This window comes from Hordeum vulgare, chromosome 2H (assembly GCF_904849725.1).
Source record: "Hordeum vulgare subsp. vulgare chromosome 2H, MorexV3_pseudomolecules_assembly, whole genome shotgun sequence".
Classification (NCBI taxonomy): domain Eukaryota; kingdom Viridiplantae; phylum Streptophyta; class Magnoliopsida; order Poales; family Poaceae; genus Hordeum; species Hordeum vulgare.
The window spans coordinates 234,491,127-234,563,215 of record NC_058519.1 but is presented as its reverse complement, the minus strand read 5'-3'; the positions used below and the strand labels follow the sequence as shown (position 1 = coordinate 234,563,215).

Genomic DNA, 72,089 nt, shown 5'->3' with positions numbered 1-72,089 from the left:
TTTACAGTAAACTTTGGGAGTTACTTCTACGTTATGCTATTATTGTTGTGCTATGCTCGTAGACGATTAATTGGGTGATTGATTTCCATGACAGATGTGAGTATTGTTAATTAAAGGTTAACTTAACGTGGCTACTTAAATACACATCTGGGTGCATTGCTTTAGGCACCCTGGAATCCCGAGTGGCTGTCAGGATATCCCGGGGGAACCGTGTGATCATCCTAAGGTCCGCCACCCAGCTTCAAAGGGATCATAAGACTATTCATACCTGAAACTTACGTGTGCAGCCGCAAGCTATTATGGGCTCTAGCATAGTTCAGTAAGTTGTGTGAAGCTCTTGAAGTGGTAGATTAGCGGATGTAGAGGGTATAGGTGGTACGGTCTACCCAGAAGTAGAGAGTTAATGCTTCAGAAAGACTGTGTCTCGAATCTCCGACCATGGATGTATTTTGAGTCTTGTGGGAAAAGTGCACAACCTCTGCAGAGTGTACAAACTAATCATGATTAGCCGTGTTCCCGGTTATGGACATCTTGAGTATCCGGTTCTTGGATTTTCATGTGTATCTCAACACTATAAATTAATTTGCGGGTTAATGATGATTATTTTTGGGTTTGAGTTGGAGGAACCTTCTCATTGTTTAATAACTAACAACGTAGTTAAATAAACTTTGTTCCACTAATATAGGAAGAAATTTGGCTTTATGCAAAACTGTAAACCATAGAGCTTTCCACCAGCCAAATATGCATGTAGTTCTAGCTTTTATTTCTGTTCGCTCTCTATCTGTTACCTTGCCAGCATATTCCATGCGTTGACCCGTTTCGGGCTGCAACGTTCATGTTGCTGACTTTTCAGATATCGAGTAAGCGCCATAGGTCGTTGTTTTGCACTCAGCTATGCCGTTGGAGTTGATGGACCTACTTTATCTTCCAAGCCTTCCGCTGTTATCATATGTAGATGGCCTTAGGACATATTATTGTAATAAGTTCTCTTTGAGACATTCATTGTAATATATGTGTGATTGCTACTCTGTTATAATACCCATCGAAGTATTGTGCGTGTCAGCATACCGATCCAGGGATGACACAAATGCATAGAGACTGGACTGATTGATGTCTGGTCGCTACAGAGATGGTATCAGAGCACACGTTGACTATAGGACACGACCACTAAGCTAAAACCATAGATCACTGCACTCTTCTCATTTTCTGACTCCTCTCCCCTTTCAAATCTATAGGATGGTGGATAAAAGGAGGAAGTTTACTCAACCAGATGAGGACACACCTTTTGGAAGACACTTGAAGGAAGCCACTAAGTACCTGAACATCGGACTACCAACTTCACCGGGACCTTCATTGCCAGCCTACCAGAAGAGGAGCGTTGGAAGATTCGAGTTCAAGTTCCAGGAAGGACGTTCATGCCAGTCACTAAGCCCATAGAGTTTTCCTTTAATGCACCAATATGGGGCATAGGAAAGAGCATAGCGGCCCAAATTACCATGGGACGCATTGGAGAAGTTTATCACCAGGATCTCGAAGATACTATCTACCAGATTTGTGGACGCCGAGACGACATCCAGGACGCATGGGACGCATGGGAGATAGTCATCACTAGGAGGGACAGATCCATTGCCTCTTACATCCAGGAATTGAACTAGCACATTCGACTCCAAGAGAATCAGATGTATGAGAGTATGGATACTTTACTGAAGGCAATGACGAGGATCAAGGAGCTGGAGGAGATGACGACACTTGTGGAGAAGAATGACGATTTGATTAAGAAGCTAGAAGTCTTCATGACGGAGCCCACGATAGGAGGAGTTGAAGATGTTCCCCCTAGCCCAAAGAGCTTCATCATCATCGACGACACTGACTCCGACCCTGATGAAAAAGATGATGACTACGTTGATGAAGCTGGAGCAGATATCATTGAGTCTTCCGCCGATCAAAACTTCTAGTCGACCACCATATCAATAGGAGTATTTCCACATGTAAATATTAGTTGAGCACTTTGGTGAACGTTAGATAGATCGTTTGTATGCTCTTGTTTGAAATTGATTGAGTGATATGATTGTGTTTGTCTCATGAGCATATGGGTAGTGTTTTCTCTTTAGACCTCACTCTATTCTATTTTCTCATCTTTTCTAAACCCCTCAGATGGCACCTCCGAGACGTGATCCCGAATTTGCTTTCCCGCCAGAGATCACCCAATTGATCCAGCAGCAGAATGCCCTGATGCAGATCCTAGTCCAGAATCAGAATCAAGGGAACAACAACAACAACCCTCCGCCACCACCACCACCTGTTGATCACTTAGCCCGTTTCGTAAGGCTAAATCCGCCGGTGTTCTCTAGTAGCACCGAGCCGATTCTTGTAGATGATTGGCTCCGCAAGATTGGAAGGGAGTTAACCACTGCAGGATGCTCAGATGCGGAAAGAGTGTGTTTTGCCGCACATCAACTAGATGGACCCGCAACATCATGGTGGGAGAATTTCATAGCCACTTACCCCGTTGAGACTGTCACATGGGAGCAGTTTCAGCAAGCTTTTCGCACCGCCCATGTTTCAGCAGGAGCTATGGCCATGAAGAAGCGTGAGTTTTGCAATTTACGCCAAGGAGGGTGCCTAGTTGGCCAGTATGTGGAGGAATTTAGCAAGCTAGCACGTTATGCCCCTGATGACATTGCTACAGATGCCGCTAAATAGGAGAAGTTCCTGGAAGGACTAAATGATGAGCTGAGCATGCAGTTGATGGTGGCAACTCTCAACAACTACCAGGAGTTGGTAGACAAAGCTCTCATGATTGAAGGGAAGCAGCAGCAGATTGACAATTTCAAGAGAAAGTATGGACAAGGGAGGTTCAATTCTGGAGCTCAGCAGAAGCCCCGTTTTACCCCGAACTCGGGAGGGCACATGCATCACAACCATGGGGGAAATCATTCCCATGGAGGGGGTTCGCATAATCATAGTGGCCCCAGGAATACGAATGGCAATGGAGGAAGCAATGGACAGAACAATTCCACCCCACCAACGCCCGCCAAGAAGGATCTAAGTCACATTACTTGTTTCAAGTGCGGGAAGAAGGGACATTACGCCACCGAGTGTCCCGAAGCAAAGAATGGGAATGGCAATGACAGCTCTGGGAAGAAGCCCAACCCCTTCAACAGGGGACAAGTGAACCACGTTAGCGTGGAGGAGGTTGAAGCACAACCTGATGCAGTAGTAGGTACGTTTCTAGTTAAGTCATTTACTGCAATCGTTCTTTTCGATACTAGTGCATCGTATTCATACATATCAAGGGTATTTGTGGATAAGTATAACGTGCCAACCCAAGCCCTTAGGTCACCCATGTTAGTAACCTCGCCAGGAGAAGAATATATGGCTAGCCTAAGGTGTGATCGGATACCTTTGAGGATGGGTAATTACGTGTTTCCCTCGGACCTAATAGTATTGGAGTCACAAGGACTGGATGTAATATTAGGTATGGATTGGTTATCGAAGTATGGAGGGAACATTGGCTGCGCCAGTAAGTCAATTTTACTCACCACCCCGGAAGGAAGAAGGATTAAATATATATCCCAGCATATACCAAAGAGGACTCGAGTAAATTCCTTATCAGGAGTTGTACAGGAGGAAGTACCAGTGGTGAAGGATTTCCCTGATGTATTTCCAGAGGAGTTGCCAAGCATGCCACCGGACAGAGACATTGAGTTTTTGATTGAGCTTTTGCGAGGCACAGGACCAATATCCAAGAGACCATATCGGATGCCTGCAAAGGATTTGGAAGAAATTAAGAAGCAGATTAAGGAGTTACTGGATAAAGGCTATATTCGCCCAAGTTCGTCACCTTGGGGATCACCAGTACTTCTAGTGGAGAAGAAGGATGGATCGTTGAGGATGGTTGTTGATTATCTAGGGCTGAATGAAGTGACAATTAAGAACAAGTATCCACTGCCGATGATCAATGATTTGTTTGATCATTTGCAAGGAGCTAAGGTATTTTCCAAGATCCATCTGCGATTAGGATACCACCAGCTGAAGATTCGAGAGCAGGATATACCTAAAACAGATTTTACCACGAGGTATGGGCTATATGAGTATACTGTTATGTCATTTGGTCTGACCAGTGCACCTGCCTATTTCATGAACATGATGAACAAGGTATTTATGGAGTTCTTGGACAAGTTCGTCGTGGTGTTCATTGATGATATTCTGGTCTTCTCAAAGAATGAAGAGGAGCATGAAGAGCATTTGCGTTTGGTACTTGAGAAACTCAGAGAACATCAGTTATATGCCAAGTTCAGCAAGTGTGAGTTTTGGTTGAAGGAAGTTGGTTTCCTCGGACACGTTATATCCGGAGAAGGAATAGCAGTAGACCCTGCCAAAGTTGACACTGTGACAACCTGGGAATCCCCCATAACAATTGGAGATATTCAGAGTTTTCTTGGACTCGTAGGATACTACCGGAGGTTCATTGAGAATTTCTCAAATATTGCAAAGCCCATGACGGAGTTGCTGAAGAAGGACACCAAGTTCAATTGGACTGAGGAATGTGAAGCCAATTTCCATGAGTTGAAGAAACGCTTGGTTACAGCCCCAGTGTTGATTCTTCCAGATCAACACAAGGATTATCAAGTGTATTGCGACACTTCTCGTCGAGGACTCGGAGCAGTGCTGATGCAGGAGGGAAGAGTTGTTTCGTATGCTTCACGACAACTTAAACCCCGTGAGTTGAACTATGCTACTCACGATCTGGAGTTAGCAGCCGTAGTGCATGCACTGAAGACGTGGAGACACTTTCTCATTGGAAACCATTGTGAAGTATACACAGATCACAAGAGTTTGAAGTATATCTTCACTCAGAAGGAGTTGAATCTCAGACAAAGGATATGGTTGGAACTCATCAAGGATTATGATATGAGATTGCACTATCATCCCGGAAAGGCAAATGTAGTAGCCGATGCGTTAAGCCGCAAGAGTCATGTCAATACACTCATAACCAAAGGATTGCCCGAGGAGTTGGCCGAAGATCTTCGCGAGCTATGCTTGGAGATAGTTCCGAAGGGTTATGTAGCAGCATTGGAAATTCAGTCTACCCTGATGAGTAAGATCAGAGAAGCTCAGAAATCTGACACAGAGGTTTTCGAGATAAAGGAAAGAATGAGCAAGGGAAAGGCCAAAGGATTTTGTGAGGATGAGCACGATACCTTATGGTTTGAGGATCACGTATATGTGCCCAATGATCCTGAGATCAGGAAGTTGATTCTGCAGGAGGCACATGATTCGCCGTATTCGATTCACCCAGGAAATACCAAGATGTATCTGGATTTGAAAGACAGTTTCTGGTGGACTGGAATGAAGAAGGATATTGCGGAGTGTGTGGCAGTTTGTGATGTTTGTGAGAGAGTGAAGGCAGAGCATCAGAAGCCAGCAGGATTGCTACATCCATTGCCGATACCCGAATGGAAGTGGGACGAGCTAGGCATGGATTTCATCACGGGATTACCCCGAACGCGTTCAGGCTATGACTCGATTTGGGTTGTAGTCGACCGTTTGACGAACGTAGCTCATTTCATCCTAGTAAAGACTACTTACAACATTGCTAAGTTGGCGAAGATATACATGACCAGGATCATATGTCTGCATGGAGTTCCGAGAGCCATTGTATCAGATAGAGGAACCCAGTTTACCTCAAAGTTCTGGAATCAGTTGCACGAAACCTTGGGAACGAGGCTAGAGTTCAGTGCAGCCTTTCATCCACAGACAGACGGACAGACCGAGAGAGTCAACCAGATTCTGGAGGACATGCTGAGAGCTTGTGCATTAGATTATGGATCCAGTTGGGACGAGAATTTGCCATACACAGAGTTCTCCTACAACAACAGCTATCAAGCCAGTTTAAAGATGGCCCCTTTCGAAGCTTTGTACGGGAGAAGGTGCAGGACACTGTTGTTATGGGACGAAGTTGGAGACCGTCAGCTGTTCGGACCAGATTTGATTAAGGAATCTGAAGAAAAGGTTAAGTCGATTCGTGATAGACTGAAGGTAGCCTAGTCTAGACAGAAGAGCTATGCAGATTCAAAACGCAAGGAGACAGTTCATGAAGTCGGAGACAGAGTTTATCTTCGCGTGTCCCCACTTCGAGGAGTTAAGCGTTTTGGAGTTAAAGGAAAATTTGCACCACGTTTTGTGGGACCATACAAAGTTCTGGAACATATGGGAGAAGTTGCTTACAAGTTGGAATTGCCGAAAGGATTTTCGGGAGTTCACGATGTCTTCCATGTTTCCTAGTTGAAAAAGTGCCACGCAGAGATGGCCGGTATTCATCTAAGAGATACAGTACCACTGGAAGCAATTCAGTTGGATAGTGATTTTACCTACGAGGAGAAACAAGAGAAGATTCTCGAGTATGCCAGCCGAGTCACACGCAGCAAGGTTATCAAGTTCTGCAAAGTTCAATGGAGCCACCATACCGAGGAAGAAGCCACCTGGGAACGAGAGGAGGATCTACGGAAAGATCACCCGCACCTATTTTCTAGCCAACCCGAATCTCGAGGGCGAGATTCATCTTAAGGGGGTAGGTTTGTAACATCCCAAATTTCCAATTTGGAATGTTATTGCATTAGAGCATCTTGCATATCATATTTTATTTGCATAATTGCTGATCCAAAAAAAATTCTAAGCAACTCAAGGACCCTTGGAGAGAGTTGGGAATTTATTTATTTTCATATTGGGATTTTCTCAAATAATGAAAAGAGGATCAATGGTTTTTATTTATTTTTGTCTTCAAATATTTCATATATAAAAATATGAGACAGGGATAAAATGACTTTCCCAAAATTTAGAAATATTTGAGAGGAAATATTAAAGCCAAATAATAATTTTTATTTGGATTTTATTTGCTATTTTATTGGATTTACAAAAATACGCGTTTTTCAAAATATTATTTCGGCCTTTTGAAAATGTCTACGTTGTAGAGCTCATTTTTAGGAGTCCGGCAAAATTTGTTTCATCGAAATCGGAGTTCGTATGGACTTCCTTTTTTATTTTCTATCTCGTCCGATTTAAAAAAAATGAACCGACCCCGGAGGCCTATATAAGCCGCCCGCCCCCCTGCGCACAAACCTAGCCTCCGCCGCCGCCGCCGGTCGCCGCCACTCGCCGCCCGAGGTAGAAAAAAAATTCAGATTTTTTTTGGTTTATTTAATTAACGGACGTTCGTCCGTACGTTTGTTTTAATGAACATTGTTCGTTAATTAATTTCAGATGACGAACGTTCGTTCATCCATCTGTTCGTCAGATTTCTTTTCGGGGATTTTTCCGCGATTAATTTCGATCGTGATTCCTGATCCGAATTTCGTTTTAGTATAACTTTTCGCTCGTTTATCGGAATTAGGTAATTCAAACGCCCAGATTTTCTTCACGAAAATATCTTTCCGATTAATCCACTTACACAAGATTTTTATAAATAAAATTTTGACTTTAGTCCATATTAGTAAACGAATCTTGTTTCTTTCGCAGTTTGAGTTTCGTTGATCCGTTTGATTTGATTCTTTTTGCAAACCGGAGTTCTTTACTTGAACTTTCTGGTTAGATCTTATTCGATTTTACCCGTGCATCTATATTGTTGCTTATGTGTGCTATTGTTTGTTGCGATAGAATACCCGGATTGTGAAACGTGCTACTACGAGTCCCTAGGTTTTGCGGATCATCAGCAAGGCAAGTAACACTTTGATCATATCCCTTATTACCCAGTTTTATTGCATTAGATCCACCCTCACACATACCATGGTTAGGATCTAATTATCATGTGGGTATTGGGAAGTAGATACTGAGGTAGAACCTATTACCTGTTTACTATTAAACTTTGGGAGTTACTTCTACGTTATGCTATTATTGCTATGCTATGCTCGTAAACGATTAATTGGGTGAGTGATTTCCATGACAGATGTGAGTATTGTTAATTAAAGGTTAACTTTAGGTGGCTACTTAAATACACATCTGGGTGGATTGCTTGAGGCACCCTGGAATCCCCAGTGGCTGTCAGGATATCCCGGGGGAACCGTGTGATCATCCTAAGGTCCGCCACCCAGCTTCAAAGGGATCATAAGACTATTCATACCCGAAACTTACGTGTGCAGCCACAAGCTATTATGGGCTCTAGCATAGTTGAGTAAGTTGTATGAAGCTCTCGAAGTGGTAGACTAGCAGATGTAGAGGGTATAGGTGGTACGGTCTACCCAGAAGTAGAGAGTTAATGCTTCAGAAAGACTGTGTCTCAAATATCCGACCATGGATGTAGTTCGAGTCTTGTGGGAACAGTGCACAACCTCTGCAGAGTGTACAAACTAATCATGATTAGCCGTGTCCCCGGTTATGGACATCTTGAGTATCTGGTTCTTGGATTTTCATGTGTATCTCAACACTCTAAATTAATTTGCGGGTTAATGATGATTATTTTTGGGTTTGAGTTGGAGGAACCTTCTCATTGTTTAATAACTAACAACGTAGTTAAATAAACTTTGTTCCACTAATATAGGAAGAAATTTGGCTTTATGCAAAACTGTAAACCATAGAGCTTTCCACCACCCAAATATGCATGTAGTTATATCTTTTATTTCTGTTCACTCTCTATGTGTTACCTTGCCAGCATATTCCATGTGTTGACCCGTTTCGGGCTGCAACGTTCATGTTGCAGACTTTTCAGATATCGAGTAAGCGCCATAGGTCGTTGTTTTGCACTCAGCTATGCCTTAGGCCTTCCGTTGTTATCATATTTAGATGGCCTTAGGCCATATTATTGTAATAAGTTCTCTTTGAGACATTCGTTGTAATATGTGTGTGATTGCTACTCTGTTGTAATACTCATTGAAGTAATGTGCGTGTCAGCATACCGATCCAGGGATTACACAGATGCATAGAGACTGGACAGATTGAGGTCTGGTCGCTACAGTGGGGGTGTTCGATTCACCCTTCCCAAGCCCGTGAGTTCGGCATCGTGTAGTCTTCCCGCGGGGGAGATGGCCGGTGCCATGCCCCGCGGTTTGAGGGCGCCCTCCTACCCAGGCCCCTTGGCCCCGACTCAAGGAGGATCCCCCGAACGCTCCTTACTCCTGAGGAGGGTAGGCACCCCGGGGGGACGCCTGAAACTCTTTTTCGTCCGGAGGGTCACGTAGCGCCGCATACTCTAGCACATACGGCTCCTCGTAGGCGCTTTCCCGTTCCCCACGTCTGGCCATCAGCGCGATGGTGGTTGTCCCTCTTAGTGGCAGAGGGTGATCCCCCCGGCCGTGCTGCTCGAAGGTCTTCCTGCGGTAGGCCTCCGCGTGAAGTCACTTATTCCTGATGCCGCCATCGATTGGTCCCGGCGCCGTCCGATGCTGACTTCCGCCTTGATATCATGTCGTGTCTCCGCTATCATACACGCCATCGCCTCCACCCTCTGCTGGCTGCGTTGGATGGAGCGCTCCTGTCCGGCTGCCCCTGGCGGTCGAGGGACGACCTGGTCTCGATGATGCGTGCCAGCGTGCGCGTCGCTCGTCCCGTCGTTGGCTTCTCGCCCCTGGTGCTTGTTGGTGTGGTATGCTTCAGGGCCGGTCGCTGCGGTCTGGAGGAGGTGGAGGGCAGCGCGGAACGCGTCTCTTTCGGCCCCGCCCAGAGCGGGCAGGGCCCCGAAGCTTGCCGGTTCGGGGGCTGGCACGCGGTGCGAGCCCCCGGCGCCCGGCGCCTGTGGCCTTGAAGATATACCAGGTTGGATGGTATTCTGGGTGATGGAGATTAGCTCCATGGTGTGGTCCACCCAAGCGTCGAAACCCCCTGGAGTTGGTCGTTGGCGGAGCATCTCTCTTGCCATCTGCAATGCATCGTGCGCACTGAGGTAACCCAAGTCGATGCGACGCACTGCGGGTGCTCGGGCCGCCGCCTAGCCCCCATGGGCCTATGTAGCACGGGTGGCCGTCACGGCGGAGACGATATTGATGGCCTATTACGAGCCGCCTGATCCCGTGACGCTGGTATGCGAGCCTCCAGCTGCGGTGACGTGGTTGTTGGAGATCAGCTCGAAGAGGCTCGGAGGAGCCGGTAGGTCACCGGCCATCGATGCAGCGGTCTGGGACGGAGGAAGCTGGAAGAAAGCCTTCACAAGCCCCTACCTAGCGCGCCAAATGTCGGATTTCGGGCTCCGCAAAACCTTAAGGATTCGAACACAGGGGTGTGTGCATAGGATCCTCCCTTCTTCGCCTCGCCTAGCCTCTACTCGATGGGAATGGTGAAAACTCACTCAAAGGTGAGGAGAACTCAGAACACAGTAGTTTACCCAGGTTCAGGCCATTGCGAAGCGTAAAACCCTACTCCTACTTTGGTGGATTGCCTCTGACGGAGGTTGATGAGCGAGATAGTACAATGCTTTTGTGCCTCCGGAGGCCAAGTGGCTAGGTGTATTGTCCTAGGGTTCCCATCCTCCGATCAGGTATCCTACCCTCTCTCTTTATAGTGGAGGCCAGGGTCCTCTTCCCTTATCATAGGCAGGAAGGGATCCCACAACAGCCAGTCTCGATGGGAGACAAGGGAACATGCCTCCCGTGTCAAAAGTGGTCTTCGCCTGCAAATCCGCTGTCAGCACCACAGAGGTGAGCGCAGGGATGACGTCCGTCCTGCCGTCAGGCGACCAGGGTCTTGTTGCACCGGAAGGGGAACCTTTATAAGATGCCTTTGGGGTCCTGATCCGCTCCCATCTTCTTTGCACCAAAAGGGGAATTGTCCTGCTCTGCCACCTTCTGATCGCCGGCCCTTTCCTCGCGTCACCCTTGACTCCTCAGGCCCGCCTTACCTCAGAATATCCACCGCTCCGGAGGGGTCCTTAGGAGGCCACCCCGTGGGTCTTGACGCTGCTCCTCCTTGTGAGGCTTGGCCCCTCACGAGGGCGTTGTTCAGGGTGGTGTTGTTCCTTTCCGATCTTGTGTTGATGAAGTGGGCCATCCCCGGGCCGCATGCAGGCAGGTCTGGGTACCCCCGTTCCCAGAACGCCAACATTATCCCTACAAAATCATATGGTCTGACTATGCTCCATCTTCACCACACAAAGTATCTAAATCATGCACAACCCTGATGAAAGTCAAGATATTGTCACACACTTTTTATGTTCTCAAACCTTTTGAACTCTCACGCAATACATGAGCATGAGCCATGGATATAGCACTATATGTGAAATAGAATATGGTGGAGGTTGCAAAAAGAAAGGGGAGAAGATAGTGTCACATCAACTAGGCGTATCAACGTGATGTGGAGATGCCCATCAATAGATATCAATGTGAGTGAGTAGGGATTGCCAATGCAATAAATGCACTAGAGATATACGTGTATGAAAACTCAAAAACAAAACTAAGTGGTTGTGCAAAATATGAAATTCCACTAGTTATATCAAAGTGAAAAAATAGGAGACTCTCTATGAAGAACATGGTGCTACTTTGAAGCACAAATGTGGAAAAGTATAGTAGCATTGTCCCTTCTCTCTTTCTCTCATTTTTTGGTGGGCATCTTTGGCCTCTTTTTTTTATGGGCTTCACTAGCCTCTTTTATTTTTTGTAAAGTCCGGAGACTCATCCCAAATTGTGAGGGAATCATAGCTTCCATCATACTTTTCTCACACGGGACAATGCTCTAATAATGCAAATCATCACACTTTTATTTACTTGCAACTCAAAGATTACAACTCGATATCTAGAACAAAATACGACTCTATAAGCAATATGGAAGTGATGGTGTGTGTCATAAAAAAACAGGATGGTGGTGTTGCATGGAAATATATCGGAATGGCTATGAAAATGCCATAATAGGTAGATATGGTGGCTATTTTGAGGAAGGCGGGTTTAATGTATCGGCAGAAGTTGCGCGGTACTAGAGAGGCTAGCAAAGGTGGAAGGGTGAGAGTGCGTATAATCCATGAACTCAACATTAGTCATAAAGAACTCACATACTTATTGCAAAAGCCTATTAGTATCAAAGAAAAGTATTAGACGCATGCTCCTAGGGGAAGGGTTGGTAGGAGTTAACCATCGCGCGATCCGGACTTCCACACGGAGGTTGACAATAATTAAACAAATCATGCTCCGAATTCATCACATAACGGTTCACCATACGTGCATGCTACGGAAATCACAAGCTTTAACACAAGTATTTCTTCCAATTCACAATTACTTACTAGCATGGCTCTCCTATTACCATCTTCATATCTCAAAACTATATGCAAGGAATCAAACTTCCCATCATATTCAATGCACTTAATATGAAAGTTTTTATTATATCCCTTTTGGATGCCCATTATATTAGGACTAAATTTGTAACCTAAACTAATTACCATGATGTCTAAAAGACTCCAAAAATAATATGAGTGAATTATGAGCATTTAATAATTTCTAAAAAATAAAACACCACCGTGCTCTAAAAGATATAAGTGAAGCACGATTCAGAGTGTCTCTCTCAAAAGATGTGTGCAGCAAGGATGATTGTGGCAAACTAAATTAAAGACTCATATCATACAAGATGCTCCAAGCAAAACGCATGTTATGTTGTGAATAATATTATAGCCTCAACTAAATTTATCGATGGGTTGAAGACGAAAGAGGGGATGCCTTTCGGGGCATCCCCAAGCTTAGTCTCTTTGGTATCCTTTAATATGTCTTGGGGTGCCTTGGGAATCCTTGAGTATAGGCTCTGTCCACTCCTTATTCCATTGTCCATTAAATCTTTACCCAAAACTTGAAAACTTCACAACACAAAACTCAATAGAAAACTCATGAGATCCGTTAGTATAAGAAAAATAAATCACCACTTTAGGTACTATTGTGAACTCATTCTTTATTTATATTGGTGTAATATTTACTGTATTACAACTTATCCATGGTTCATACCCCCGATACAACCCATAGATTCATCAAAATAAGCAAACAACACAAAGAAAAACAGAATCTGTCAAACATAGAACATTCTGTAGAAATCTATAAACTTCGAATACTTTTGTAACTCAAAAAATTCTGAAAAATTAAGAACATCAGGGAAATTTGTATATAAATCTTGTGTAAACAATTTAGATGAAAATCAGGCTCGAGTGAATTTACAAAATTCCTGGACTGAGAGCGGAAGTTTCTATTTTTCAGCAAAATCAACTTGCAAACACCGTAGACCTTCCCAAAGGTCTTACTTTGCTCGAACACTAATTAAAACAATAAAACAAAATTATTACAGAGGTAGTAATTTCTACAATACACAAAAACAGAAGCAAAAAACAAAAGCATAAAAATAAAATTGGGTTGCCTCCCAACAAGCGCTATTGTTTAACGCCCCTAGCTAGGCATAACGATTTCAGTGATGCTCTCATAAAGGTAAAGAGCTGAAACATAAACACAGCATCATGAATCACATGGCAAGAATATTTAAGTCTAACCCACTTCCTATGCATAGGTATTTTGTGAGCAAACAAATTATGGGAATAATAATCAATTAGCATAGGAAGGGAAAACAAGTATAACTTCAAAATTTCCAACACATAGAGAAGAAACTTGATATTATTGCAATATGTAAAAGCATATGTTCCTCTCTCATAGTAATTTTGAGTGGCATAATGAATAAATTCAACAATATAGCTATCACACAAAGCATTATTTTCATGATCCACATGCATAAAAGTCTTACAATCTTCCAAGGTAGTGGGATTAACATTAATTAAAGTCATGACCTCTCCAAGCTCACTTTTATTAAAAAATTCATAAGATTGAACACTCTCCAAATATGTGGGATTATTTTTACCTAAAGTTGACACTCTTCCAAACCCACTTTTGATATCATATTCATCAAGAGTATTAAATAAATTATCAATATCATAAGAAGCATTATCACCCCAATCATGATCATTGCAATAAGTACTGGTCATGGCAAACTAATCAAATATAGCATCCCCAAGCTTGTGGGTTTGCATATCATTAGCACAATTGATATTAATAGAATATATAACAATATCATTGCAATCATGCTTTTCATTCACGGAAACATCGTGCATCACTTCATCACAATCATACTTTTGATGCAAGCAAATATAAGGCACATGGTAACATAAGTAGAGAAAAAGAGATCCGGCAAGAAAAATGCGAATAAAATGGCAAATTAGTGAAGTGGGCGAGAGGAAAATGAGAGGAAATTAATGTAAATGCAAGGGATGCATTTGTGATGGGTACTTCGTGGGCTTGATCTTGCTATGTATCCTCCCCGGCAACGCTGCCAGAAATACTTCTTGCTACTTCTTGAGCTTGTGTTGTTTTCCCCTTGAAGAGGAAAGGGTGATGCAGCAAAGTAGATAAGTATTTCCCTGAGTTTGTTGGGAACCAAGGTATCAATTCAGTAGGAGGAACAAGCAAGGCCCCAATCTTAGCACCTACGCAAGCAATAAAACACTTGCACCCAACACTAAAAAGGGGTTGGCAATCCCTTCACAGTTATTTGCAAGGATGAGATCTGATAAAGATAGATAAAAGATTGCTAGAACTAAAAGTAAAACAAAAGTAAATAAATGGCAGCAATATATTTTTGCTATTTTTGGTTTATAGATCTGAAAGTATAATATGGAAAATAGACCCGGGGGCTATAGGTTTCATTAGAGGGTTCTCTCATGAAGGAAAATAATACGGTGGGTGAACAAATTACTATCGAGCAATTGATAGAAAAGCGAATAATTATGAAGATATCCAATCCAATGATTATCCATATAGGCATCACGTCCGTGTCAAGTAGGCTGAAACGATCTTGCATCTACTACTATTACTCCACACATCGACTGACTCCTGCCTGCATCTAGAGTATTAAGTTCATGAAGAACAGAGTAACACGTTAGGTAAGATAACATGATGTAGAGGGATAAACTCAAGAAATATAATGAAAAACCCATCTTTTTATCCTCGATGGCAACAATGCAATGCGTGCCTCGCTACCCCTACATTGTCACTGGGTAAGCACTTCTCCTATTGCAAGAATTACCAATCTAGTTTGCCAAACCAAATCAATAACTCGAAGAGACTTGCTAAGATATGAAATCATGCATATAAGAATTCAGAGAAGATTCAAATAATATTCAAAGATAATCTGAACATAAACCCACAATTCATCAGATCTTGACAAACACACCGCAAAAGAGTATTACATCAGATAGATCTCCATGAAGATCATGAAGAACATGGTATTGAACAACAAAGAGAGAGAAGAAGCCATCTAGATATGAGCTATGGACCCGTAGGTCTGTGGTGAACTACTCATACATCATCGGAGGGGCAATAGAGTTGATGTAGATGCCCTCCGTGATCGATTCCCCCTATGACAGATTATCGGAAAAGGCTCCCAGATTCGATCTCAGGGGAATATAGGATCCCGGCGGTGGAAATGTATTTTTTGGCATCCTTTTGGTATTGGAGGAATATTTGGGAATTTGTAGGCCAATGATTAGGGTCAGGAGTGCAGCAGGGGGCCAAAACCTAGAGGGCCCTGTAGGCTTGTCATCTCCCGGCAGGTCTCCTGCCCCCTTCTCCAAGTCTGGCAGGTTTTTCTGGTCCAAGAAAAATCATTCCGGAGATTTTATTCCTTTTGGACTCTGTGTAATATTCCTTATTTGCAATACTCAAAAACATGGGAAAAACAGAAACTGGCACTAGGCTCTAGATTAATAGGTTTGTCCCAAAAATAATATGAAATAGAATATTAATGCATACAAAACATCCAAAACAGATAATATAATACCATGGAACAATCAAAAATTATAGATACGTTGGAGATGTATCTGGAGACTCAAAGACATGACAACGACAGGTTGAGGACAGATTCCTACACCGTTCGCGACATGTGTCACCACTTCATTATTTTCTAGCTTGCAAACTTCCCGCAGTCCCCACATTATGTTGCAGATATGAGTAACATATTTGGTGTCAAATATCCATGATTTAATATATTGCTAAAATGTAGATTATCAATAAAGTTAACTTGTATACCTTTTGTACCTTTACCACAAGAACCATGCTTCTACTTATTTGCCGAGAAATTCTTGCAATTCCTCTTCCAGTATCATTTGGCCTTTTAGTAGAAACATTCAATCTCCACAGTGGATCTACCCTTGTTTCTCTTATGGGACACGGTATTAGCGGCACCATTAACATCCTTGTTGGAATTAACCTTCTTCTTGAAACTATTTTTCTCGTTGACCGGCAACCATTGTTTGTTCTTCTACAATCCAACCTGAGTTAATTTGAGTATTGCGAACAATTCAATGGTAGTCTTGCCATTCCCATCATGTTTTAATTCATGATAAAATTGTTGTAAGATGGGGGCGAGTGAGGCAAGAACAATGTTGGTTCCCAGTGTCCCTGGATTTTGAAATCCCAAAGCACAAAGTCCATCACAAATAGCCATTCAACTTAACAATATGTTCAATCATCGAAGGACCTTCAACAATCTTGCACTCAACCCCCTCGCCAGTTCAAAACGTCCAGTCCTTGTCTACTACTTGTACATAGAATCCATTGTTTGAGAAATTTCAAATGTACCACATTGTTCAAAATGTTTCTGTAGTGCAAGTTCCATGCAAGTCAACATGAGGCACTACACGCATCTTTCATGCTCTAGGGGTGTCCCCATTGGTTGTTCATGAAGAGTCGCGTCCAATGTCTACTCTTCTGTAGAATTCCTAAGAAATGGACTTGGGGTAGAGATCTAATCCCCATAGTTTCTATGGTTAACAACTAACTTCTCTTTCTCTAACATAGGTGCTAAGTTGAAAGTGGTGTTGCAAGCCATTGCTCTACAATGATAAACACATGATTCATTTATAAATTCTTCATAATTAATTGCACTAATGTTTAAAGAACTTTTTAACTTAAAGTGCGCTCCTACTCAAATCAATATCTCTCATAATTGATAGTGAGTGATTCAAGACCCATAAATTAATGCATAGCCATTGACGTGTGCATCACCGACGACGAGAATTTCAATTGGTAGACCAACTTTCGTATCACGTCTCCATGTGATTCTTCTTCATATTTTTATGGGTGTGTTCTACTCTCAAGATTTTCGTGTCCAAACGTAAACACAACCAAGTGCTCATGCAGTGAGCTCTAACCTTCACCTACCTTACACCTCACTAATCGTTCATACTCATGTGTGCATGTCACACCCTAAAGAGTTACGTTTTTGTGACACCCTTGGATTAAGATAGAGTGATAATTGTAATTAAGCTACACTGATGGCCAAGATTAAGCTAATGTTTTTTCCTAAATAGTGCTTGATAAATCTTATAATCATATATCATTTTGAATTCCCTTTTTAAATTCAAAATTCAAATAATAAGTGGATTAAATATTTTGAAAAACATGAAAACCAAAATCATGGTTGCTCTGAAAATATTCACCTAATAATTATAAAATATGAACTAACATTTTATCAACTAATTTGGTGCCTCAAAATAAATATAACACTCGCCAAATAAATCTTTGAACCCTCTTTTATTTATGGTTATTTCAAACATTTTCAACTAGCTGCCAAACGTTTTGTGGTAGTGCCATAAATTGCAAGGTATTTAATGGGCCATGTCCCCTATTTTACAAAGGCCATTTTGTTACAAAAATAAAAAAACAGAAAATAAATAAAAGGGAAAAGAAATAAAAGGAAAGGGGCCTAAGTGCACTGTACACTTAGGCTTGTCGGCCCTGCGTGTCAACCCGGTACACCTAGCACCCAATCGTCCTCCTCTGTTCACCAGACAGGACATGTGCACGACGATGGCCGCCATCGGCCGGCCCTGTCGCCGTGTCCTACATCCCGCTATGCCCTGGCGGATAAAGGACCCCCGTAGCCTCCCCCCTCGAACCCCACTACGCCAGTTCCCCCGTTGCTCACCCCTTCCTTTCCTCGCCTTTGTGTAGTGCCGCCGTCGCCATGGCTGCCGCTTAGCCACGGCCACTGTGCCCACCTCACCGCCTCGACGTGCGAGGGAGCTTTGTCGTCGACTGCCTCGTCCAGTCCGACCTTGAGCGTGAGCTTGCAGCCACCGCCACACCTCCACGTTGTCGTCTTATACCTCACATCTCCACCGCCCCTTGTTGTTGATCCGGACACCCCGAGCCTCCCTCAGGCTCACTTTACACCTCTACAGGGGCCCGGTGAGCACCAACTTCTCCCCCCTCTCTTAGATCGCGCGTACCCTCCTAGATAGCTTGTCGTCGCCGCGCAAACGCAGTGCTGCCGGCGAGCTCATTGCCGTCACCACAATGGCCGCAACCCGCAATAGAGCCCCCCTCGAGCTCCTAGAGCCTGCAAGGGTTGAACGCACATGCACACAACCTTCCCCAAGCCCCCTGTGCTCCAACCGCTGCCGCGAGCTCGATTTCAGTGAGCTCCGACCCACTCAGCATCCCCCACTAGTCTGAACGGATGCAACTCGTTTCCCTCTCTCGCACGAGCCCGTCCACGCCTTCCCCCGTGCCCTGTAGCCCATTCCCCATCGTCACCCGAAGACGACCGATGCTCCACCTCATTGTCGACGATGAAGCCGACCCACGCAGCCTCGGCCACCACCGCAGATCGACGTAGGAATGTCGGCTCGTTCGATTCCGACCGGCTGTAGGAAAAATGGTGGCATGTAGAGGATTTTCGGCGAAACCATAGCGCCGCAGCTGATTTGGTCGTCGGCGTTCGTCCAGTCGCCACCGCTGACCTGGCCGGACAGGAGCGCCCCCGTGGGTCACTGCCAGTGTGCCATGGGGCACCAATTGGATGGGTTGTCCTGGTCAACTGCTGACTAGGCAGCCCCAGCAGCTAACCAGTGGGCCACCACCCCCTAGGCCACTAACATGTGGTCCCAGGTTTAATTAGCCCCTAACTAAATATGTTAAATTAATTAAACTAATTAATTTGATCAAATAGACACTAACATGTGGGCCCTAGTAGTTAGATTAGTTAAATAGATAAGACAAACCCTTGAATTAGCCCTCTTTCTATGGTAGGTGGGGCCGAGTTGACAGTTTGACCAGTCAACAACCCTATTGATTGGTGACGTCATTATGATGGCATGTTGAGATCATAATAGCATTTTTATAATTAAAATAATTCTGTTAAGTTTATAAAATGATTTATAAACTTTGTAAAATCATATAAAATAATCTATAAGTGAGATGAAAATATTTAATATATGAAAGTTGATCAGAAAAATCCAATGAATCCAAATACGTTGTCCGTTCATGTGTCACATGCCCCGAACATGATGTACATGGAAATTTTGGCATCACGGTCACTTGTCCGATAGTAGCCTGAAACCCGGGAAATATCGTCAGATATTTTCCTGCTTCGTCCATGACATGTAGTACTTAGTTAGCTCATCCCTAACACTGCATATTGCCATGGAATGCATTGTGATGCATCTGCTTGATTTTATTTATTGTTTATTCCCCCTCTTCTCTCATGTAGACAACGAAGCTGATGTTGCTACCAGGTACAACTACCCCCCTAACGACCAGCCTTTTTTAGCAGAGCAAAAAGGCAAGCAAACCCCCTCGATCATCCCTATATCACCCATTCTTTCTCCCTCATGCTTACATTAGAATTTTCTAATGTTGTAGATAGCTTCTATTCTGATGCATAACCTGTTTTTGATAAACTGTTATTGTACCCTACTTCATCTTATGTACTTAGTATAGGTGGATTAGTGATACCCTGTGACCCTACTTAGCTCAAGTTTCCCATGGTTCATCATGGGAGACTCGACGACTTTAACACTCGGAGACCCAAAGACTCGATCCACCGATCGAGAAGCCATGACCCGTCACATCACTTCACACCCCTTAGTTATGCGACTATGGAGTGCTACTATCGAGTACAAAGGGTGACACCCCATTATGTACTCCTGATGTTAGCTCTTTAGTGAAGTTAACCGGAGGTGGATTATGGAGGATGATTCCTCGTTCACCACTTCCGATAACGACTCTGTCGTGCAACACCTCAAGCGCAAACCATCCCGGGTGATTCCTCCCTGGTCACCTTGACGGTTACATTGATTGGGGTCTATCAAGGGTGATACCTTGGATTCATCTAATGTCATAGACACACTGTTACTTTCACTTACTACTGGAACCTGATGAAATGTGTGGCGCGGGCTGATTCCCGTGTGATTCTGACGAGGCATGGTCGGCCATTCTTGGCCCTTGCAAGACATCCTCGAGACGGAGCGACAGGACCACATATCATGGATCGTTGATCATCACCACAATTAACAAAACATTATTGTGATTGGGTATTTCATCTGAGTTGGTCTATTGACCTTTTTTCACTATCCTTCACGCGTGGACAGTTATGGGCACTCAGCGTCGTTGTATCAGCCGAAGCTCTTCGAATGTCAGCATTGGAGCGGCGCGCTCTCGAGTGGTCTACCTAAGTGATGCTAGCATTGACCTTAGTTTCCCTCGCAACATGTAAGATTGGAAAGGGCGATGGGCCCAAGAGCACTACGAGCTTAGGGTTTAGACCAGAGGGTTGGCCTCTCTGTGGAGCCTAGGTAGGACTGCTACGTGTTGATCTCCTGAGGTAGGGCATGACCTAGGAAAGTGTGTCTCGCCGGAGTTGATCGAGCATGTTGGGAAATGTGGTGCACCCCTGCAGGATGATTGAACTATTCGAATAGTCGTGTCCATGGTAACATGACGACTTCCATTTGTATCCCAATCTAATACAACTAGACATATGACTTAATTTGAAAAAAAATTCTCTGACATTGCTTTCTCGTAGGGAGTTGAGGAAGGATCTCTCGGCGTACTTAATAAATTTGTCGAAACAATATGAATACATATGTGTTACTCATTTGTACTCTTCTACTGTTGCAAGACGCTGAAGATGCTAGTCTTCGATAGGACTAGACCTTCTCTCTATTCTGGCATTTCTGAAGTCAGTCCAAAGATATAACACCATTAATTTGATACTATTGCATACTTAGCATCATTCAGATTATGTCTTGCGATTACTTTGGATGAGTACTCACCGTTGCTTTGCTCCCCCTTTTTCTCTTGATACGTTTGCCACGACCTGACGACGGAGCCCAGGAGATGACTGATCGCGCCGATGACTGCTATCCCGACAGAGCCTACTACATGGAGGCCGCCGACGAACATGAGTAGTTAGGAGGTTCCGATGTAGGAGGCTTTGCCACTTGATATATGTTATGTTTGTGCTAGCCTTATTAAGGCAAAACTTGTTTGCGTATGTCTGTAGTCATTTATTATTTGCTTCCGCTGACTCGTGTGTATTCGAGCTCTCGAGGCCGGTGCCTTGTAATATGAAGCTTGTATGACTTTAATTTGTGTCTGGAGTTGTGTTGTGATATCTTCAAATGAGTCCCTAATCTTGATCGTACGCATTTGCGTGTATGATTAATTTGAGGGGGTCACAAGTTGGTATCAAAGACGATTGCCTGCGGGTATCCCCCTTTCCAATTACTTGGCCGAAGTTGAGTCTAGTACTTGATTTTTTTACTAACATTGTTGTCTGGCTTACGGGGCCACATCTCAATCGGGTGGTATTAGGATCTTTTACTCCTATTCTATACTCTGGTTTCTGATATCTCTTCATTTTTAGATTAAAGATTTTGCTAACTCTAACATTAAGTTATCGTAATCACTTCCACCGAAGAGCCATCTTGTCTGCTTTTTTTTCTTTCAAATGTATGTTGCATGATACGTCTCCAACGTATCTATAATTTTTGATGGTTCCACGCTATTATCTTGTCAAACTTTGGATGTTTTCTATGCCTTTTATATCTTTTTATGGACTAACTTATTAAATAAGTGCCAAGTGCCAGTTCCTGTTTTTTCCGTGTTTTTGACCCTTTTCAGAGGAGAATATTAAACGGAGTCCAAACGGAATAAAACCTCTGAAAAGATTTTTTCCGGAACAGAAGATACGCAGGGAGCTTGAGAACCAAGGCAGAGGGCGCCAGGGGAGGCCACAAGTCCCCTAGCCGCGGCCTGCGGGGGCGCCTAGCAGGCTTGTGGGCCCCTAGTGGCTCCTCTGACCTACTTCTTCCACCTATAAATCCCCGTAAAATCCAAAACCACGAGAGAGATCCACGAAAATACTTTTCCGCCGCCACAAGCTTCTGTCTCCGCAAGATCCCATCTGGGGCACGTTCTGGTGCCCTGTCGGAGGGGGGATTCGGATACGGAGGGCTTCTTCATCAACACCATTGCCTCTCCGATGATGCGTGAGTAGTTCACCATAGACCTTTGGGTCCATAGCTAGTAGCTAGATGGCTTCTTGTCTCTCTTGGATCTTCAATACAAAGTTCTCCATGATATTCATGGAGATCTATCTGATGTAATCTTCTTTTGCGGTGTGTTTGTCGAGATCCGATGAATTGTGGATTTATGATCAGATTATCTATGAATATTATTTGAGTTTCTTCTGATCTCTTAAATGCATGATTTCATATCCTTGTAATTCTCTTCGAGTTGTGGGTTTTGTTTGGCCAACTTGATCTATGATTCTTGCAATGGGAGAAGTGCTTGGTTTTGGGTTCATACCGTGCGGTGACCTCACCCAGTGACAGAAGGCGTAGCGAGGCACGCATCGTGTTGTTGCCATCAAGGGTAAAAAGATGGGGTTTATATCTATTGCATGAATTCATCCCTCTACATCATGTCATCTTCCTTAAGGCGTAACTCTGTTTGTCATGAACTCAATACACTAGATACATGCTGGATAGCGGTCGATGTGTGGAGTAATAGTAGTAGATGCAGAAAGTATCGGTCTACTTGTCTCGGACGTGATGCCTATATGTATGATCATTGCCTTAGATATCGTCATGACTTTGCGCGGTTCTATCAATTGCTCGACAATAATTCGTTCACCCACCGTAATATTTGCTATCTTGAGAGAAGCCTCTAGTGAACACTATGGCCCCCGGGTCTACTTCACATCATATTTTCAGCCCTCCACTTTTACTTTGTTGCACTTTCCGCCTTCAGATCTCACCTTGCAATCAATCGTGAAGGGATTGACAACCCCTTTGTAGCGTTGGGGTGCAAGTTTGCTGTTTTTGCGCAGGTACATTGGTGCTTCATCTTGATACTCCTACTGGATTGATACCTTGGTTCTCAAACTGACGGAAATACTTACTACTATTGTGCTGCATCACCCTTTCCTCTTCAAGGGAAAAAACCAACGCAAGCTCAAGAGGTAGCAAGAAGAATTTCTGGCGCCGTCGCCGAGGAGCATCAAGTGAAGCTTATCCAAGTAAGTGTCGCAAACTCATATCTTGCATTTACTTTTTTTGCCTCTCGTTTTCCTCTCCCCCACTTCTAAAAAACAAAAATTTACAAAAATATTTGCCTTTTTCGTTCGCCCTTTTCCTTCGCTTGCTTTCTGCCTGCTTGAGTGGGATAGTCTACCTGTCCTCATGGCTAGACCTATCGCTTCGAATGATACTACCGAGAGCGAAGTTATCAATTTCAAACAAAATGAGAAAGAAAACTAAAGGACGCTTGGTATAGGATTTTCAATGCTCAGAGTAGATCTACTCGTAAGCAATCTACTACCATCCTACTTCGCAGCTTTTATGTGGGTATTTCCCCTTGGAATAGGTATGTTCTTGACACCATCATAGGCGGAAATTTCTTGGGTAGCCATACCGTTGATTCTTACGGTGCTTTAATAAATTCGGTAGGCTCACCCCCACTTATGGTTAATGGAACTACCTTAACTCTGGAACATGTGATGCGTAGGCTGGATATCATTGAAAATAAAGTTGCTACGATCGAACTCATTGAGAATTTGGATAAAAAGATCCACAATCAAATCACTCAGTACGGATCGAAGGTGGGAATGACTTTGAAAAAAATAAAGGAGAGGGAACCCACAGTTAACGAAAAACTAGGTCATGATTCCGCTAGGATTGGCAAACTAGAGGATGTTATAAAAAACTTGGGTTCCGCTTTTGTCGCTGTGCAGAACACTCCAAATTTTGCCCACAATAAGGCCACCAAGGCTGTTTTTATTCCTAAAAATAGTGGTGAACCATCTAGTAAGAGAGATGAAGACCTTAAGATGATGAGTGTTCACCGTACTTATGGTTTGAGTACCAAAGACGACGATACATGATTCTATCGCCTTATGACTAGCTAAGGACGTTAAACAATAGCGCTTGCTGGGAGGCAACCCAATGAATTTATCTTTTCTTCTTTTCTTTCCGTTTTGTTGCGTCCACACCATCATAATTATGTTATGATTGTGTCTTTTGTTTTTCTTTTTGTGTTTGATCCAAGTAAAACCTTTATGACTAGTTTGGTGATGGTTGTTTGATCATGCTTGAAAAAGACAGATACTTTTCGCTCATGAAATTATTTTCCATTTTTATTCAGAAAGAGCTTTTGAGTTGATTCTTTTTTATTCTGGTTTATATGCCAATTGCCCAAACTTTCTTAATTGTTCAGAAGTTTTGAGATATCAGAAGTATACGAAGTATACAGATTGCTACAGACTGGTCTGTTTTTGACAGATTCTGTTTTTGTTGTGTTGATTGCTTATTTTGATGAAACTATGGATAGTATCGGGAGGTACTACCCATGGAGAAGTGAGAATACAGTAATCTAACACCAATATAAATAGAAACCAAGTTTTCTACAGTACTTCAAGAGGTGGTAGTTTGTTTTCGTGTGCTAATGATATCACGAGTTTCTGTTCAAGTTTTGTGATGTGAAGTTTTCAAGTTTTGGGTGATGTTCTCATGGACAAAGGGATAAAGAGTGGAAAGAGCTCAAGCTTGGGTATGCCCAAGGCATCCCAAGCCAAATTCAAGGAAATCAAAAAGCCTATGCTTGGGGAAGCCCCAGGAAGGCATCCCCTCTTTCGTCTTCAATCCATCGTTAACATTACTTGGAGCTATATTTTTATTCAACACATGATATGTGTTTTGCTTGGAGCGTCGTGTATTGTAGGAGTATTTTCTTTTTGTTGTGTCACAATCATCCTTGCTTCACACCTTTTGAGAGAGACATGCACTCATCGTGAATTTGCTAGAATACTCGTTGAGCTTCGCTTATATCTTTTGAGTTAGAAAATTTAGCTCACATGTGCTTCACTTATATCTTTTGAGCTAGATAACTTTGCTCTAAGTGCTTCACTTAGATCTTTTAGAGCACGGTGGTGTCATATTTTGGAGAAATAAGAACTCTCGATCTTCACTTATATCTTTTTGAGAGTGCTCTCTCTGAGTAACTTGGTAGTTGGCTTGTGCTATGAAAGTAGTCCCAAAGGTGATAGGCACCCAAAGAGGATAAAATAAAACTTCCATATTCTCGTGCATTGATTAGAAAGAGAAGTTTGATTCCTCTCAATTAGTTTTGAGACATGGATTTGGTAGTATTAAGAGTTATGTTAGTAGGGTGTTGTGAATCTAGAAATACTTCTGTTGAAGTTAGTGATTCCCGTAACATGCACGTATGGTGAACCGCTATGTTAGGAAGTCGGAGCATAATTGATTTATTGATTTTCATCCTTTGTGTTGTGGTCGGGATCGCGCGATGGTTAACACCTACCAACCCTTCCCCTAGGAGTATGCGTTTAGCACTTTGTTTCGATTACTAATAAAAAATTTCGCAATATGTATCTGAGTTCTTCATGAATAATGTGAGTCCATGGTATAGATGCACTTTCACCTTCCACCATTGCTAGCCTCTCTAGTGTCATGCAACTTTCGCTGGTACACAAACCCACCATATACCTTCCTCAAAACAGCCACCATACCTACCTATTATGGCATTTTCATAGCCATTCCGAGATATATTGCCATGCAACTCCCACCGTTCCGTCTCATGACATGTGTCGTCTCTTTCATATTGCCATTGCATAATCATAAGATAGCTAGCGAGATGTTTCAACGTCATACGCCAAGCTAGATCGTTGCACATCCCGGTACACTTCCGGAGGCATTTCCTATAGAGTCCTCACCGTTCTAAGCATTGAGCTATGAGTAAATTAAAGTGTGATGATCATCATTATTAGAGCATTGTCTCATATGAGGAACTAAAAAAAGGCCAGAGTTGCCCACAAAAAATATATGGAAAGAGGCCAAAGAGCCCAAACAAAAAAAGAGAGAAAAAGAGAGAAGGGACAATGCTACTTTCTTTTTCCACACTTGTGCTTCATAATAGCACCATGTTCTTCATGATTGAGAGTCTCTTGTTTTGTCATCACCATATGCTAGTGGGAATCTTCATTATATAACTTGGCTTGTATATTCCAATGATGGGCTTCCCCAAAATTGCCCTAGGTCTTCGTGAGCAAGCAAGTTGGATGCACACCCACTAGTTCTCCTTTTGAGCTTTCACACACTTATAGCTCTAAGTGCATCCATTGCATGGTAATCCCTACTCTTTCACATTGATATCTATTGATGGGCATCTCCATAGCCCTTTGATACGCCGAGTCGATATAACCTTCACCACACTCTATTCCACCTATAGTGCTATATCCATGGCTCACGCTCATGTATTGCGTGAGAGTTGAAACAAGTTTGAGAAAGTAAGAGTGCAAAAACAATTACTTGGCCAATACCGGGGTTGTGCATGATTTAAATTAGTCGTGTGGGGATGATGGAGCTTAGCCAGACTATATGATTTTGTAGGGATAATTTTGTTTGGCCTTGTTATTTCAAAAGTTCATGATTTCCTTGCTAGTTTGCTTGAAGTATTATTGTTTCCATGTCAATAGCAAACTATTGTTTTGAATCATACGGATCTGAACACTCATGTCACATGAAAGAAGTTACAAAGGACAAATATGCTAGGTAGCATTCCACATCAAAATTTCAGTCTTTATCACTTCCCTACTCGAGGACGAGCATGAGTTAAGCTTGGGGATGCTTGATACGTCTCCAACGTATCTATAATTTTTGATGGTTCCATGCTATTATCTTGTCAAACTTTGGATGTTTTGTATGCCTTTTATATCTTTTTTGGGACTAACTTATTAACTCACTGCCAAGTGCAAGTTCCTGTTTTTTCTGTGTTTTTTGACCCTTTTCAGAGGAGAATATTAAACAAAGTCCAAACGGAATAAAACCTCCGAAAAGGTTTTTTCCGGGACAAAAGATACGCATGGATCTTGAGAACCAAGCAAGAGGGCGCCAGGGGAGGCCACAAGCCCCCTAGCCGCGGCTTGGGGGCGCCTAGCAGGCTTGTGGGCCCCTATGGCTCCTCTGCCCTACTTCTTCCGCCTATAAATCCCCGAAAAATCAAAAACCACGAGAGAGATCCACGAAAATACTTTTCCACCACCGCAAGCTTCTGTCTCCGCAAGATCCCATCTGGGGCACGTTCTAGTGCCCTGTCGGAGGGGGGATTCAGATACGGAGGGCTTCTTCATCAAAACAATTGCCTCTCTGATGATGCGTGAGTAGTTCACCATAGACCTTCGGGTCCATTGCTAGTAGCTAGATGGCTTCTTCTCTCTCTTGGATCGTCAATACAAAGTTCTCCATGTTCTTCATGGAGATATATCCGATGTAATCTTCTTTTGCGGTGTGTTTGTCGAGATCCGATGAATTGTGGATTTATGATCAGATTATCTATGAATCTTATTTGAGTTTCTTCTGATATCTTATATGCATGATTTCATATCCTTGTAATTCACTTCGAGTTGTGGGTTTTGTTTGGCCAACTTGATCTATGATTCTTGCAATGGGAGAAGTTCTTGGTTTTGGGTTCATACCGTGCGGTGACCTCACCCAGTGACAGAAGGGGTAGCAAGGCACGTATCCTTTTGTTGCCATCAAGGGTAAAAAGATGGGGTTTATATCTATTGCACGAATTTATACCTCTACATCATGTCATCTTGCTTAAGGCGTAACTCTGTTTGTCATGAACTCAATACACTAGATGCATGTTGGATAGCGGTCGATGTGTGGAGTAATAGTAGTAGATGCAGAAAGTATGAGTCTACTTGTCTCGGATGTGATGCATATATGTATGATCATTGCCTTAGATATCGTCATGACTTTGCGTGGTTCTATCAATTGCTCGACAGTAATTTGTTCACCCACCGTAATATTTTCTATCTTGAGAGAAGCCTCTAGTGAACACTATGGGCCCCGGGTCTACTTCACATCATATTTTCAGCCCTACACTTTTACTTTATTGCACTTTTCGCCTTCAAATATCACCTTGCAATCAATCGTGAAGGGATTGACAACCCCTTTGTAGCGTTGGGTGCAAGTTTGCTGTTTTTGCGCACGTACATTGGTGCTTCATCTTGATACTCCTAATGGATTTATACCTTGGTTCTCAAACTGAGGGAAATACTTACTGCTAATGTGCTGCATCACCCATTCCTCTTCAAGGAAAAAACCCAACGCAAGCTCAAGAGGTAGCATTGCACACACTGTCTTTTGACATCTTTGACCTTCCTTGTTACAGATGTGTCCTGCAAGACAGCTCGTACGCGTGACTATGGCTGTCGATGCAAGTGGGTTCCCGACCATTTTGGTCGACCTCTTGACCAGGATGGGATATCGGTAGTACCTTGAGTACACTATTTACAAGGACTACCACGAGTACAACCAGGAGCAGTACCAGGCTATGGTTCGTATCTTCGATCTTCAAAACATCTCCACCGCTGAGCTGCACACCTTTTGCGGTGTTAGGGTGACTGTTGATATTTCACTCCATGATGCTGCCTATACTGCTATCACCCGCCAGCATGGAGAATACCCTCGCTTGGAGGAGACTGGATTCAGATACATCCCGTATGCCCCCACTGGGGATGAGACTGGATCTGACATCGCTGCCTACACCACATACGTGCGGCAACATAATGATCGATCCTACACTGCTGTCTGTACCCCTTATGTGAGTCTTCATTATGAACCACATGTTATAGTTTAGTACGCTGAGGCGCTAGAGCATGTCGTTCGAGCTGTGATTGTTGAGTTGTATGCTACCCGTACTCATCTTTACAATGCTATGAGACAGTTGCTACCAGCAGTCAGCGCGAGGATACTATTGGAAATATGCCCTAGAGGTAATAATAAAATAGTTATTATTATATTTCCTATTTCAAGATAATCATTTATTATCCATGCTATAACTGTATTTAATGGAGACATAAATGCATGTGCGGATATATAGACAAAGCTGTGTCCCTAGTGAGTATCTAGTTGACTAGCCTGTTGATCAAGGATGGTTAAGGTTTCCTATCCATAGACAAGTGTTCTCACTTGACGACGGGATCACATCATTAGGAGAATAATGTGATGGACAAGACCAAAACTATGAACATAGCATATGATCGTGTCATTTTGTTGCTATTGTTTTCTGCATGTCAAGTATTCATTCCTATGACCATGAGATCATGTAACTCACTCACACCGGAGGAATGCCTTGTGTGTATCAAACATCGCAACCTTACTGGGTGACTATAAAGGTACTCTACAGGCATCTCTGAAGGTGTCTGTTGAGTTAGCATGAATCAAGAATGGGATTTGTCACTCCGCGTGACGGAGAGGTATCTCGGGGCCCACTCGGTAATACAACATCACATATAAGACTTGCAAGCAATGTGACTAAAGAGTTAATTACGAAACGAGTAAATAGACTTGCAGGTAATGAGATTGAAATAGGTATGGAGATACCGACGATCGAATCTCGGGCAAGTAACATACCGAAGGACAAAGGGAATGGTATACGAGATTATATGAATTCTTGACATAGAGGTTCAACCGATAAGATCTTCGTAGAATATGTAGGATCCAATATGGGCATGCAGGTCCCGCTATTGGATATTGACCGACGAGTGTCTCAGGTCATGTCTTCATAGTTCTCGAACCCGTAGGGTCTGCACACTTAAGGTTCGGTGACATTTCGGTATAGTTGAGTTATAGGTGCTGATGACCTAAGTTTTGTTCGGAGTCCCGGATGAGATCACAGACATCACGAGGAGTTCCGGAATGGTCCGGAAACAAAGATTGATATATAGGAAGTTCATATTTGGATTCTGGATGAATTTCGGGCATTGCCGGCAGTGTACCGGGGGCCCATGAGGTGGGCCCAGCACTCCCCAAGAGGGCCACGTGGACTTGATGGTGGCGCAATAGCTCTTAGTGGGCTGACTAGTCAACCAAAGAAATCCCATGAGGTAAAAGTGGAAAAAACCAAAAGAGGTGGACAACTTGGGGAGGAGTCCTACTCCATGTAGGATTGGAGGAGGACTCCTCCAGTCCTAGTTCGGCCGAGCCCAAGGAGGTTCTCCTTGGTGCTCAAGGCTATCCCCTCCTTACTCCTATATATACTAGAGGTTTTAGGGTTTTTGAGACACATTTTCAGCCACGTGCAACCCTCTCCTCTAGTTTGTAGTTCCTCCTCTAGATTGGATTTCTGCGGTGCTTAGCCGAAGCCATGCAGGAACAGATCACCACTATAACCGGCGCGCCGTCACGCTGTCAGAGAACCCATCTACTTCCCCGTCTCTCTTGCTGGATCAAGAAGGTGGAGATCGTCATCGAGTTGTACGTGTGCTGAACGCAGAGGTGCCGTTCGGTGCTAGATCGAACGGATCGTGGGACGACGGCGATTTGGATCGCAAAGATGTTCCACTACATCAACCGCGTTTCTTAACGCTTCCCGCTTAGCAATCTACAAGGGTATGTAGATTCGATCTCCCTCGCGTAGATGATCATCACCATGATAGGTCTTCGTCTGCGTAGGAAATTTTATGTTTCCCATGCAACGTTCCCCCACAGTGGCATCATGAATATATCCTTTACTCGCGAAGGAGGGAGCTACCACCAGTTCTTAAGTGGCCAGCTATTGCAGGTCGTACTCCTTCACGTGGACCATTGCTTCCCGTTCGGGACCAATACCTGCATCAGATTGTTCATGATTTGCAGAATTCTTCCCCTCCGTTTTCCATTTAGGGTCACTATCAGTTACCTGTCTTCAATGGTTGTCCCCGACTAATGTAGCATTATCGCTATGTCCCATTGTTCTATCCCTTCATAGCATGCATGCGTGCCACCTTGTTGGTCTAGGTTATCATCAAATTTCTAACTTGTAACCGCTGGTTTGTAATCGAGCTTATGTATGGATCTGTATGTCGTACTTGGCTACTATGAAGTATGTATCGCATTTCCCTTTTGTTATGCTTGTTACTTCATGAACGATTCCATGCCCCTGCAATTACGCTATGTTAAACTATCCATGATAAATTTTAGCACGATAGTTAGACCAGCTCGCCATGGCCGTGGTGCCGCCAACCCACCACCCCCTGAATATATGGCTGGAATGATCCAATTGTTTGAGCTGAACCGTCATTTCATGCAAGATCTCATGGACTAGTCCCCCTGTCCAAACATGAACTATCAACAATACGTGAGACTACAAGACTTCTGACGTCTCAACCCTGCAATTTACCACAGCTCAACTCAGCCCATTCATGCTAATGACTGGCTCCGTGACATTGCCTATGAGATGGACTCTGCTAATGTTCCCCTAGAAAGCTATATCACCTTTATGGCATACTTCCTGAAGGGTCCTTCTGTTCAATGGTGGGATGGTCACACGCGTTCTCACCCTGCTGGAACCATCATCACCTAGCCAGAGCTCCAAGTTGCTTTCCGTGCCCGCTACATTCCTCAGGAAATCATGGTCTGGAAGAAGCGTGAGTTTTGCAACCTCACCGAGGGAAACAAGACTGTGGATGCTTATCGGCAGGAGTTTCTGGACTTATCCCTCTATGCCGAAGAAGACATTGGTACTAATGCTAGCATATAGGAGAAGTTCCGTGAAGGCCTTCACCCTGACATCAGATAAGAGAAGTTCTGTGAAGGCCCTCACCCTGACATCAAGCTCGTGCTCCTTGTTCAGGACTATCATGATTTTGCCACCTTGGTTTACAAGGCCATCCAGGTTAAAACTGGTCTCCAGGAATAAAACGATGGCAACAAGTGTAACCGTGACATGGGCTCATCTTCGGGCTCTTCTGCACAGAAGCGGAAAATATGGATTCCCCAACATGTACCATGCACATGCTCCTGCTCCAAGGTCGTCTTCTGCTGCACCTTGTCTGCCTCCTCCACCACCTAGGCAGCCAAGGCTCCCAGATCCACCACCCTGAGTTCCACCTTCTCGTCCTAAGAAAGATGTTAAATATGAGTGGGCAGATAAATATCAGGAAAGTTTCCACGCATTCAAGGACAAAATGACATCTGCTCTAGTGCTTACTCCGATGGATACTCGCAAGGACTTTGTCATTTATTATGATGCTTCTCGTCAAGGATTGGGTTGTGTCCTAATGCAAGAACACAGAGTGATTGCCTATGGCTCATGACAGTTGCGCGCTCATGAAGAGAACTATCTAGTTCATGACCTTGAACTTGCTGCAGTTATGTATTCATTATTTCTATGGCAACATTACCTTCTCGGTAATCGTTGTGAGATCTACACCGATCACCAAAGTCTGAAGTACCTATTTACTCAGCCGGATCTGAACCTTCCTCAATGGAGATGGATGGAGAACATAGGAGATTTCAACTTGGGGATTTCTCTTACACCTTGTAAAGCTAATGTAATGGCTCATTCCTTGAGCTGCAAGTCGCATTTCAACCACCTTCAGGTTCGTAAGGTGTAGGCCCGTCTTCAAGAATAATTCAGCAAGTTGAACCTGCATATTGTTTCCATGTGTTATCTTGCTCCCCCTCCTAAAGAGTTCTGCAAGATGGACCTCCATGTTGTCAATCAGGGTCCCCTTAATAACCTAGTTGCTGAAACATATCTCGTGGGCGACATCAAAACTATTCAACACTATGACGACGAAGTTAAAAATACTAAAGGCTATCTTGCAGAAGGTAAACCCTCTTGCTTCACTTTTGCTAATGATGGCGCCTTGTACTTCAAAGGTCGCCTATTTGTGACAAGTCAGACAGAAAACCTGAATATGACTCAAAGGGTGGTGAAATAAGCTCATGATACACCTCTATCTATTCATCCGGGTAGTACCAAGATGTACGAAGACATCCGCCAAAGGTTCTGGTGGTGAAACATGAAGCAAGACATTGCACGCTATGTTGCAGAATGTGACTACTGTCGTCGATTCAAAGCAGAACATCAAAGGCCTGCTGGAATGTTGCAACCTATCTCTATTACTGAATGGAAATGGGACCTTTTCGAAATGTACCTTGTCACTGGTTTTCCTAGATCACAGAAAGGTAATGATGTTATTCTTGTCGTCATTGACCGACTGTCCAAAGTTGTGTATTTTCTGCCCGTCAAGGAAACCATCACTGCTAGTCAGTGGGCAGAACTATATATGTCCAGAATTGTTTCACTCCATGGTATTCCGTTGGTAATTAGCTCAGATCGTGGAAGCTTATTCACTTCAAGATTCTGGAAAAGTTTCCAGAAGGCTATGGGAACTCATCTGTCCTTTAGTACCGCTTTTCATCCTCAATCCCATGGACAAGTTGAAAGAGTCAACTAGATTCTCAAAGACATGCTTCGAGCTTGTGTCATTTCTTTCGGCAAGAAATGGGAGGAATCTCTCCTATATGTCGAGCTCTCCTACAACAATAGCTATCAAGCTAGTCTGAAGATGCACCCCTTTGAAGTGTTGTGTGGATGAAATTGTCGAACATCTCTGAATTGGTCAGAAAGTGGGGAACGGTCACTCTTTGGTCTGGATATTAGCCAACATGCCGAAGATCACGTCCGCGTTATTCGTGAGAATCTGAAGGCTGCTCAGTCTCATGGGAAGAGTCAGTATGACTGTCGTCACCAACATAAGGTCTATCAACTTGGCAAAAAGGTTTATCTTTGAGTCACACCAATGAGAGATGCAGGTCGCTTCGAGATCAAGGGCAAGCTAGCTCCTCACTATATTGGTCCATTCACTATTCTCGACAGGCATGGAAAGGTGGCATATCAATTGGAAGTATCGTTAACCTTTCGTAGGTTCAGGATGTCTTCCATGTGTCATAGCTCCGCCGCTACTTCAAAGATCCTATCCGAACAATGGATCTTGATATGCTTGAACTGCAACAAGACATTTCTTGTAAAGAGCACCCCGTCTGCATTCTCGATCAAACTGAACGTCAGACTCGTCAAAAGATTAACAAGTTCTTCAAAGTGCAGTGGTCAAATAATTCTGAAGATGAAGCCACTTCGGAACGCGAGCATAATATTCGTGATGAATACCCCGAGCTTTTTCCTTCTACCTCTTAATTCTCCGGGCGATAATTTCTTTTGGTAGGGGAGAGTTGTGACACCCTTGGGTTAGGCTAAAGTGATCATTGTAATTAAGCTACAATGATGGACAAGATTAAGCTAATGCTTTTGCTAAACAATGCTTGATCAATCTTAGAATCATATCTCATTTAAAATTACCTTTTGAATTCGAAATTCAAATAATAAGTGGATTAAATATTTTTACATATATGAAAACTAAATCATGGTTGATTTGCAAATATTCACCTAGTAAATGTGCAAACATTTTATTAACTGAATGCTCTTTAATTTAGGGTTATTTCCAAAAAAATCAACTAGCTGCCAAACTTTTTATGACACTGCCATAAATTGCAATGTATTTAATGGTCCAAGTCCCCTATTTAACAAAGGCCATTTTGTTACAAAAAGGAAAAAAACAAGAAACACATAAAAGGGAAAAGAAATAAATGAAAAGGGGCCGAAGTCCAATGTGCACTTAGGCATGCCTGCCCAGCCCACCTAGCCCGTCATCGTCCTCCTCTATTCACTAGAGGGGGCATGGGCACAACGATGGCTGCCATCGGCCGCCCCTGTCGGCGTGGTGCGCATCCCGCGGCTCCCCTGCATCTACAATAACCTCACCGGCCTCCCCCCTTGAACCCTAGCATGACCAGTTCCCGCTTCGCTCGCCCCTTCCTCTCGTTGCCTCTGTGCAGCGCCGCTGTCGCCATGGCTGCTAGTTAGCTGTGGCGGCCATGCTAACATCCCCGCCCTGACGTGCCAGGGAGCTCCGCCGTCGAACAACTCGTTCAATCCGACCTCGAGCGCGAGCTCACAGCCACCGCCATGCCTCCATGCCGCCGTCTTCTTCCTCGGATCGCCATCGCTCATCACCGTCAATCGGGCGACCCCGAGCCTCCCTTGAGCCCACTTTGCACCTCTATATGGGCCCAGTGAGATCCTGCTTGTCTCTCACCCCTCTCTTAGCTCGCGCACTCCCTCCTAGCTAGCTTGCCGCCACCACCCGAATGCAGTGCCGCTGGCCTGCACGCTGTCATCGCCATATCGGTCGTTGCCCGCAACAGAGCCCCCCTCAAGCTCCTAGAGCCTTCCTCTAGCCCCCTATGCTTGAACCCCTTGAGCTCAAGCACCGACCGCCGCCGCGATCTTGATTCCGGTGAGCTCCAACACCCTCAGCATCTCCAAGTGATGGAACGTTCGTGGCTCGTTCCCCTCGAACGAGCCCCTCCGCGCCTTCCACCGTGCCTTGTAGCCCATTCCCCGTCGTCGCCCCAACATGGCCGCTGCTCCATCTCGTCGCCGACGACGAAGCCATCCCTCACAGCCTTGGCCACCATCGCAGATCGACGCAATACCCTCCCCTCGTTCGATTTTGATTGACCGTAGGCCAAATGGTGGCCTAGAGAAGATTTGTGGCGAATCTCGAGCCGCACCGCCACTGATTTGGTCGTCGGCGTTGCTCCGACCGCCACCGCTGACCTAGCCAGGCAGGGCCACCCCCTGGGTCACCGCTAGTGGGTCGTGGGGCCCTAGTTGGCTAGCTTGACCCCGGTCAACTGCCAACTAGCAGCCCATTAGCGCACCAGTGGGCCACCACCCCTTGGGCCACTCACATGTGGGCCCAGGTTAATTAACCCTTAATTAAATCTATTAAATTAATTCAAATAATTAATTTGATTAAATAGATACTCACATGTGGCCCTGGTTATTAGATTAGTTAAATAGATACGATAAACCGTGGAATTAGTCCTCTCACTATGACCGGTGGGGCCAAGGTGACAGTTTGACCATGTTGACTGCTCACATCATCATGATGTCATGCTAAGGTCATAATAACCATTATGTTAATTTTATAAATGATTTAAAAACTTCAAAAAATCATATAAAATAATCTATAAGTCAGACAAAAATATGTTATGTATGAAAATTGATCAGAAAAATCTAACGAATCCCAGTATATTGTACGTTCATCCGGCACATGCCCTAGCATGATGAACATGGACATTTTTGCATGAGGATCACGTGTCCAATAGTAACCTGAGACCCAGGAAATATCGTCAGATATTTTTCTGCTCCGCCCATGATGTGTGGTACTGCATTAGCTCATGCCTAACACTACATATTGCCATGTCATGAATCGTGATGCGTGTGCTTGCTTTTATATATTGTTTCTTCCCATCTTCTCTCCGGTAGATGCTGAAGCTCACGCTGCTATCAAGTATGACTACCCCTTGACGACCAACCTTTTCCAGGAGAGCAACAAGGCAAGCAACCCCCCCCCCCTTGATCATCCCTATATCACCCATTCTTTCTCCCTCATGCTTGCATTAGATTTTGCTAATATTGTAGACAGCTCATATTCTGATGCATAGCCTATTTTTGATAAATTGTTGTTGTAACCTAATGCGTATTAACTACTTAGTCTAGGTGGTTAGTGATCCTGAGTGACCCCACTTAGCCCTAGTTGCCCCTGCTTCATCATCATACACTCGATGACTTGAAGAATCGAAGACCCAAAGACTCGATCCACGGATCGACAAGCCATGACTCGTCACATGACTTCACACCCCTTAGTTGTGCGACACTACAAAGATACTATCGAGTACCGACGGTGACACTCAGTTATGTAGTCCTGATGTTAGATCTGTAGTGAAGTTAACTGCAGGTGGATTACGGAGGGTGATTCCTCCTTCACCACCTCCGTTAACGACTCTGTCGTGCAACCCCTCAACTGTGAACCATTGAGGGTGATTCCTCCCTAATCACCTTTACGTTTACATCGATTGGGGTCCGTCAAGGGTGATACCTAGGATTACTGTGGTGTTATAGACACACGGTTACTTTCACTTACTACACGAACATGATGAAATGTGTGGTGCGTGTGGATTCTTGCGTGATTGTGACGAGGCATGGCCGGACATTCTTGGCCCTTGCCACACATCCTTGATACGGGGTGACTGGACCACATATCGTGATCGTTGATCGTCACCGTAGTTAACAAAACATCATTGAGATTGGGTATTTGATCGGAGTTGGTCGATTGACCTTTTTCGCACTAACCTTCACGTGGGGACATTTATGGGCACTCAACGTCATTGTATCATCCGAAGCTCTTTGGACGTCAGCATTGGAGCGGCACGCGCCCGAGTGGTCTGCCTATGCATTGAACTTGTATAAGAGATGCTAGGACTGACCTCAACAGCCCTCGCAACATGCAGGGGTGCAAAGGGAGATGGGCCCAAGACCCTTACGCTTAGGATTTAGACCAACGGGCTGGCCTCTGTGTTGAGCCTAGGTAGGACTACAATGTGTTGATCTCAAGCGGCCGACCATGACCCAGGAAAGTGTGTCCGACTGGAGTTGATCGATCGTGTTGGGAAATGTGGTGCGCCCTTGCAGGGATGATTGAACTATTCTAATAGCCGTGTCCATGGTAACATGATGACATGGAGTTGTATCTCGATCTAATACAACTAGACACATGACTTAATTTGAAATGTTGGCTATGAGATAGCTTTCTCGTAGGGAGTCGACGAAGGATCTCTGGGGTACTTAATAAATTTGCTGAAACAATATGACTACATATGTGTTACTGATCTGTATTCTTCTAATGATGCAAGACACTAAAGATGCTAGTCTTTGATAGGACTAGACCTTCTCTCTATTCTGGCATTTCTGCAGTCTGTCCAAAGATATAGCCCCATTCGTTTGATACCGATGCATACTTAGCATAGTTCTGATGTCAGTCTTGCGAGTACTTTGGATGATTACTCACCATTGCTTTGCTCCCCCTTTTCCTCTTGATACGATTGCGTTGATCTAATGACAGAGCCCAGGAGATGGCTGATCCCGCCGACGACTGCTACCCTGACACAGCCTACTACTACGTGGAGGCCGCTGACGAACAATAGTAGTAAGGAGGTTCCTAGGTAGGAGGCCTTGCGTCTTTGATCTACGTTATGTTGTGCTAGCCTTCTCAAGGAAAAACTTGTTTTCTTTTGTCTGTAGTGAGATATTATTTGCTTTTGCTGACTCATGTGTATTCGAGCTTACGTACTCGAGCCCTCGAGGCCCCTGGCTTGTAATATAAAGCTTGTATGACTAATTTTTTTCTAGAGTTGTGTTGTGATATCTTCCCATGAGTCCCTAATCTTGATCATACACATTTGTGTGTATGATTAGCGTACAATTAAGTTTGGTGGTCAGAGTGTTCTAGCGAGTGCTACACTTAGGCGAACACTAACTTCTTGATATTTTAATTTGAGAGATCACCTTAATAAAAACGACTAGCGCACAAACAAAAGGGTGCAAAAAAAAGGTATAAACATCTCATGCAATTCATTATATCATGATATGGTATAGCCCTGAGCACCGGGGAAGTGTTCATCACTACAAGAAATATGCTCATGCATGACGTTTTTTAAGACGTCGTTGATGAATTCGTCATAAATCTATGACGATTTCATCCAAGATTGTCGTAAACTATTTGAGGGGATCAAATCTACATATAAATTACGATGATGTGAGTCAAAAACGTCGTAACCGCATAAGATGATATCGTCATAACTTTTACGACGATTATAAAAATGTCGTAACATGTTCTAACTATGTTGACATGTCACTCGTGGGTCCATTCTATGTCACGCGCCAAACCCGCCTATTTTGTGAAGCAACCTACTATTCTGTCATTCCAAAAAAATTCGAAAAATTCTCATAAATACTTTGGATCATATATTCCTCAAATATGTGAAAACCATTCCTTCCATAGTTCAAAAATAATTCACAAATATTCATTTTCCTATTGTGTTCAGAATAGCACTTTGTGAAGGAAGTGCTATCTCAATTTTTTTGATTGCCCTCAAAATTGTTGGGCACTCTTTCCTATCCAAATCATTGCCTCATGAAAACTTTCGTAATCATTTGCCTAGTAAATCTTTCTCAGCGAATTTCCAAAGTTTGTGTTCAGGTGACAGCTTTGTGAAGGAAGTACTAGCTAGGAATATCCTGATGAGTTGACTTTTTTCCACATCTTCTATATGCCAAAACCATAGCTCTCCACAAAATTTCAGCCACATATAACAGTCCATGTGAGCTCAGCATCCAATCTTTATTTCTAGTAATATTTTTAGTTTGTAAAGCAACAACATTTTATATTGCTTTATAGTTGATGAAAATTTACCACGGAATAAAACTTACCATATAACATAACTCCACCAAATTTTAGCTCATTTAAATCGGCCAGTTTCCATCAATATTCTTCCCAATATTCTCTTCAATAGAGAGCATTGTGAAGGAAGTACAATTTTTTGATCCAAAATTTATGAAATTATTACAGTGCCTTAATGTGCCCAAGTTATCATCCTCCTCCAAATTTTAGCGCAATCCAATCATGTATGTGAGCCCAGTTTCAATTACCATTTTCTCTCTGGATTAAGACATTGTGAATGAAGTGTCACTTTGGCATGTCCAAATGGTATAACATTTTTTAGAGTGCCTTCATATGCCTAAATTAGCATCGTACACCAAATTTCAGCTCAATACATTCATTCATTTGATCCCAGCTTCAACATCTATATTTCTGCACAGTGTGGTACCTTGCAAAGCAAGTGTTACCTAGGTTCATCCATTTGAGCTAAAAATTTGCCAAGATAGTGTCCTTAGTAGATGATCGTCCTCATCCAAAATTTAGGCCCATTGTCTATGTGCATTTCCCGCACCGCTAATCAAACACTTGCCTGCTAATTCATGTTTGAGCTTAATTCGGTCTCCTTGTGAGATTCTTCTATTTTATTATTCTTCCTAACTCATACCGAGGATTTTCCAACCCACCAGACATGCCTATTCTACCTCGAACGCGTGGCAACATAACGGTCAGGCGGTGACCACGTGGCTGGCATGCAAGTTTACGCGCTCTGGAGTTGGGGCCCTCGACCACCTTTCGAACCTCGACGTCAATACACCAGACCATGTATTTATGATTAAATAGATTGTTATGTACCTATAAATGATTTTTGGGGAAAATAAAGATCAAACTATAATGCAGCTGCAGTTCAAATTTGACCCGCTTCGAGCTGATTCGATGAAAATTTGTCTTTTTCACGAGAGGTGGATAAAAGATTTTAACACCCATACATTTTATAAATTATAAATTAAAGGTGTCCTAGTATTTTAGAAAAATGATTTGGTATAATTTTGAAACAAATATATGATAGGTCCTTCACAAACTATGCAATGAATGTGGCCATAAGATTGATCATTTGGCTTGAAAGCCATGAATCTTCACACTTGATAGCCCATTTCTAAAAACACTTTTTAAAAATAATTGTCGTATTACAAGTTTATTGTTTTCCTGGTAAATTTGTGACATATAATGACATAATGCAAAGGTTTTCCATTTTTTGGATTTTTTGAATTTTTCATGACCATTTCAAAATGCGTTCAAAACGGCATGTATGACCGTTCCTAGCTAGTGGTTGAATCTTGAAAAACTTTTGATGTTTCTATGATTAAATAGATATTTTTGTACCTATAATTTTTTTTTGGGAAAATGAAAAAGCAAACTATAATGCAGTTGCAGTTCAAATTTGACCGGCTTCCAATTCATTCGACAAAAATTTGTCTTTTTCACGAGAGGTGGATAAAAGTTTTTGACACCTAACCATTTGGTTAACTGTGCATTTAATATGACCTAATATTTTAGAAAAATAATTTGGTCTAATTTTGCAACAAATATATGGTAGGTCCTTCACAAAACAACTCATTTTGGGCCCTCGAAAAATGGAAAATGAATTTTTCCTCCGAAGAAAATGCATAGAAGTTGGTTACTATCCATAAAATGTGGTATAACTTGAATGAAAATTTTAGTGGTGGCATTTTACAAAATATTATTGGTAGTTTCTAAATAAATCTCCATTGTTTTTAGCACTTAGAGATTATTTTAAATGACACATGTCTCAACCAATCAGAATAGAGTCCACAGATCATACTATTGAAAACGATCTGAGTCATCTAAGTCGTACATATCCAACGATCCACACCCCCTCACCCACCCAGCTCCTCTCTCTCCCCCGCGCAGCGAACCCTAGCCCATGCGGATCGAACACCCTCCTCCCCTTCCAGATCGCAACCGCCACCTCCTACCCACCGTCCCACCCATCCTCCGCTCGTCATGCCCTTCCTCCGCTCGTCCGTCGTCCGTTGTCGGCTCCTGAAAAGGACCTCAGATTTTGTTCCTGCTAGTTTGCTAATCGCCTGGCTGGTTTTTCATGTTTGTGTGTGTGTGTGTGTGTGCAGGCGCGTACACGGCGTGCGGGGGTGGCGCGGCCTATGTGTGGGTGGCGGCGACGTGCAGGGTCGGCTCCCTCTTCTACTTCCTCGCCAAGGCCGTCGCGGTCTTCGGCGTCGCCGCCGCCGGCGCCGTCGGCCTCGACCTGCACGGCAAGGGCCAGGCCCTCGTCGTCGAGGCCATGTTCCTCATGTCGCTCGCGCTCGCGCTCGCCGCCGCGCACCTCGCCATGGCGTACCGGGCGAGCAGCCGGGAGAAGCGCCGGCTCAACGTCGTCTACAAGATCGACGTCGAAGCGGTCAGTCCCCCTCTCCCCCGCCCCTCATCTCCTCCATGCCTCTCTCGTCTCTGCCGCCCATACCAATTTCTCGACCGCATCCAACACCATCGCCATGATCAGTCTGTCAGTAGCAGTCAGCGCCACACCCGCCAAATAAACTTAACAACCAATTTCGCGTTATATTAGTTGCCAAAATTCATATGAACTCGAGTTTTAGGAAAGAATTCAAGATTCTGTAGCACTTCTTTGGGGGATTGTATAATTGATCTCAGCACTTTCGGCTGGACAGCTGATCAAAGTTCGTGTGCAACGCGCCAGAAGCGTAGTGTCTAGTGTAATAACCCGAGGTGCGCCATGGAATCTACTTCTCGTTCCCAGCCGGCACAACTGTACCAAGCAACGCGACAGCTTGTGCAACGGACGGGCGGATAGGAGGACCCAGCAATTTTCTGGATTCATAACCCGTCGTCCCTTTTCAAACATCGACCTGAACCTGAATTAGTCTACTTATGCCTGCTACCCAGTGCATATACTAAATTAACCCAACTGGTCAGTGCCGCACCACATTAGCTGTAGTACCATCAAACTTTTGATTTGCTTCCCAGTGTCATGAGTGAGGGCAATGTTCAGACATAGTGATAGTAAGTATTTTTAGAGTGAGAGTGGGGGAGAAAGAGGACGGACAGACATAATAGCATGAGAGCCCCCCCGCCCGAATGCTTGCTTGCCGATTTGTTATTGTTTTCTTAGTCCTATTATATTAGCCATTTTGCTGCCGGATTGTTATTAAGTATATCGTGTAGCTGCCCTATCTGAGCTTTCCCTTGTTTTCTGCTTCTAGATGCTGCAGTTCAAGCCTGAGGAGATTGCTGGCATCATTAAAGACTTTGACCAACCTGGACATCTTGCACCAACTGGTCTTTTCCTTGGAGGCACAAAGTACATGGTCATCCAAGGTGAACCTGGGGTTGTCATCTGAGGAAAGAAGGTACATTTCTTTATCGAAAGCTACTGCCGGTGAACTATCAACGCTTTGTGACTTCTCTGTAACCACTCTTGTTAGCTTTGCCCAGCAAACTGAATTAATTTACTCAGTTGGTACCGTTTGTTTTATGAATAATATGTTACTAAACCTCATTGTAGGAGCTACTATACCGCTCTACCCCCAAATTAATGCAGGCGCGTTCATCAGATGAATGCCCTCACGCATCATCCATTGTAAAGAGGACAACTCGTGCTGCTTGATAAAAAATTGTGACACCATAGCATGTACAAGCCTCGTTTCTATTACTAGCTCGTACATGCACTTTTCCTTCCCCTGCATTGTGTAGGCTAAAGGACTTGCAGTAGCTTTATGTTTCCCTGCGTGCATACCATCTATTAGTGGTTGTATATTGTGTAGACTAAAGGACTTGTAGTTGCTCTATATTTCCCTGCATGCATACCATCTATTAGTGGATCAGCTGCTAGATTGTCATTAGTGCAATTTCAGTCTACCGTATTTTATGCTAATTTGCTGGTATTCCCCACAAGGAGAAGTTGGTAGTCATTACGTGCATAATGCATTTCAGTTAAGTTGCACAAATACGAATGAAGTTGCTTCTATAACTGGAACCACAGAGTAGACAAGCAGTCGATTTCCTTTTTCCGCTGAAGAGGAAGAGCGGGTTCTTACATGTTTCCCATGATGTTTCTTGCAGGCCACCGGTGGCATTACTATCAAGAAGACGGGCATGGTGGATCGGGTCGGGGGCGAGGGAGATCCGGATCTCGGCCGACCCGAGCCGCGAATCTCGTAGCTTGCCTGGCTGCTGCTTCTGGACTCTCGTTGGGATGTTGATTCCTGCGCTAGGAGCGGGTGTTGATGCGAATTATAGAGTGTGTCTTGTGAGTTCTTTGCTATTCTGACGAGGAATGCATGAGTATTTGTTATGATTAATAGTTGCATCTTTCATGAGTAGACAACCATTAAATGGCTTGCTCCATTAATCTTGCCAACTAACGTTAATGAGGTTACTGAGATTATGATCCGCTATTCCGACGTGTATTTTGTAGTCTTGCTTATCTTTATCCTATTTTACTTTCCTAGTTGTGCTAAGTCATGCGCATACAACTCTCGCTGGTCTGGATTCTTCTAAGGACAGCATCTATCTTTGTTTTTCAATCTTAAGTATGAATATTTTGCATGCGGTTCACTTTTTCTCCTATAAACCCTGGAGATGCTGATGGCATTGAACCCATAGTGTAGATTAGGTTCACAGATGTTGGTGTATCTATAAATTGTGACTGTTTAATTGTTTTACTTCTTGAAGATCTGACAGCTTTCTTGTTTGTTCACTGGTTGATGGATTTTATTTGACTCTTGCATTTCTTACTCATATACAGGTTGTCTGCTAAATAAAATTGGATTTGCTGCTCTTTCAGGCTCGGCTGGAGATGATTGCAGGAGAGTCTACTTGTAGGATGACAAGTTGTCGCATCTCGAGCATATCTCATAGGAGAGTGGAATGAAGTCCATTGTAGTGACAATAGCAGATGTGCCATTGTTCTATTGTGTAATTCTGTTTGTTTTTCTATATTTCTGTGTAAGGAAATGTATTTAGGGGATGACTTATTGTGTTATGTAAACCTAGGAGATGTATTATGTGATGTTATATGATGGATGATTTTAATTCAATTTGGAGTTTTCTTGATTTGAATATGAAATAATATTGGATTTAATGTTGGACAAATAATTGGGTTGAAAAGGCTCAACAAATAGAAATGAAACCAAGTTCTGGAACAAAAAGTTGCTGAATTCAAAAATGAAAAAAGGCCAAAACTGAAAATGGACCAAATGTATTTGGGTCGTGGCTGTAAATAGAAGTGGCTATAAATAGGCTAAGGTCCAAAAAGAAGCCCAATAAGAAAAAGATCCAAAAAATAAAATCAGCCCATGTGATCAATTGAAATGGGTTGGGCTGATTTCAACCATGACGTTTTGATTTCGTCGTAATTTTGCTCCATGGGACTGCCACGTAAGACTGAGTTAGATTGCCAACGACGATTTAGGATCGTCGTAAAGGTTACGACGATTTAGGATCGTCGTAAAGGTTACGACGATTCACGAATCATCGTAAAAGTTACAACGATTTCGATCAAAACGTCGTTGCTGTCAGTTTTTGACGCTTGGTTTTTCGTCGTAAGATCATCGTAAATTAAAAACTGTGACGATGTAGCAATGAAAATATAGCGTCATGTATTAACATATTTCTTGTAGTGCATGGTCTTCACAAAATTAGAACTGAATACGTAATAGTGGCATGAGAAGAAACTATGCCTTGGTAGGAAATTGAAAAATCAATGTCGTGGGAGCCGTTTTATTAAAGAATAGATTTTTTAGATTTTCTTCTACCGCGCCTTGTACAACCTCCGCACACTCGGGTACTCGTTAGCAAGCCTCTTACTGCCATCTTTAATCCATATCTTATCAGTATATAGCTATTATATTACATTGAAGGTGGCACGTGGGTGATAAAAGTGACAATCATGTGGCTTCTACCATAATGCATACTGAAACACACATGTCACTTCAATAATTACAACATATAACCATCTCATGTACTCCGTCCATCACAGTTTAGAGGGCACCCTCTAGATTTCATGCATTTCTAGAATTGAGAAGGATTAAGGCTTGTTTCATTTACTGCCTAGTAGTACACCATGCATGAGTAATCAGGAGTACTGGTACTAGCTTCATGCATGGTGTGAATGTGGGGTGGAAACCCGGGGTGGAATTGGTCTACACCAATGCATGCAAGGAGGCTGCTTGTTTAGAGGAGGTGGGGTTTAATGCAACATTAATTTCTCACCTAATTTGGTGCATACAGTTAACTATGCTATTTTTTCCAATCAAACACATGGAGGAAATGGAGCTAATCGTTGCATACCTTCGTTCTAATGATCTGATGTAGATTCCGTATAACTGTGATGGAGGGAGTACCTCTTTCTAGTGTACTTGAGAAAATGAAGGGGAAGACACACTAGAGGACTTCCACACCATAACTTCCTTCCTTAGCAGACTGTCTACATAAACTCATTTACAATCTATAATACCTAAATAGTTCATGCCCACTATCTTATTTTTCTTAACATGCAGCCTATCCACGTCATCAAGTCAGTCAGGCAAACCCTATTTAGCGCCACACGTGCCGGTAAAAGGCAAAATGTGCTAACTCGCGCTTACAGCGCTCCGCAATGGGTCGGCCCATCTAGTATTTTTTATGAACTTTTTTAGCCCGTGAACTTTTTTTGAAATCGATGAAATATTTTGAAAATCGTTGAACTTTTTTTTGAAATCGATTAAGTTTTTTGAAAATTGATGAACATAATTTAAAATTCATGATTTTTTTGAAATCAGTGAACTATTTTTAAAAATTGATGAATTTTTTTTTCAAGATCGATGATATTTTTTTCGAATTCTGTGAACCTTTTGAAAATTTATGAACATATTTCCACAAATCGGTGAACTTTTTTTCATAATCATTGAATTTTTTTCGCAAATCTGAACTTTCTAAAAATTCGGTGAACTTTTTCCGAATTTTTTATAACCAACGAATTTAATATGGGCCGACCTACGAAGAGGGCCGGTCCAGGCGCCCGTTCCCATAGTGGCGCCTGAAGCGCCATATAGGAGGTCCCAGTCAGCCACATCATCATTCTACAATCGGCTCAAAGTTGGGGTCAACTAAAGTTGAGGAGCGTAGAGAACGTCCACCTCAACTGACAGTTACCAGCTTACAAAAGAATTGAGCGAACGTCCACCCGCGAGTATAGAAAGAGGTCACCCATCCCGTGCGTGAACCCACCAAGTAATAAAAGCCCAAAATTTCCCATATCCATCGTTATCCCAAACTTTTCCCACGTCGTGGGTCAATGCCAAGGAGCCCTCTCAGGCCAACGCCTCTCGACATCGGTGGATAGAGCCGGAGGACCTCCCTCATGTCTTTCTTCTGTTCCAGATTGTCATCGTGCTTGCGAGTTACAGCCTCGGACATTTCAGATTTGACCGTCTAGGGGTGGTACCACTTTTAGCGGGATCGAGAATGATCTTGGTGCCCCCAACCTCCTTGTCGCCGCCATAAATGCCTTTAAGAGACAGAGGACCTCCCTCATTGTTGTCGCTGTGCTCTGATCCCTGACCGCATCGGCAGCCTCGGACGTGCCTGATAGGTCCATCCCCACCATGGCCATAGTTCCAACATGATGAGCTTGGTGAGGAGAAGCTCTCCGGCCTCGCTCGCCTCCTTGCAACTACCATTAAGACCCGAAAGGAATCCCTCATGCAGGTGATTCACTGGCCCACGCAACCTCCGCCGCTTACTTGGATTTCCCCTTGCTGGTGTGATGCGTGCGTTGTCGAGCCGGCATCCATGATGCCCTGTTTATGCCATCGCTATTGTTTCCCTTTCGGCAAAGGTGCCTCGAGTGTCATTGGGAAGGTTTATTCCTGTGTATCCCGACATCATTGGAGTGGACTCCGTGCCGGGCAGGTCTCCAGCTGTGCAGCCAGTGGACATATTTATTTTCGATCTTGAAGGGTTGCGCTGGTGGTCACCTCGGACAAGGTCTCAATTCACAGCCTCAACTTTCATGAGTGTTGGATTGGCCTCATCTCGCAGGTGCTCCCTTGGTTGATTCAGAGATGACATGAAAATGCGTCAACAACACTTAGCATGCATAATGCCATGTCACAATTGTTTTGCAAAATAATTTGTGTTAGATGCAAAAACACATTTTTAGCCGCGCTAATCCCCTTTCCATTATCAAGACAAAGGTAATACAGATGGTTCACACATCCAAAAGGAAAGGAAATAAGAGAGTCCAGGCATTCGAGGGAAACCCTTGGTAGAAATTCACAATCATAACATCTACAATGTGGTGAAAACCCTGGAGCATCATCAACACACCATCTAACAACCAATAGTTCTGACCATAGCCACATAGTACAACCGCAGCCTACACAAAGGCACAAAAGGAACACACCAAGCTCACAGTCTAACAAGAGCTACACATAACATGGATAGAAATAGTGGACAACACCATAACAGGCTCCCATCATCATTTTGATCATCAACCCACCGTCGTGTGAATATGAGATGATGCACAAATCATCATCATGCTCTTTGTGTTTTTACTTAGCAGCGATGCGCCATTCCCCAAATAGTAGACGGTACTTCTTCTTCAGCAAACCTTCCGAGTAATTCAAATGAACACATGCTGTAAACAAGTAACGAGTAAGATGCGGTCCTTCCAGATCTGGGGATCGAGGCCCCGAATTGGAAAGGAGCGCATCTAAGCGTCTCGAAACAAGGTATCATAGCACATACATAATAACAACAGATTGACAATCAGGGTTTCAATTGACATCTCATAAATATATCAGAGTACATCACGCATACAATTAAAGTAGTTCCGCTACGGACTACAAAACAAGTGAAATGACTATGCTACCCTGCCTGCTGGCCCACGATCACGACCATGCCTCAATCTTCTGGATAGTTCACGTACAGGCGGTCGTTCTCCTCATCGTACTGCCATGCCAGCTGCGTGCCGTCGGGATCACCTGTCTCTGGGATACCTGAACCTGTTGGTGTTGTGAAGGAATTTGTGAGCCACAGGGACTCAGCAATCTATGACCTCGGTGCTAGAACTAGTCAAGTTATTAGGTTGGTAAGGTGGAGTATTTAGGTTGCAGCATCCTAAGCTTGATATGGTGGCTAACTTACGTAGAACAAAATGAAGGTGGTTTATTCTAGCGGTCGATGAAACTTGATCACTAAGTGATCCTGAACACCTACCTACATCAATCATAACCCCACCGTGTTCCCAATCGAAGAGAGAACTTCGAAGGGGACAGTCACGGTTACGCACACAGTTGGCAATTTTATTAGCTTATGTTTAAGTTATCTATTACCGGATGTTAACTAAATATTCCAAGTTGCCACATAACCGCGGGCACGGCTTTCCGAAAGATTAAACCCTGCAGGGGTGCTCCAACAAGTCCATCACAAACGTACACGGGCCACAAAGTAATCCTCTATCACGAATCTCGTGATCTCGTCGGATTCCTTAGAGGAAAACCTCAACTCTGGGAAGAACCAAAGCTTCACCGGGATTCTTATATGCAAGATATATCGCTAAGGTAAGACAAGACTAGCAGGACCTCCCCTCATGTAGACGAACCTGATAAGAGCCGCATATCTCAGTCTCAGGACACGACGGATGGAACTAGCTACGAGTGCCAAACCTCAAGTTTCCTTGTGGTGGCCCCGCAGGCAGACCAGTTTGGACCAATACTCATGAGGAGCACTGGCCCGGGTTGTTGATTAAAGATCCTCGGGGTGATCATTCCCTATGCAGATTATTATTAAGTGATTAGCAAATTAACACCAATGTTGGGTCGTGCCGGACAAGTCTTAACACTACGTGATTTATCGAGGGGGTCGCCATAACAACCCCGAACATGTTAGGATCGATCAATATGTAATCAAACACCGGTAGCCGGTAACTATGGCGGTAATAACGGAACAAAGCACCCGGCAAAAGGCTAGGCCTTCCATTATTTACCAAGTATATAGGTGCATTAATTAAAATAACATAATTTAAGATAATGATATCAATCTCATGTTATCACATGAGGCAAAGCACCTGCATCTAGCAACACTAACATTAGTAGCTGGGCAAAGCCTACTTAGCCATTCAAGTTTTGCTAGGAAGGGATAAGTGTTTGGTTTCATGGCATTTCAGGAGGCAAATATTTCACTGGTAGGCAGCAAGCATATGACAAGGAAACGTAATCTAGCATAACAAGTCTAGAGATGGAATCAAGGTCATATCATCTTGCCTGTGATATCCTCAGCTTGGAACGGTTCTTGATCGTCCTGCACGTACTCTCCCGAATCCACTAACTCGTTCTTCGATCCCGGTGCTACCCAACATAAGAATAACATCCAATGAACAACAACACCTCAAGATGCAACAAGCACATGATGCATGAGATGAATATGAGAAGGCATCACTATTTCTATCACTAGCACAAGCATAAAGAGTAAATACATGTTCCTGGATAGAACTGCATCCTAAGATATTTTGACATGCATGAGAATGACATGATCAGATGCATCTCGTGAAAACGATGCAAAACCATATAAAGAACATATCAAACGGAGCTACAGATCAACGGGAATCAACGAAACAAGATATGAAGAGCTACTGGTCAAACTCATCACACCACACTCAAATGGCACAACTCTGGTATTTCCAGGTTGCAAAGACATAAAACAAACCAACATGAATGGGGTGGAGCAAGGAAGAACACCACATCATCAACTAAGCACTCACAAACATCAAAATGACAAAACTACACAATCTGCCATAAACTGCATCATAGCACTTTGTGAGCTACATGCAAAGCACCTACAGCCACCCCAAACATGCCAAAAAAGATATGTGGCTGTATCTATCCAAGAGTACTTCAAGCACAAGCAAGAATCACACACAAAGGAATTAATCACAGAAAGTTACAAGGCTGCAAATTTGCCCAAAATTATCAGATTTTAGGGACTTAGTGAAAATTCCAGATTCTCACTATCTGTCTTTGCTCTGAAGCATTTTGACAGCAGCCAAGACAATATCTACAGAACTCCAAATGGAATGAAATTTTACAGGGAGCTAGACAAACATATCAGGACCAACTTTCTAGTTGAAAGATAAGGCTAGATCACAAAATCTTAACCTGCACAACCTCATCAACAGGAGAAGAAAATATAAACAGATTCTCAGACTTGGTGAAAATCTCAGATTTTCACTAATCTGGAATTTCAGCCACATGCCCACTTTGTCTAGGCACCACTTGCACACATGGATTGCAAAACAATAATTGAAACCAACATGTGGTAGAGGGGGTCACCCTCTACTACCACAACCAAGAATTAAACACAAGAGCACACCACAACTCATGAAACCAAGCTCTAAACATAGAAGAAAATAAAATATGACATCTCCAGAAAAGTGTTCCAATGGCAAAAATGATTTCACCAATGGATTCCTGGGATGATTCTACCCCAAAATCATATATAATATGTATGCACTTGCTTGGAACAAAAGAGCTCAAACTAGGAAAGGAAATCCACATGGAATCATACATATAGTGAATAGTGCATCATCACATGTGCTATTCACTATATCACACCTACATAAGCAAATACACATGACCACACGATCAAAGGGGGGTACATAAGGGGTAGACCTCATGCCTAGGTGCCCTTGGCACATTACCAACCCATCAGAAACAACAATCAAAACTAATAACAACTACACTAACAAGGGAGTATGCACACACTCACATATGGGCATGTGATGGTGCATACTTGCCCTAGTAGGTGGGGGGGGGGGGGGTGAACCCACACACACCCACACTACTACACACTCACATAAGCTACACATGCAAATCTACTTATCTCAACTATACACACACATCACATGTTGCACAAGAGGTGCACTAGCATAACATCAATGTGCTTGCACCACACTCATGCACATGAACTCTTGTTCATGTGTGTGAGAAGCATACTCACACTACAACCACAAAGCACCACTAGCTTGGGTGCTACCACACACACATATGCACTCTAACACCCAATCTCGAAATGCACAAGCACATCCACTACACCTAGTGCACACACACAATCACATATAGTCTACACATGCAACAACAAGGACACAACACAAGAAATAATGCAAAACTAGCCTAATACACCCTGATCACATGCCTCTGTAGTTGCTGTTGCTAGCAACAAATATAACACAACAAGGAAATAAAATTTAGAGGAAAAAAATAAGAGGCTTGGGGGGGGGGGTTCGAACCCAAGTCCTCTTTTGCACTGCACTGCTGCTGTTGCCACCCTGCTAGCACCATGCTAGTGACAGAGAAGGCTCAACTAGCAAGAAATACCCCTGGTGCTGCACCTACTGTCGACAGGAAAAGGAAAACCCAAGAAAAAGGGGGGGGGTGCACCAAGGGGACTCGAACCCTGCATCTCAAGGGTACAAACAGGGACAACAACCACTGTGCTATGAGTCGATTACTGACAGAACAGGGGACTGAATCTAGGTATACACCCTACCGCGTGCCTGACCTGCACAGACAGAGTACCCCCGACAATAGGGAGGTTGCCGGGGCTAACTGCTGCTGCTGCTGCGCCGCGCCGCGCCAGAGAGGTGGGCAAAAGCCTGCAACTAGCCACGGCTGCAGCTACTCTATCTGCACCACCACATCACCTAACTACACAGAGCACCCCATCACATACACGCACATCAGATCCACGACTGCTGCTCGGGACAGGGGTGCATCGCTGCTGCGCCTAGCCGGATCTGCTCGAAGGAGAGGGGAGGAAGGCGCTGGCTCACCTAGGGAGGAAGAGGGGGCGCTGAACTGAGGAAGAAGCGCTCTGGAGCCGAGCCGAAGAGGAAGAAGCGGAGTTGACGTAGACCCTGCTGCAGACCCGAGGAAGTGGATGGAGTTCACCGCGGCCGAGGCGGTGGCGAGCTCCTGGCCGTCGAGGGGGCGTTCCCCGGCCTCAGCGAGGTCGGGAATGGGACGTGGGGAGCAACCCCTCACCCCTGGACATGGCGGAAGGCGCGGCCGTCGATGAGTGCGGGGCTAGACGCCGGCGGGCTGCTCTCTTTGTCCCTGCTCCTATCTACAGAACCTTACCAGGAGGAGGAGAAGAGAGATGGGGAAGGAGATGGTGGCGGCGGCGGAGAGAGGGAAACCCTAGGAGATGGAGAGGGCACGGACGCCGATATAAATAGGGGGCCCTCGACGTTAGTGCCTCACGGCGGCAACGCATGCTCTTTGGTGGACTGACGGAAAGGGGCAGAGAAGAGGGATACGGCGTCAGGGAGGAAGAAAGGAGGGACGTGCGCTGGGCTCCTGTGCACGAAGGAAAGGAAGAGATGGGCCGGCCTTGTGGGAGGGAGCCCACAAGGTGGCGCCACTTAAAGAAAAGAATATCCTGGTGCCTTTCTATTTGCAGAAAAGAACCACAGAAGACAAAAATACACATAGAAATCCAATGGGGATAAAAATACAAAAAAAAATACCCCTGTCCATGGAAAAATCTAACCTATTTGAATAAAATGCAAAATGAATATTAGGGACAACTGAATTTTTAGAAAATAGCAATATGTGGGCTGTTTTTTAATTATTTTGCACCATTCAAACCTAAGTCAAATCAGAAACTACACTTCTCCACACCTAACTCAAATCAACCTAAATCATAGGCATTTTTAAAACAGGAAAGGAAGAATAGTTTCTGGAGCTTGGAATAAAAGAGAGAGGAAAGGGTTTTAAAACCTATGCAATCCAAAGGTTGATCCTACTAGCACAAGGCACACTTCACACAAAGTTCATATCCCACATCCCCACATAAGATCACATGAAATCACATGACTCAAGGCAACAACACCTAACACATGAAATGATATGATATGCATGCAAGCAAGGGAAGATATAATAAGGAGACAACACATGAAATCATACAAGCATAGGACACTCTCATATCAATGACAAGGTGGTCCCACATGAAGTAGGTTCCAAATAGGGAAGGTTTTACACTTGGGGCATTACAAACTCTCCCACACTACAAAAAAGATCTCGCCCCGAGATCTACGCCTGAAAGAACTCCGGAAATTCAGAACGGAGGTGATCGTCGCGTTCCCAAGTGGCCTCTTTATCGGAATGGTGTGACCACTGCACTTTGAGAAATTTGACGGTCTTGTTGCGGGTCTTGCGCTTAGTCGCCTCGAGAACCGCAACTGTATGCTCACGATAAGAAAGGTTAGGCTCAAGGTCGATGTCCTGAAGATGAACAGTGCGCTCGGGGGTCTTGAAGCACCTCCGAAGCTGAGAAACATGGAACACATCATGGACATTTGCAAAGTTTGTCGGGAGCTCGAGCTGGTACGCAAGGTCGCCTCTCTTTCCAACCACTCTGAACGGACCAACGAAACGAGGCGCAAGCTTGCCTTTGGTGCCAAAGCGCTTCATATGTTGGAATTATGCCCTAGAGGCAATAATAAATATAGTTATTATTATAATTCTTGTATCAAGATAATCGTTTATTATCCATGCTATAATTGTATTGAATGAAGACTTATATACATGTGTGGATACATAGACAAAACACTGTCCCTAGCAAGCCTCTAGTTGGCTAGCCAGTTGATCAAAGATAGTCAGTGTCTTTTGATTATGAACAAGGTGTTGTTGCTTGATAACTGGATCACGTCATTAGGAGAATCACGTGATGGACTAGACCCAAACTAATAGACGTAGCATGTTGATCGTGTCATTTTGTTGCTACTGTTTTCTGCGTGTCAAGTATTTGTTCCTATGACCATGAGATCATATAACTCACTAACACCGGAGGAATACTTTGTGTGTATCAAACGTCGGAACGTAACTGGGTGACTATAAAGATGCTCTACAGGTATCTCCGAAGGTGTTCGTTGAGTTAGTATGGATCGAGACTGGGATTTGTCACTCCGTGCGACGGAGAGGTATCTCGGGGCCCACTCTGTAATACAACATCACACACAAGCCTTGCAAGCAATGTGACTTAGTGTAAGTTTCGGATCTTGTATTATGGAACGAGTAAATAGACTTGCCGGTAAACGAGATTGAAATAGGTATACGGATACTGACGATCGAATCTCGGGCAAGTAACATACCGAAGGACAAAGGGAATGACATACGGGATTATATGAATCCTTGGCACTGAGGTTCAAACGATAAGATCTTCGTAGAATATGTAGGATCCAATATGGGCATCCAGGTCCCGCTATTGGATATTGACCGAGGAGTCTCTCGGGTCATGTCTACATAGTTCTCGAACCCGCAGGGTCTGCACACTTAAGGTTCGACGTTGTTTTATGCGTATTTGAGTTATATGGTTGGTTACCGAATGTTGTTCGGAGTCCCGGATGAGATCACGGACGTCACGAGGGTTTTCGGAATAGTCCGAAAACGAAGATTGATATATAGGATGACCTCATTTGATTACCGGAAGGTTTTCGGAGTTACCGGGAATGTACCGGGAATGACGAATGGGTTCCGGGTGTTCACCGGGGGGGGGGGGGGGGGGCAACCCACCCCGGGGAAGCCCATAGGCTTTGAGGGTGGCGCACCAGCCCTTAGTGGGCTGGTGGGACAGCCCAAAAGAGCCCTATGCGCCATAGGAAGAAAAATCAAAGAGAAAAGAAAAAAGAGGAGGTGGGAAAAAGGGGGAAGGACTCCTCCTTCCAAACCTAGTTGGACTCGGTTTGGAAGGGGAGGGCTGCCCCCCTTGGCTCGGCCGAAGCCCTTAGGGGTCGTTGGACCCCAAGGCAAGGCTCCCCCTCTTCCCCCTATATATACGGAGGTTTTAGGGCTGATTTGACACAACTTTGCCACGACAGCCCGACCACATATCTCCATGGTTTTACCTCTAGATCGCGTTTCTGCGGAGCTCGGGCGGAGCCCTGCTGAGACGAGATCATCACCAATCTCCGGAGCGCCGTCACGCTGCCAGAGAACTCTTCTACCTCTCCGTCTCTCTTGCTAGATCAAGAAGGCCGAGATCATCGTCGAGCTGTACGTGTGCTGAACGCGGAGGTGCCGTCCGTTCGGCACTAGATCGTGGGACTGATCGCGGGACGGTTCGCGTGGCGGATCGAGGGACGTGAGGACGTTCCACTACATCAACCGCGTTCACTAACGCTTCTGCTATACGGTCTACAAGGGTACGTAGAACACACATCCCCTCTCGTAGATGGACATCACCATGATAGGTCTTCGTGCGCGTAGGAAATTTTTTGTTTCCCGTGCGACGTTCCCCATGAGTGGCATCATGAGCTAGGTTCATGCGTAGATGTCTTCTCGAGTAGAACACAAAAGTTTTTGTGGGCGGTGATGTGCGTTTTGCTGCCCTCCTTAGTCTTCTCTCGATTCCGCGGTATTGTTGGATCGAAGCGGCTCGGACCGACATTACTCGTACGCTTACGAGAGACTGGTTTCATCGCTACGAGTAACTCCGTTGCTCAAAGATGACTGGCGGGTGTCAGTTTCTCCAACTTTAGTTGAATCGGATTTGACCAAGGAGGTCCTTGGATGAGGTTAAATAGCAACTCATATATCTCCGTTGTGGTGTTTGCGTAAGTAAGATGCGATCCTACTAGATACCCATGGTCACCACGTAAAACATGCAACAACAAAATGAGAGGACGTCTAACTTGTTTTTGCAGGGTATGCTTGTGATGTGATATGGCCAACGATGTGATGTGATATATTGGATGTATGAGATGATCATGTTGTAATAGATAATATCGACTTGCACGTCGATGGTACGACAACCGGCAGGAGCCATAGGGTTGTCTTTATAACTAACGTTTGTGCTTGCAGATGCATTTATTATTTTGCTAGGATGTAGCTTTAGTAGTAATAGAATGAGTAGCATGACAACCCCGATGGCGACACGTTGATGGAGATCATGGTGTGGCGCCGGTGACAAGAAGATCCTCCCGGTGCTTTGGTGATGGAGATCAAGGAGCACATGATGATGGCCATATCATGTCACTTATGAATTGCATGTGATGTTAATCCTTTATGCACCTTATTTTGCTTAGAACGACGGTAGCATTATGAGGTGATCTCTCACTAAAATTTCAAGACGAAATTGTGTTCTCCCCGACTGTGCACCGTTGCTACAGTTCGTCGTTTCGAGACACCACATGATGATCGGGTGTGATAGACTCAACGTTCACATACAACGGGTGCAAAACAGTTGCGCACGCGGAACACTCGGGTTAAGCTTGACGAGCCTAGCATGTGCAGACATGGCCTCGGAACACATGAGACCGAAAGGTCGGTCATGAATCATATAGATGATATGATTAGCATGGGGATGCTTACCACTGAAACTATGCTCAACTCACGTGATGATCGGACTTGAGCTAGTGTAAGTGGATCATGAACCACTCAAATGACTAGAGAGATGTACTTTTTGAGTGGGAGTTTAGCGAGTAATTTGATTAAGTTAAACTCTAATTATCTTGAACATAGTCTAAGTCCACTTTGAATATATTTGTGTTGTAGATCATGGCTCACGCGAGAGTCACCCTGAATTTTAATACGTTCCTAGAGAAAGCTAAGTTGAAAGATGATGGAAGCAACTTTGTAGACTGGGCTCGTAATCTTAAGCTAATCTTACAAGCTGGGAAGAAGGATTATGTCCTTAATGCTGCGCTAGGAGATGAACCACCCGCTACGGCTGATCAGGATGTTAAGAACGCTTGGTTAGCACGTAAGGAGGACTACTCAGTAGTTCAATGTGCAGTCTTGTATGGTTTAGAACCGGGACTTCAACGTCGCTTTGAGCGTCATGGAGCATTTGAGATATTCCAGGAGTTGAAGTTTCTCTTTCAGAAGAACGCCCGGATCAAGAGGTATGAGACCTTCGATAAATTCTATGCTTGCAAGATGGAGGAGAACTCGTCTGTCAGTGAACATGTGCTCAAAATGTCTGGGTACTCAAACCGTCCAGCTGAGCTGGGGATTGAACTCCCACAAGAAGCTATCACTGACAGTATCCTTCAATCAGTGCCGCCAAGCTATAAAGGCTTTGTGTTGAACTACAACATGCAAGGGATGAACAAGTCTCCCGGCGAGTTGTTTGCGATGCTGAAAGTCGCAGAGTCTGAACTCCGTAAAGAGCATCAAGTGTTTATGGTGAATAAGACCACTAGTTTCAAGAGAAACGACAAAGGCAAGAAGGGTAATTCAAAGAAGAGCGGCAAGCCTGTTGCCAATCCGACGAAGAAACCCAAAGCTGGACCTAAGCCTGAAACAGAGTGTTACTATTGCAAGGGTATGGGTCACTGGAAGCGCAATTGCCCCAAGTATCTGGCTGATAAGAAGGCGGCCAAAGAAAAATCAGGTATATTTGATATACATGTTATTGATGTGTAATTAACCGGCTCTCGTAGTAGTGCCTGGGTATTCGATACCGGTTCTGTTGCTCATATTTGCAACTCGAAACAGGAACTGCGGAATAGACGAAGGCTGGCGAAAGATGAAGTGACGATGCGCGTAGGAAATGGTTCCAAGGTTGATGCAATCGCCGTCGGCACAGTTTCACTTCAGTTACCATCAGGATTAGTTATGAACTTAAATCATTGTTATTTAGTGCCTGCGTTGAGCATGAACATTGTATCTGGATCTTGTTTATTGCGAGACGGTTACTCTTTTAAGTCAGAGAATAATGGTTGTTCTATTTCTATGAGTAACATCTTTTATGGTCATGCACCCAATGTGAGAGGATTGTTCATATTGAATCTTGATAGTGATACACACATACATAACATTGAGACCAAAAGAGTTAGAGTTAACAATGATAGCGCCATATTTTTGTGGCACTGCCGCTTAGGTCATATTGGTGTAAAGCGCATGAAGAAACTCCACGCCGATGGACTTTTGGAGTCACTTGACTTTGATTCACTTGACACGTGCGAACCATGCCTCATGGGCAAGATGACTAAAACTCCGTTCTCCGGAACAATGGAGCGTGCAAGTGACCTGTTGGAAATCATACATACCGATGTGTGTGGTCCGATGAGCGTAGAGGCACGCGACAGATATCGTTATTTTCTCACCTTCACTGACGATTTGAGTAGATATGGTTATGTCTACTCAATGAAGCATAAGTCTGAAACATTTGAAAAGTTCAAGCAATTTCAGAGTGAAGTTGAAAATCATCGTAACAAGAAGATCAAGTTCCTACGGTCTGATCGTGGGGGTGAATATCTGAGTTTCGAGTTTGGTGCTCACTTAAAACAATGTGGAATTGTTTCACAGTTAACACCGCCTGGAACACCACAGCGTAATGGTGTGTCTGAACGTCGTAATCGTACTTTATTAGAGATGGTGCGATCTATGATGTTTCTTACCGATTTGCCATTATCATTTTGGGGTTATGCATTAGAAACAGCTGCATTCACTTTAAATAGGGCACCATCAAAAGCCGTTGAGACGACACCATAAGAACCGTGGTATGGCAAAAGGCCAAAGTTGTTGTTTCTTAAAGTTGGGGATGTGATGCTTATGTCAAAAAGCTTCAGCCTGAAAAGCTGGAACCCATAGCGGAAAAGTGCATCTTCATAGGTTACCCAAAAGAGACAGTTGTGTACACCTTCTATCTCAAATCCGAGGGCAAAGTGTTTGTTGCTAAAAATGGAGCTTTTCTCGAGAAGGAGTTTCTCTCGAGAGAATTGAGTGGGAGGAAGATAGAACTTGACGAGGTTGTCGAACCTCACATCCCTCTGGATGGTGGCGCAGGGCAAGGGGAAACCTCTGTTGTTGCGACGCCGGTTGAGGAGGAAGTTAATGATGATGATCATGAAACTACGGTTCAAGTTTCTGTCGAACCACGCAGGTCGACGAGACCACGTGCTTCTCCAGAGTGGTACGGTAATCCCGTTTTATCAATCATGTTGTTAGACAACAATGAACCTGCAAATTATGAAGAAGCAATGGTGGGCCCAGATTTCAACAAATGGCTTGAAGCCATGAAGTCCGAGATAGGATCCATGTATGAGAACAAAGTGTGGACTTTGGAAGTACTACCTGAGGGCCGCAAGGCTATTCAGAACAAATGGATCTTTAAGAGGAAGACGGACGCTGACGGCAATGTGACCGTTTATAAAGCTCGACTTGTGGCAAAGGGTTTTTCACAAGTTCAAGGAGTTGACTACGATGAGACATTCTCACCCGTAGCGATGCTTAAGTCCGTCAGAATCATGTTAGCAATAGCTGCATTTTTCGATTATGAAATCTGGCAGATGGATGTCAAAACGGTGTTCCTTAACGGTTTCCTTAAGGAAGAGTTGTATATGATGCAACCCGAGGGTTTTGTCGATCCTAAGAATGCTAACAAGGTGTGCAAGCTCCAGGGATCCATTTATGGACTGGTGCAAGCATCTCGGAGTTGGAACAAACGCTTTGATGAGGTGATCAAAGCATTTGGGTTTATACAAGTGGTTGGAGAATCTTGTATTTACAAGAAAGTGAGTGGGAGCTCTGTGGCGTTTCTAATATTATATGTGGATGACATATTGCTGATTGGAAACAACGAAGAGTTTTTGGAGAGCATAAAGGATTACTTGAATAAAAGTTTCTCTATGAAGGACCTAGGAGAAGCTGCTTACATTCTAGGCATTAAGATCTAGAGGGATAGATCGAAACGCCTGATAGGACTTTCACAAAGCACATACCTTGATAAAGTTTTGAAGAGGTTCAAAATGGAACAGTCCAAGAAAGGGTTCTTGCCAGTTTTACAAGGTACGAGATTGAGTAAGACTCAGTGCCCAGCAACTGATGAGGATAGAGAGCATATGCGCACCGTCCCCTATGCTTCAGCCATAGGTTCTATCATGTATGCAATGCTGTGCACTAGACCGGACGTTAGCCTGGCCATAAGTATGGCAGGTAGGTTCCAGAGTAATCGAGGAGTGGATCACTGGACGGCGGTCAAGAATATCCCGAAGTACCTGAAAAGGACTAAGGAGATGTTTCTCATGTATGGAGGTGACGAAGAGCTCACCGTAAAAGGTTACGTCGATGCAAGCTTTGACACAGATCCGGACGACTCTAAGTCGCAAACCGGATACGTATTTATTCTTAATGGGGGTGCGGTAAGCTGGTGCAGTTCCAAGCAAAGCGTCGTAGCAGATTCTACATGTGAAGCGGAGTACATGGCTGCCTCGGAGGCGGCTAAGGAGGGTGTCTGGATGAAGCAGTTCATGACGGATCTTGGAGTGGTGCCAAGCGCACTGAATCCAATAACCTTGTTCTGTGACAACATGGGTGCCATTGCCCTAGCAAAGGAACCACGTTTTCACAAGAAGTCCAGACACATCAAACGACGCTTCAACCTCATCCGCGACTACGTCGAAGGGGAGGACGTAAATATATGCGAAGTGCACACGGATCTGAATGTAGCAGACCCGCTGACTAAACCTCTTCCACGGGCAAAGCATGATCAACACCAGAACTGTATGGGTGTTAGATTTATTACAATGTAATTCACATGATGATGTGAGGGCTAGATTATTGACTCTAGTGCAACTGGGAGACTGTTGGAATTATGCCCTAGAGGCAATAATAAGTATAGTTATTATTCTAATTCCTGTATCAAGATAATCGTTTATTATCCATGCTATAATTGTATTGAATGAAGACTTATATACATGTGTGGATACATAGACAAAACACTGTCCCTAGCAAGCCTCTAGTTGGCTAGCCAGTTGATCAAAGATAGTCAGTGTCTTCTGATTATGAACAAGGTGTTGTTGCTTGATAACTGGATCACGTCATTAGGAGAATCACGTGATGGACTAGACCCAAACTAATAGACGTAGCATGTTGATCGTGTCAATTTATTGCTACTGTTTTCTACGTGTCAAGTATTTGTTCCTATGACCATGAGATCATATAACTCACTAACACCGGAGGAATACTTTGTGTGTATCAAACGTCGCAACGTAACTGGGTGACTATAAAGAAGCTCTACAGGTATCTCCGAAGGTGTTCGTTGAGTTAGTATGGATCGAGACTGGGATTTGTCACTCCGTGTGACGGAGAGGTATCTCGGGGCCCACTCGGTAATACAACATCACACACAAGCCTTGCAAGCAATGTGACTTAGTGTAAGTTGCGGGATCTTGTATTACGAAACGAGTAAAGAGACTTGCCGGTAAACGAGATTTAAATAGGTATACAGATACTGACGATCGAATCTCGGGCAAGTAACATACCGAAGGACAAAGGGAATGACATACGGGTTTATATGAATCCTTGACACAACTTTGCCACGGCAGCCTGACCACATATCTCCACGGTTTTACCTCTAGATCGCGTTTCTGCGGAGCTCGGGCGGAGCCCTGCTGAGACGAGATCATCACCAACCTCCGGAGCGCCGTCACGCTGCCGGAGAACTCTTCTACCTCTCTGTCTCTCTTGCTGGATCAAGAAGGCCGAGATCATCGTCGAGCTATACGTGTGCTGAACGCGGAGGTGCCGTCCGTTCGGCACTAGATCGTGGGACTGATCGCGGGACGGTTCGCGGGGCGGATCGAGGGACGTGAGGACGTACCACTACGTCAACCGCGTTCACTAACGCTTCTGCTGTACGGTCTACAAGGGTACGTAGATCACACATCCCCTCTCGTAGATGGACATCACCATGATAGGTCTTCGTGTGCGTACGAATTTTTTTGTTTCCCATGCGACGTTCCCCAACATCATACCCTTCATAGGAAACACCTTGAGATAGACGAAGTCGTCAAGCTCATAAGACATGTCATGGTGCTTGCTATCACAATAGCTCTTCTGACGGGACTGAGCTACTCTTAGGTTATCGCGAATGACCCGACACATCTCCTGAGCTTCTTCTATCAAATCATTCCCAAGGATCTGACGCTCGCCGGTCTCGTACCAGTTGAGCGGGGTACGACACTTCCTGCCATAAAGAATTTCAAACGGAGCCTTGCCAGAACTAGCTTGATAACTGTTGTTATACGAGAACTCCGCAAAAGGCACACAATCCTCCCACTTCATGCCAAAAGAGATAACATAGGCTCTCAACATATCCTCAAGAACTTGATTCACTCTCTCCACTTGACCACTAGTCTGAGGATGGAACGCTGTGCTGAAGCGGATCTTCGTGCCCATAGCAGACTGAAAGGAGTCCCAGAACTTGGAAGTGAAGATACTTCCGCGATCCGAAGAGATCATCATAGGCACACCGTGCAAGGACACAATCCTGGAGGTGTACAACTCTACCAACTGAGCTGCTGAAATGGATTCCTTGACTGAAAGAAAATGAGCAACTTTACTCAACTTGTCGATGACGACGAAGATGGCATCATTACCCTTCTTGGACTTCGGAAACCCTGTGACGAAATCCATCTCAATGTGATCGAACTTCCACTCGGGAATGGGAAATGGATGCAAAAGACCTACTGGACGTTGATGCTCTGCTTTCACCCTTCGACATACATCACATTCATTAACAAACTGAGCAATCTCACGCTTCATACGAGTCCACCAGAAGGTCTGTTTCAAGTCGTGGTACATCTTGGAGCTTCCAGGATGAATAGAGAGCAGAGAGTGATGAGCTTCCTCCATGATTACCTTCCCGAGATCACCTTTCGAGACGACAAGGCGATCCTCGAAGAACAACGTGTCTCTGGCATCAACAGTGAAGCACTTATACTTGGGGAGACTCTTTCCCATGCCAATCTTGACCTTCTTCACCATAGCGTCAAGAAGCCGTGTTGCTCGGACCTGATCTTCCAAGGTAGGAGAGATCTGAAGGTTTGCAAGAAATCCCTGAGGTACTAGCTGAAGGTTGAGCTTCCTGAAAGACTCACAAAGTCCACGCTGGAGAGGTTGCAGAATCAGACTGTTGTAGTATGCCTTCCTGCTCAATGCATTTGCCACGACATTAGCTCTGCCTGGCGTATACTCAACACTCGGATTAAAATCCTGGCGCATTTCCACCCAACGTGTTTGCCGAAGATTCAAGTTAGGCTAAGTGAAGATGTACTTGAGACTCTTGTGATCGGTGAAAACTTCAACCTTACGTTCCAACAAGAGGTGTCTCCAAGTCATCAGAGCGTGTACCACAGCTGCTAGCTCAAGATCATGCACATGATAGTTTCTTCTGCGCTGGCTTCAACTGCCTGGAGGTGTAAGCAACCACCTTCTTATCTTGCATCAGTACTGCACCAAGACCCTGGAGAGAAGCATCGCAGAAGACCTGGTAAGACTTGGAATCATCCGGAGGAACCAAGACTGGAGTGGAGGTAAGCTTCTCTTTGAGTGTGTCGAAGGCCAACTGACACTCTGTAGACCAAGCATACTTAACCCCCTTCTGAAGAATAATTGAGAGCGGCTTGGCGATCTTGGAGAAGTTCTCAACGAACCGTCTACAATAGCCAGCAAGCCCGAGAAAGCTTCAAAGTTGCTTCACATTTTGCGGAGGCTCCCATTCAACAATGGCCTGAACTTTGGACGAATCAACTTTGATGCCCTCGGCAGAGATAATGTGCCCAAGATAAACCACTTCTTTCAGCAAGAACTCACACTTGGAAAACTTGGCATACAACTTGTACTCTCTCAGCTTATCAAGCACCAATCTGAGATGTTCTTCATGTTCTTCCTCAGTTTCAGAAAAGACCATAATGTCATCGAGATAGAGCAAGACAAAGTCATTCTTGAACGGAGAGAATATGTAGTTCATCAACCGACAGAATGTCGGAGGAGCATTTGCCAGACCAAAAGACATGACCGTATACTCATACGAGCCAAAACTAGTCCTGAAGGCAGTCTTTGGAATATCTTCCTCGCGAATGCGAATTTGATGATAGCCCATTCCGAGATCAAGCTTGGAAAGACCTTAGCACCCTTCAACTGTTCGAACAACTCAGTTATGTTTGGAAGTGGATATTTGTTCCGGATTGTCTTCTTGTTCAATGGACGGTAATCGACACACAACCAGTCCGTGCCATCCTTCTTCTTGACAAACAAACTCCACAGCCCCACGGAGACGAGCTCGGTCTGATCAAACCCAAATGCTCCTGCTCATCGAGTTGCCTCTTAAGTTCCTTCAATTATTCTGGACCCAATTTGTGCGGCCGTTTGCACACCGGCTCGGTGCCTGGCTCAAGCTCAATGACAAACTCAACTTCACGGTGCGGAGGCATGCCTGGCAGCTCTTCAGGAAACACATCTTCGTATTCGCAGACCACCGGGACTTGCGAAATAGGATTGATCTCACCCTTTTCATTCAAAGAGAACAGACGGATTGTATCATCGCGCGCCGCAAATATAATCACGTCCTCCGAAGAGTGGCTAAGCTTCACTTCTTTAGCTTCACAATCAATCGATGCCTTGTTCATGGCCAACCAGTCCATACCAAGAATCATTTCAATGTCGGAATTGCCCAAGACAATAGGAGACGCTAGAAAAGCATAAGCACCCATCTTGACAGAAACATCCAGGACAAACAACTGAGATCTCATCCGCATACCCGGAGACACAACTTGCAATGACTTGGGAAGGAACTCGGTCGCAATATTATTACCGAAAGAAAAGGGGTATGACATGAAGGAATGCGAAGAGCCAGAATCGAATAACACTTTAGCAGGAATATCATTGGCGAGGAGGTTACCCATGATCACATCTGACGAGTTTTCTGCCTCAGCTGCATTCACCATGTTGACTTGAGATGATTTGGGGTTGAACTTGACAAGAGAGTTGCTTGGAGGTTTGCCTGGAGGAGGAGGCGACAGTCGGAGCTGAGAAGTACACTTGTTGGCATAGTGACCCTTCTGCCCACACTTGTGACAAGTCACCTCTGTTGGCTGCCGGAACTGAGACTGAGGAGGCCCTTGCTTCTGATGCTGGAATCTCTGCTGGAAGACAGGGTTGGGTGGGTGGGAAGAACCACGACCACCAGAGTGCTTGAGCTGCTGCGAGTGCCGAGGAGGAGGAGGAGGAGAAACCCAAAACTTGTGTTGCTTCTGAACCACGTGAGTCGAGGAAGAGCTGGAATCTCTGAAGCGCTTCTTAGAATTCTCCACCCTGAGCAAGGCTGCCTCTGCCCTGAGAGCTAGGTTGTAGAACTTGTCGAACTCCTCAGGATCATGCAAAGCAAGAGCTAACTGCAAATCTTCTTTCAAGCCACCTCTAAACTGATAAATCTTGCTCTTCTGGTCAGGGATATCCTGCAACGCGTAACGGGCTAGCTCGTGGAACTCAACATTGTACTTGTACACAGAATTTCCACCCTGCTTCAAACGCGTGAACTTCTCACACATCTCCTCCACAAAGCTGGAAGGAATGTAGTGGGACCTGAAGTCACGACATAACTCATCCCAAGTAATCACCCTAGCGCCTCTGGAGTCCTTCAGCTGTTGCCACCAGATAGAAGCCTGCCCCTTCAACTGGAATGTTGCAAATTTGACGAAATCCTCAGGACGCACATTGCTACACTCGAAATGCTTGTTCATATCACGGATCCAGTCCTCTGCATCAAATGGTTGGTCGCATGAAGTGAAAGTCTTTGGCTGGTTCGACAGGAACTGACTCAGACTCGCAAATTGATTGCCACCATGCTGGAAATTGCCTTGCTGCTGATTAGCTCTCTCTTGCAACAACTGCAACAACATCTAGGTGTTTGCATTAGTAGCATCCATCACCGCTTGCCAGGCCTCTGCAGGAGGAGGCGGCGGCGGCGGAGGATTCTCCGGAGGAGGAGGCGGCGACAACATATCCTCACGCCCTGGGTTCTGACGAGTTGGTGGAGCTATCCTAAAGACGAACATCACATTAGCCCACAGAATAAATTGAACATATTGCTGAATCAAAAGACAGGAATATCTGAACAGGAATAGAGCAATTGCATTCGAACAAATAGTAAGAATGCTTCCTCAAAGTGACGGACGACAAAATTCCGATTAAGACCACTACAAACAAGTATGAGCTAGAACTGCTCGGAACAAACATATGATCGAGATTTCATCCGATATCTTCGTGGATAAGATCGCACGGGCTCGAACTTACAGTAGCCATCCTGTGCAAGGCAGTGCACACGACATACAAAGTATCCCCAAGTCGTAGCGAGCTACAAAGACTCTTTAAGACACAACGAGAACCGCTGTAAGACGACTGTCAACAAACGTACCCACTGAACATCGAATCCCAACCTCAATCATGCATCTATAGGAAGATAGTCCTATAAGATACTAGTTGATATCCCACCTATGAATTCCCAAAATAACTGGTCATGCAATATGGTACACGGATACAAGGAGTAATATCACACAATTCCTATACTAACCCGTCACCTGTATCACATCCGTCAACACACAACCAGCACCTCGGGCGTTCATCTACAACATACCCTCGTGATGAAAACAATACTAAGTATGGCAGTACTCCCGAACAATCTGCACCAGTACTGGGGACATCGGGGTTATCTCGCCACTACCAGTATTGAAGCAATAACAAACATCCTTCGTTCTTAGATACTCAGAAATCTGAATGATGGCGATGTGCGCGAGAATCCCCTGGAGCTCAACTCCCCGGAAGAAATCAAAGCAGACAGGAGGCACCAAGACAGGACTCCGTCACATCGAAATCATATAGCTTTCACAAATACCCGCGTGATCCTAAAAAAATTTGAGCGAGAAAAGGAGTAGAATTTAAGACTTCATAAGACGGGAACCTCACCAGAGCATGGAAGAGGAGAAAAAAGAATCCTACTCTTCGATATAACTAAGACCCAAAACATTTTACTAGACTGGACTCGGCCAAGTACGACCACACAAAGGCTCCTATGGTCGTAAGGCTCTGATACCAACTTGTAACGAGTAAGATGCGGTCCTTCCCGATGTGGGGATCAAGGCCCCGAACTGGAAAGGAGCGCATCTAAGCGTCTCGCAAACAATGTATCATAGCACATAATAATAACAAAAGATTGACAATTAGGGATTCAATTGACATCTCATAAATATATCAGAGTACATCACGCATACGAGTAATGTAGTTCCGCTAAGGACTACAAAACAAGGGAAATGACTATGCTACCCTACCTGCTAGCCCACGATCACGACCACGCCTCAATCTTCTGGATATTTCACGTACAGGCGGTCGTTCTCCTCATCGTACTGCCACGCCAGCTGCGTGCCATCGGGATCACCTGTCTCTAGGATACCTGAACCTGTTGGTGTTGTGAAGGAATCTGTGAGCCACGGGGACTCACCAATCTACGACCTCGGTGCCAGAACTAGTCAAGTTATTAGGTTGGTAAGGTGGAGTATTTAGGTTGCAGCATCCTAAGCTTGATATGGTGGCTAACTTACGTAGAACAAAATGAAGGTGGTCTATTCTAGCGGTCGATGAAACTTGATCACTAAGTGATCCTGAACACCTACCTACGTCAATCATAACCCCACCGTGTTCCCGATCGAAGAGAGAACTTCGAAGGGGACAATCACGGTTACGCACACAATTTAAAATTTTATTAGCTTATTTTTAAGTTATCTATTACCGGATGTTAACAACATATTCCAAGTTGCCACATAACCGCGGGCACGGCTTTCTGAAAGATTAAACCCTGCAGGGGTGCTCCAACTAGTCCATCACAAACGTACACGGGCCGCAAAGTAATCCTCTATCACGAATCTCGTGATCTCGTCGGATTCCTCAGAGGAAAACCTCAACTCTGGGGAGAACCAAAGCTTCACCGGGATTCCTATATGCAAGATATATCGCTAAGGTAAGACAAGACTAGCAGGACCTCCCATTGTGTCGACGACCCTGATAAGAGCCGCGTATCTCAGTCTGAGGACACGACGGATGGAACTAGCTACGAGTGCCAAACCTCAAGTTTCCTTGTGGTGGCCCCGCAGGCACACCAGTTTGGACCAACACTCATGAGGAGCACTGGCCCGTGTTGTTGATTAAAGATCCTCGGGGTGATCATTCCCTATGTAAATTATTATTAAGTGATTAGAAAATTAACACCAATGTTGGGTCCTACCAGACAAGTCTTAACATGACACGATTTGTCGAGGGGGTCCCCATAACAACCCCGAACGTGTTAGGAGCGATCAATATGGAATCAAACACCGGTAGCCGGTAACTATGGCGGCAATAACGGAACAAAGCACCCGGCAAAAGGCTAGGCCTTCCGTTATTTACCAAGTATATAGGTGCATTAATTAAAATAACAGAATTTAAGATAATGATAGCAATCTCATGTTATCACATGAGGCAAAGCACGTGCATCTAGCAATGCTAACATTAGTAGCTGGGCAAAGCCTACTTAGCCATTCAAGTTTTGCTAGGAAGGGATAAGTGTTTGGTTTCATGGCATTTCAGGAGGCAAATATTTCAGTGGTAGACATCGAGCATATGACAAGGAAACATAATCTAGCATAACAAGTCTAGAGATGGAATCAAGGTCGTATCATCTTGCCTATGATATCCTCAGCTTGGAACGGTTCTTGATCATCCTGCACGTACACTTCCGAATCCACTAACTCGTTCTTCGATCCCGGTGCTACCCAACATAAGAATAACATCCAATGAACAAAAGCACCTCAAGATGCAACAAGCACATGATGCATGAGATCAATATGAGCATGCATCACTATTTCTATCACTAGCACAAGCATAAAGAGTAAATACATGTTCCTGTACAGAACTGCATACTAAGATATTTTGACATGCATGAGAATGACATTATCAGATGCGTCTCATGAAAACGATGCAAAACCATATAAAGAACATATCAAACGGAGATACGGATCAACGGGAATCAACGAAACAAGATATAAAGAGCTACGTGTCAAATTCATCACACCACATTCAAATGGCACAACTCTGGTATTTCCAGGTTGCCAAGACATAAAAAAGACCAAAATGAATGGGGTGGAGCAAGGAAGAACACCACATCATCAACTAAGCACTCACAAACATCAAAATGACAAAACTACACAGTGTGCCATAGACTGCATCATAGCACTTTGTGAGCTACATGCAAAGCACCTACAGCCACCCAAACATGCCAAAAAAGATACGTGGCTGTAGCTATCCAAGAGTACTTCAAGCACAAGAAAGAATCACACACAAAGGAATTAATCACAGAAAGTTACAAGGCTGCAAACTTGCCCAAAATTATCAGATTTCAGGGACTTAGTGAAAATTCCAGATTCTCACTATCTGTCTTTGCTCTGAAGCATTTTGACAACAGCCAAAACAATATCTACAGGACACTAAATGGAATGAAATTTTACAGGGAGCTAGACAAACATATTAGGACCAACTTTCTAGTTGAAAGCTAAGGCTAGATCACAACACCTTGACCTGCACAACCTCATCAACAGGACCAGAAAATATAAATAGATTCTCAGACTTTTTGAAAATCTTAGATTTTCACTAATCTCGAATTTCAGCCACCTACCCACTTTGTCTAGGCACCACTTGCACACATGGATTCCAAAACAAGAATTGAAACCAACATGTGGTAGAGGGGGTCACCCTCTACTACCACAACCAAGAATCAAACACAAGAGCACACCACAACTCATGAAACCAAGCTCTAAACATAGAAGAAAATGAAATATGACATCTCCAGAAAAGTGTTCCAATTGAAAAAATGATTTCACCAATGGATTAATGGGATGATTCTACCCCAAAATCATATATAATATGTATGCACTTTCTTGGAACAAAAGAGCTCAAACTAGGAAAGGAAATCCACATGGAATCATACATATAGTGAATAGTGCATCATCTCATGTGCTATTCACTATATCACACCTACATAAGCAAATACACATGACCACAATATCAAAGGGGGGTACATAAGGGGTAGACCTCATGCCTAGGTGCCCTTGGCACATTACCACCCCATCAGACACAACAATCAAAACTAATAACAACTACACTAACAAGGGAGTATGCACACACTCACATATGGGCATGTGATGGTGCATACTTGCCCTAGTAAGTCGGAGGGTGAACCCACACACACCGACACTACTACACACTCACATAAGCTACACATGCAAATCTACTTATCTCAACTATACACACACACCACATGTTGTATAAGAGGTGCACTAGCATAACATCAATGTGCTTGCACCACACTCATGCACATGAACTCTTGTTCATGTGTGTGAGAAGCATACTCACACTACAACCACAAAGCACCACTAGCTTGGGTGCTACCACACACACATATGCACTCTAGCACCCAATCTCCAAATGCACAAGCACATCCACCACACCTAGTGCACACACATTCACATATAGTCTACACATGCAACAACAAGGACACAACACAAGAAATAATGCAAAACTAGCCTAATACACCCTGATCACATGCCTCTGCAGTTGCTGTTGCTAGCAACAAATATAACACATCAAGGAAATAAAATTCAGAGGAAAAAAATAAGAGGCTTGGGGGGGGGGGGGTTCGAACCCAAGTCCTCTTCTGCACTGCACTGCTGCTGTTGCCACCCTGCTAGCACCATGCTACTGATAGAGACGGCTCAACTAGCAAGAAATACCCCTGGTGCTGCACCTACTGTCGACAGGAAAAGGAAAACCCAAAATAGAAGGGGTGTACCAAGGGGACTCGAACCCTGCATCTCAAGGGTACAAACAGGGACAACAACCACTGCGCTACGAGTCGATTACTGGCAGAACAAGGGACTGAATCTAGGTATACACCCTGCTGCGTGCCTTCCTTGCACAGACAGAGTACCGCCGGCGACAGGGAGGTTGCCGGGGCTAACTGCTGCTGCTGCTGCGCCGCGCCGCGCCAGAGAGGTGGGAAAAAGCGTGCAACTAGCCACGGCTGCAGCTACTCTATCTGCACCACCACATCACCTAACTACACAGAGCACCCCATCACATACACGCACATCAGATCCACGGCTGCAGCTCGGGACAGGGGTGCATCGCTGCTGTGCCTAGCCGGATCTGCTCGAAGGAGAGGGGAGGAAGGTGCTAGCTCACCTAGGGAGGAAGAGGGGGCGCTGAACTGAGGAAGAAGCGCTCTGGAGCCGAGCCGAAGAGGAAGAAGCGGAGTTGACGTAGACCCTGTTGCAGACCCGAGGAAGTGGATGGAGTTCACCGTGGCCGAGGTGGTGGCGAGGTCCTGGCCGTCGAGGGGGCGTTCCCCGGCCTCAGCGAGGTCGGGAATGGGACACGGGGAGCAACCCCTTGCCCCTGGACATGGCGGAAGGTGCGGCCGTCGACGAGTGCGGGGCTAGACGCTGACGGGCTGCTCTCTCTCTGTTCCTATCTATAGAAACTTACCAGGAGGAGGAGGAGAGAGATGGGGAAGGAGATGGTGGCGGTGGCGGAGAGAGGGAAACCCTAGGAGATGGAGAGGGCACGGACGCCGAGATAAATAGGAGGGCCTGGATGTTAGTGCCTCACGGCGGCAACGCGTGCTCTCTGGTGGGCTGACGGAAAGGGCCAGAGAGGAGGGAGACGACGTCAGGGAGGAAGAAAGGAGGGACGTGCGCTCGGCTCCTGTGCGTGAAGGAAAGGAAGAGATGGGCCGGCCTTGTGGGAGGGAGCCCACAA

At 44.4% G+C, this 72,089-nt stretch overlaps 1 protein-coding gene across 2 annotated transcripts; it reads left to right on the top strand.

Moving 5' to 3' along the window:
• The first annotated feature begins 41,310 nt into the window (after positions 1-41,310).
• LOC123429973 lies at positions 41,311-44,517 on the top strand. 2 transcript variants are annotated; one of them, XM_045113935.1, is made up of 4 exons: positions 41,311-41,860; positions 42,684-42,830; positions 43,543-43,729; positions 44,228-44,517. In XM_045113935.1, the coding sequence occupies exons 1-4, from the start codon at positions 41,604-41,606 to the stop codon at positions 44,237-44,239; spliced, it is 603 nt and encodes a 200-aa protein (XP_044969870.1). In that variant the 5' UTR covers positions 41,311-41,603; the 3' UTR covers positions 44,240-44,517. The 2 variants fall into 2 exon arrangements, with proteins under 2 accessions (XP_044969870.1, XP_044969869.1); XM_045113934.1 differs by having other exon boundaries at positions 41,312-41,860; positions 44,267-44,411.
• Positions 44,518-72,089: the final 27,572 nt, after the last annotated feature.

Excerpts from the sequence above, each read along its gene's own strand:
- LOC123429973 (XM_045113934.1), top strand. The coding sequence starts at position 41,604 with ATGTGTGGGTGGCGGCGACGTGCAGGGTCGGCTCCCTCTTCTACTTCC. Across the intron at positions 41,861-42,683 it reads ACAAGATCGACGTCGAAGCG|ATGCTGCAGTTCAAGCCTGA; the intron begins GTCAGTCCCCCT and ends TTCTGCTTCTAG. Across the intron at positions 42,831-43,542 it reads TTGTCATCTGAGGAAAGAAG|GCCACCGGTGGCATTACTAT; the intron begins GTACATTTCTTT and ends TGTTTCTTGCAG.